Source organism: Nicotiana tabacum, chromosome 10 (assembly GCF_000715075.1).
Source record: "Nicotiana tabacum cultivar K326 chromosome 10, ASM71507v2, whole genome shotgun sequence".
Lineage (NCBI taxonomy): Eukaryota > Viridiplantae > Streptophyta > Magnoliopsida > Solanales > Solanaceae > Nicotiana > Nicotiana tabacum.
This window is the reverse complement of record NC_134089.1, coordinates 114,383,440-114,455,528: the sequence shown is the minus strand read 5'-3', so window position 1 is coordinate 114,455,528 and position 72,089 is coordinate 114,383,440. Positions and strand designations below refer to the sequence as shown.

The 72,089-nt window shown below is 37.8% G+C and overlaps 2 protein-coding genes and 1 long non-coding RNA gene across 4 annotated transcripts; 1 reads left to right on the top strand and 2 right to left on the bottom strand.

Moving 5' to 3' along the window:
• Positions 1-39,650: 39,650 nt before the first annotated feature.
• Positions 39,651-43,346, top strand: LOC107782450 (uncharacterized). Its single transcript, XR_001647237.2, has 2 exons — positions 39,651-40,401; positions 42,294-43,346. It is a non-coding gene; the product is annotated as an uncharacterized LOC107782450 (long non-coding RNA).
• Positions 43,347-43,587: 241 nt separating this feature from the next.
• On the bottom strand, positions 43,588-51,179 carry LOC107782449 (putative beta-1,3-galactosyltransferase 14). The gene is made up of 7 exons (XM_016603334.2): positions 50,501-51,179; positions 49,555-49,707; positions 49,399-49,481; positions 49,183-49,282; positions 45,251-45,364; positions 44,746-44,888; positions 43,588-44,113 (listed from the first exon to the last, which is right to left on the bottom strand). Exons 1-7 carry the CDS (start codon positions 50,848-50,850, stop codon positions 44,022-44,024), a joined length of 1,035 nt encoding a protein of 344 aa, XP_016458820.1. The 5' UTR covers positions 50,851-51,179; the 3' UTR covers positions 43,588-44,021.
• Positions 51,180-51,944: 765 nt separating this feature from the next.
• On the bottom strand, positions 51,945-70,251 carry LOC107782448 (increased DNA methylation 1). Of its 2 annotated transcripts, none has more exons than XM_075223209.1 (9): positions 69,971-70,251; positions 65,973-68,717; positions 62,724-62,847; positions 62,327-62,409; positions 58,135-58,379; positions 57,558-57,644; positions 53,793-53,892; positions 52,646-52,847; positions 51,945-52,531 (listed from the first exon to the last, which is right to left on the bottom strand). In XM_075223209.1, exons 2-9 carry the CDS (start codon positions 68,613-68,615, stop codon positions 52,002-52,004), a joined length of 4,014 nt encoding a protein of 1,337 aa, XP_075079310.1. In that variant the 5' UTR covers positions 68,616-68,717; positions 69,971-70,251; the 3' UTR covers positions 51,945-52,001. The 2 variants fall into 2 exon arrangements, with proteins under 2 accessions (XP_075079310.1, XP_075079309.1); XM_075223208.1 differs by having other exon boundaries at positions 65,973-68,783; positions 69,971-70,247.
• Positions 70,252-72,089: the final 1,838 nt, after the last annotated feature.

Here is a 72,089-nt window from a genome sequence, read left to right as displayed (position 1 = left end):
GAATAGAATCATTTAACGATTTTAACTTCCAGAAATATAAAAACGTAATATGGACAAAAACAAAACTCAAAAACAACTAACCGGAGATGAATCAACGACGAACTCGATTGTAAACAAATCTGTCCGAGCCTCGACCAAAGCTCGAACGAATGACGACGAAGACGAAGGCAAGATGAAGTAGCAGCCACAACGTTAGTGAGGCAGTAGCAACTTCGTCATTTGTTCGATGCGAAGGCAGCCTGGAACGTGAGAAACAATGGTGAGCTCAAGCTGGAATGGAGCAGCAACTGGTCGACGCCGAACAGCAGCAACTCGACGAGGCAGGAGCTGGAGCAGTTGGAACGATGAAGTGAGCAGCATCGCGGCAGCAGTAGCTCGAAGGAAGGAGGAGAAGTAGCTGCGACGAAGCCGACGGGGACGAAGGCAGCTGAAGCAACTGCGTGAGCAGCAGCAACAGTTCGTCGAGCTCCAACTCGAGCAGCCATGGACGTCGAGCTCCACCTCGTCGGACTGGTCTACTTGGACGTGAAGTTGAGGGCAGCTATGGTCGAGCTTTGAGCTCGCCATGGATGACGAAGCTCGATGGAGGAGGGTAGCTATGGAGTTGTTGGTGCGTGTGTGTGTGAGTGTGACGTGAGTGTTTGTTAATGGCGTTTGGATGTGAGGGAGTGGGGTCGAGGGCAGCCATGGTTGTGTGCTTGAGGAAGCTTGAGGAAGAAGAAGAAGATAGGAGGGGGGCGGATGGTTTAGGTCTTTTAGGGTTTTTGGGTTTTGTTTTTGTTTTGTTTTGTGTTGTTTGTAAGATAATAGGGGTGTTGGGTTATGGACTGGGTCGACCCAGTTCGAAATGGACTGGGTCGTTTGGGAAGATTGGGCCATTTTTTGGGCCCGTGGCTTGAAATCGAAGTAGAGGCCCAATTCCGACTTTCTTTATATTTTCGCTCTCTTTTCTTCTTTTATTTTTCTAAAACTAAATTATAAAAATACTTAAACTATTATTAAGAACTAAATTAAGTTATAAAAGCGCAAATTAACTCCCAATAACAATTAACGCATAATTAAGTAATAATTAAGCATAAAATTATATATTTGGACATTAAATGCTAAAAATGCAAAAGATGCCTATTTTTGTAATTTTCATTTTTTTGTAAACAAATTTAATTAGTAACAATTATAGAATTAAATCCTACATGCAAATGCGACATATTTTTGTATTTTTTATTAATTAACAAATAAACATGCACAGACAAATACAAATAATTATTCAAAATATCACAAAATTGCACACCAAGAAAAATTACTTTATTTTTGAATTTTTTGGGAGTAATTCTCATATAGGGCAAAAATCACGTGCTTACAGCTGCCCCTCTTTGCCCGGAGACACGAAGAGTTTTCGTGCAAAGATAAAGCGAGCGATTTTTGCCCATCCGAGTACTCCGTTGAAGCATTTTTTGAAAAAGATTTGACCGAACCTTTGCTTCAAAGGTTTCCTACATATCCTGGGCTAAACAGGAATCAGGTCAATGTAGTTCGGGAAATTTTGGTAGCTGGGACTACCGTTGGACTGCAATGTTACTGTTGTTGCATGTTATTACTACTGCTTACCGATCTCCTTGTTACACCTGCTTAAAAGAAAACAAGAAGCTAGGCTATACTGCAATTTGTTCTTGTTGCCTTGTTTTCTTGTCTGCTTGCATTTCTTCCGGTGCTTTTCTTCCTTTCGACACATGCACTTGAGTTTTTGCTGGGACCTCTTATTGCAACCTTCTGCTTCCCGGTGCCGGGGAATTTTATTGTTTCCTGCTGGGGATTCCTATTGTAACCCTTTGTTTTATTGTCCTTGTCACACCTTTTTTTTCCGCACCCGCGAGGGGGCAAGGGAGTTTTTTCCAATTAAAGGACAATCGAAACGGTATTGGTTCATTTATTTCAGAGTCGCCACTTGGGAGATTTAGGGTATCCCAAGTCACCAATTTTAATCCCGAATCAAGGAAAAGAATGACTCCATATTACAGTCTGCGTACCAGAAATCTGGATAAGGAATTCTGTTAACCCGGGAGAAGGTGTTAGGCATTCCCGAGTTCCGTGGTTCTAGCACGGTCGCTCAACTGTTATATTCGGCTTGATTATCTGATTTTATACAAATATGAACTTATGTGCAAATTTTAAATTTTTACCGCTTTTATCATTTACTGTTATTTTTATCAAGAATTGCAACATCGTGGAAACACATCTCGAACCACATCACATCAATGCACCCGTGGTTGTTGGCGTATTTCAACTCTGTTGAGATTTGGATTTGGGTCACATAAATGTGCACCCAAGTTTAGGAAGATAACATTATTAAATACGCGCCTAAAGCAACTAGCGTAGCATTTACTTTGGGTAGGGCCGTGGAATTTTACTAGACGGTCCATCCCGAAGTCTAAACAATTTTAAAGCAAATATTTACTGAGGGCCCCGCTATTTTGTATTTTATTTGGCGAGGATCATCCCATTCTTATTTTTTGAAAGGAATTTGCAACGTCATGGAAATGCATCTCACACCACGCCACAATCAATGTACCCGTGATTAGAGACACATTTCGATTCCGTTGAGACTTGGATTTGGGTCGCATAAATGTGCACCCGAGTTTAAGGAGATAACATTTTTTAACTAACGCGCCTAAAGCAATTGCGCGTTCACAATCTTGCGAGGGCCATAGAATTTGCTAAATGACATGCCTCGAATTCTAAGGATTAAAATACTAATTAAGTGAGGGCCGTGCATTTTGAGATTTTATTTGGCACGACACACCTCAATTTTATTAAAGGAAAGGCATTCAACTAAGTGAATTACGGATATTCATTTTTAAACCATACTCGTATCATGCGATCGTGTACATAATTACAATAATAGATTGAAAATGCACCTAAGAGCATGCCGGCGATGTGAACTAACCGACTTGATTAAATTACATTGATAAAGACAATAAATTTTATAATATCCGAAAATTAAACATGAGTAAGCTTAATAAATCCTTTATTCAATACATAACTTGACCCAAACCACGATTTCATTTAACTCCTATTCAAAAGATAAATGACGCCCTCATCAATCCAATTAAATGAAACAACCAAAGCTGAGACTTAACACAAATTTCAGGCACTAACATTACTGCACTCAAGAACATCTACTATTACACCATTTTAAGCATATGCATTACTCTGCCAAAAGAGAACAACAGATACCCGATTCATGACGAAATGGAGCTTCAAAATTAACAGCATGAAAAAGAAGAAGGAAAGAACGGTACCTGTTAATGTGTTAAAGCAATAGTACATGGACAGAAATCGAGCAAACACTACAACCCAAGACTCAAAACAACTAACGCTTGAACCAAAGATGCCGGACAGATCTCAAATCGGAAACAAACAGCGACGATCTCAAACGGACCTCACCCTGGACAGAACTTCTGGGCTATTTTTGGACGTTTTTCGGTTAAGCTTCAGCTGGTGCGTATGTGTGTTTTCTGGTCAGTCATGGCAAGGAGGGAGGGTCGTTCATGGCTGGACGTTGCAGGCAGTCGTTTGGACGTGGGGGTGGCGACTGGATGGTCACCTTGGTGTGGTATTACTGGTTCGTCGCTGGGGATGCGAGGGGTCGTTTGGGCAGTGGTCGAGGACTGAGCTGGTAGTGGCAGTGGGTCGACGGGGAAGCAACAGCAATGGTTGTTTTGGTGGAGCTGGAGCTCGCTGGCTGGGGGAATAGGGTGGTTGACGGTGGTCGCGGGACGTGAGGGAGTGGGCTGGTTATGGCGTTTGGACGTGAGGGCGGGGGCTACTGGTTTTTTCCGGCCAGTTATGGGGGTTCGACGGGCAGTGACGGGTGGTGGACGTGAGGCTGGACGATGCAGCTACTGGTTCGTGGGGGACAACGGGTTTGTTGATGGAGGTGGTGTTTGGTGGTGGTGTTTGGGTTGTGGTGTTTGGGTGGTGTTCCGTTAGGGCTTTCCCTTCTTCTTCTTTAGGAAGAAGAAGCACGAACAGTAGTTTTTCTTAGGGTTTTTATTTGCTTTTTTGAGGAAGACTAGTGAACAGTGCCTATCCTCCTCCAAAATTTTTAAGTCTGTCCTTTGCCAAGTCCAAGTCTCGTGCATTTGTAGCTATGGCCAAGACAATGGACCCCACGTGTGTAGGGGTCCAAGATTCATGTCCCCCATGCGCGGTGGGGTTCCCCGTGTACGGTGTTCCGTCCGTGTTCCGCACGCGTATCCCCCACGTGTGGTGGACTCAGATTATTGTGGGCTAGGTCCGAAAATTAGGCCTAAAACCGGGTAGTTTGAACCCGAATATTATTCTTTTGCCCGGATCCGAGAATAAGAACACGACGTTGCTTAACTAATCCTATGTAAGCAAAATAACTACCAAAAATAAGACTAATATTTAAAACGAAACTATATCTTTTTTTTAGTATTTTTCAAGATTAAAATAGCTACAAAATATTAATAAAACTATTTTTTTGTAATTTTCGTTTTTTTAATAAAGATAAAATATAAAGTAATATTTTTGTATTTTTCCAAAATTAAAATGACTACAAAACATTAATAGAATTATATTTTTTGTAATTTTCGAATTTATACAAAGTACCAAAATAAAGTACAATTTTTTGTATTTTTTCAAGTTTATGAGAAATACATAAACTAAAATTTATATATATATTTTTGTAATTTTTCTTTTTGCAACGAAATAAAGTAAAATAGTCAAAATAGCTATATTAGACCTAAATTCACATATTCACTCTAAAAATGTGAAAATTCTCGGGGAGGGTCAAAAATCAGGTGTCTACAGCTGCCCCTCTTTGACTGGAAACACGAAGAGTTTTCCGACAAAGAATGACTAGACATGTTTTTGACCCGACCATTATTTGGAGGGACTACACTAAGGAAAGGAAGGGAATGTGACCGAGCCCTGGTATCTGAGCTGCCTACATATCCTTGGTTATACAAGAATCAGGCCACGTGTAGTTCGGGAATGGGAGAGATGGTAGAGTGTACCGAGGTGGAGAGCCGATCGAGTTGCCGTTTTGTTGAGGTTCCGGTCCGCGGTCCTGTCATTACAACAAAAATGAAAACTGAAAAAGACTAACTAAGCCTATCAGCTACTAGTTACAAAGATTCATATCTTTAAGTCTTCTGAAACTTGATCTTGAGTCTTGAATGGTGCTTCATGCAGACTTTGGATTTGAACCTTGACTTGCTAGTTGTAGGTGCTTGTTCTTGAGCAGACCACATTTGTTCTCCACTTCCGCATTTTTCTCTCTCTTTTTTTCTTTTCTTGTTTTTTTTTGTGTGTCCAGCTTTTGTTGACCATCTCAGAATGTTGACTCGCATTCTTGAGGCGAGCTTCTGCTATTTATAACTTGGATTGATTGCTGGGGATTTTTGTTGTGGCCTACTGCTTCCCGGTGCTGGGGATTTTTATTGTTTCCTGCGGGGGATTCCTGTTGTAACCTTCTACCTTCCGGTGGGGTTACTGATTTCAAAAATCTGCAGTATAAGACTAAAAAGTATTCCTCTTGTTATACAGGTGGGCGCCTGAAACATGAAATGTAAAGACTGAAAAGTATTCCTCTCGTTATACAGGTGGGCGCCTGGTTCAACACTTGTAATGAAAAGACTGAAATGTATGCCTCTCGTTATACAGGTGGGCGCCTGATTTCTTCTTTCCTTTGTCCTTGTTCTCCAGGTAGACGCCTGATTTCTTCTTTTCTTTGTCCTTGTTCTCCAGGTGGACGCCTGATTTCTTCCTTTCTTTGTCCGTGTTCTCCAGGTAGACGCCTGATTTCTTCCTTTCTTTGTCCTTGTTCTCCAGGTGGACGCCTGATTGCTACTTTTCTTTGTCCTTGTTTTCCAGGTGGACGCCTGATTGCTTCTTTTCTTTGTCCTTGTTCTCCAGGTGGACGCCTGATTTCTTCTTTTCTTTGTCCTTGTTTTCCAGGTGGACGCCTGATTTCTTCTTTTCTTTGTCCTTGTTTTCCAGGTGGACGCCTGATTTCTTCCTTTCTTTGTCCTTGTTCTCCAGGTGGACGCCTGATTACTTCCTTTCTTTTTTCCTATAACCTCCGTTCTACAGGCGGGTCCCTGACAACCAAAACAAACAAAACAAAGGAAATTCCCTACCCAGTTTGCACTGGGAAGATTTGTGAGTTGTTAGCAAAATCGTAACCCACTGATATTACTGATGCAATGAAGTGGAAATTTCCTCTAGGAAGTGCGTCTCCTAGGGGTAAAAACTTCGGTGGCTAAAACTAGGAAATGCGTCTCCTATGAATAAAATCTCAAATTAAGAAGTGTGTCTCCTAAAAAAAACTTGAAAGACCTTCATTAGGAAGTGCGTCTTCTACAGGTGAAACTTCAATATGCTAGACTAGGAAGTGTGTCTCCTATGGTCGAACTTAAAATGAATCAAACTAGGAAATGCATCTCCTAAGGGTGAAATCTCAATTCCGGAAGTGCATCTCCTGAAATGAAATAAAATATAATCTGAACGATCTAAACTTAGGAAGTGCGTCTCCTATTGGTAGAACTAAACTTAGGAAGTGCACCTCCTACGGGGTAAAACTAAACTTAGGAGGAAATGCCTCTCCTATGGGTAAAGACGTGGGATGTATTTCCTTGTTATACAGGTGGGCGCCTAAAATATGAAATGCACAGACAAAAAGTATTCCTCTCGTTATTCAAGTGGGCGCCTACTAGTAAAGACATGAAATGTATTCCCTTGTTATACAGGTGGGCGCCTAAAATATGAAATGAACAGACAAGAAGTATTCCTCTCGTTATACAGGTGGGCGCCTGGTATGAAATTTAAAGACTGAAATGTATTCCTCTCGTTATACAGGTGGGCGCCTGGTATGAAATTTAAAGACTGAAATGTATTCCTCTCGTTATACAGGTGGGCGCCTGACATGAAATTTAAAGACTGAAATGTATTCCTCTCGTTATACAGGTGGGCGCCTGGCATGAAATTTAAAGACTGAAATGTATTCCTCTCGTTATACAGGTGGGCGCCTGGCATGAAATTTAAAGACTGAAATATGTATTCCTCTCGTTATACAGGTGGGCGCCTGGCATGAAATTTAAAGACTGAAATGTATTCCTCTCGTTATACAGGTGGGCGCCTGACATGAAATTTAAAGACTGAAAAAGTATTCCTCTCGTTATACAGGTGGGCGCCTGGCAATGAAATTTAAAATCAGAAAATGTATTCCTCTCGTCATACAGGTGGGCGCCTGGTAAGAAATTTAAAGACTGAAACGTATTCCTCTCGTTATACAGGTGGGCGCCTGAAATATGAAATGCACAGACAAAAAGTATTCCTCTCGTTATACAGGTGGGCGCCTGGAATGAAATTTAAAGACTGAAATGTATTCCTCTCGTTATACAGGTGGGCACCTGGCATGAAATTTAAAGACTGAAAAGTATTCCTCTCGTTATACAGGTGGGCGCCTGGTAAGAAATTTAAAGACTGAAATGTATTCCTCTCGTTATACAGGTGGGCGCCTGACATGAAATTTAAAGACTGAAAAAGTATTCCTCTCGTTATACAGGTGGGCGCCTGACATGAAATTTAAAGACTGAAATGTATTCCTCTCATTATACAGGTGGGCGCCTGGCATGAAATTTAAAGACTGAAAAAGTATTCCTCTCGTTATACAGGTGGGCGCCTGGTAAGAAATTTAAAGACTGAAATGTATTCCTCTCGTTATACAGGTGGGCGCCTGACATGAAATTTAAAGACTGAAAAAGTATTCCTCTCGTTATACAGGTGGGCGCCTGGCATGAAATTTAAAGACTGAAATGTATTCCTCTCATTATACAGGTGGGCGCCTGGCATGAAATTTAAAGACTGAAAAAGTATTCCTCTCGTTATACAGGTGGGCGCCTGGTAAGAAATTTAAAGACTGAAATGTATTCCTCTCGTTACACAGGTGGGCGCCTGGCATGAAATTTAAAGACTGAAAAAGTATTCCTCTCGTTATACAGGTGGGCGTCTGGCAAGAAATTTAAAGACTGAAATGTATTCCTCTCGTTATACAGGTGGGCGCCTGACATGAAATTTAAAGACTGAAAAAGTATTCCTCTCGTTATACAGGTGGGCGCCTGACATGAAATTTAAAGACTGAAATGTATTCCTCCCGTTATACAGGTGGGCGTCTGACATGAAATTTAAAGACTGAAATGTATTCCTCTCATTATACAGGTGGGCGCCTGACATGAAATTTAAAGACTGAAAAGTATTCCTCTCGTTATACAGGTGGGCGCCTGGCAAAGACATGAAAAATGATAGGCCCGCATTATATTGGTGGGTGACCTAGGACAGAAATGAAAAGACAGAAATGTATGCCTCTCGTTATTCAGGTGGGCGCCTGCCTTCAACAATAACTTTGAAAATAAGATCCTATTTGAGGGCGGATGATCCCAACATATCCTATTTGAGGGCGGATGAACCCAACATATCCTATTTGAGGGTGGATGAACCCAACATATCCTGTTTGAGGGCGGATGAACCCAACATATCCTATTTGAGGGCGGATGAACCCGACATATCCTGTTTGAGGGCGGATGAACCCGACATATCCTGTTTGAGGGCGGATGAACCCGACATATCCTGTTTGAGGGCGGATGAACCCGACATATCCTGTTTGAGGGCGGATGAACCCGACATATCCTATTCGAGGGCGGATGAACCCGACATATCCTATTCGAGGGCGGATGAACCCGACATATCCTATTCGAGGGCGGATGAACCCGACATATCCTATTCGAGGGCGGATGAACCCGAAATATCCTATTCGAGGGCGGATGAACCCGACATATCCTATTCGAGGGCGGATGAACCCGACATATCCTGTTTGAGGGCGGATGAACCCGACATATCCTATTTGAGGGCGGATGAACCCGACATATTCTGTTCGAGGGCGGATGAACCCGACATATCCTATTCGAGGGCGGATGAACCCGACATATCCTATTCGAGGGCGGATGAACCCGACATATCCTGTTTGAGGGCGGATGAACCCGACATATCCTATTTGAGGGCGGATGAACCCGACATATCCTATTCGAGGGCGGATGAACCCGACATATCCTATTCGAGGGCGGATGAACCCAACATATCCTATTCGAGGGCGGATGAACCCGACATATCCTATTCGAGGGCGGATGAACCCGACATATCCTATTCGAGGGCGGATGAACCCGACATATCCTATTCGAGGGCGGATGAACCCAACATATCCTATTCGAGGGCGGATGAACCCGAAATATCCTATTCGAGGGCGGATGAACCCGAAATATCCTATTCGAGGGCGGATGAACCCAAAATATCCTATTTGAGGGCGGATGAACCCGACATATCCTATTCGAGGGCGGATGAACCCAACATATCCTTAAGACTTGAAAATGTCTTAACGCGAAAACTTGTTGGGGATTATTTTGCTTGGGATGAATTTTCTCTTTCTACCTTCCCCATTATAGGTTGTCCGACCTTCTTGAAATTTGGTCGAAAAATCCATCGAAGATGCTTCTACATCTCGATGATCCGCTGGGGATAACTCTGCTGAAGATAACTCTGCTGAGTAAATATGTTATCTTACTCCTTCCAGAACTACTTCCTTTTGCGTAGGATGTTTCATTCCCCTGCAAACTACTTCCCTTTTATTATTATTATTATTATTTTTTTATTATTATTATTAGCTTCTTCCTTTGAAGACTAACTCCCTTGAGACTCGTTTTGCCTTTCCCCGAAAGGAACTGCTGAGGATACTGATTTTCACCAAACTTGTGTTGGACTCCTCGAAACTGCTAGGGATAACACTGTTGGGATTATTTACTTAACTGTTGGGGGATAAAAATGTTATCAGCCGAGGATAACGCTGTCGAGGATAACACTACCGGGGGATTTTGATTCCTTCAGAACTAGTGCTTCACTCTTTGGAAGGCTGTTGGGAATGATGCTGGCCTCTTGCTTTTCTGAGCTCAAGTTTCATCCCTTTGATGGGGAACAACTTCCTCCATTGAAACTTATTATGTTTGGGGAAACACTGGTTCTAAGACCACTTCCCTTGAGACTGGCGTCATCTTTATTCTTCCCCGAATGGGTACCTGACTTCCAGAAAATTTTCTAAATGGAAAGAAAATTTTCTGCCCCAGTTTGATAATATCCCTTGCGGCATGCATTTCTGGCATCAATGCCATTTCCTTTACCTGTCTCAAATCAAACAAAATTTGTTAGTTTAAGACATGGTGGTTGGTTGTGATACTCCTACTGGGATGGCTTTTCCCTTTCTCCTTCCTTGCTCTGCGTTCCACAACTTGTTGGGGATGATATTATTTGCTGGGGATAATCCCTTTCTGCTTGGGATATCCCTCTTCTTTTGTGGCATAGCTCGGAAACTGGCATTTTTTCGACTTTTTAGTCTCGCATGAATTTCCCCAAATCATGCTCACTGCTTTCCTTGCGTTGTTCATGGGCCTTGGCCTTGAGGTTTATAACCTTGGTTTTGGCAAGGATATCCCTCTTGACACTCGTCAATCCTTTTGTCAATTCCCTTTTGCTGGGGATATCTTTCTTGACACTGGCCTCACGCTTGTTCCTTGCTGACTATACCATTTGGATGTACTAGTCAGATCTTATTTTGTATAATTGGAAAGCTGATGGCATATTTTGAAGTCAATTCACACTTGTTCTGACCAGACAGACTCTATTGGGGAATTTTTCTATGAAAGGAGAAAGATAAAAGAAACAAAATAAAAGACAAAGGAAACGATGACTCTTTTACAAAAGAAACTATAAATAAAAATCTATCAAACGCAGATACCGACTCTAATGGCCATGACATGCGTATGTGGCCTATCCTCTACCGTCAATCATCTTTCAAGATCTTCAATTGGCGATTACCCATCTGATTCTCAATCTTATTCGACTTGTAGTGCCCGAAGGGTTTTCACTATCAAGTCTCTCTCATTTTGGTTCTTTTCTCAGCTTTCATCGCCTTATGGTGCCTGTGAAGGTTTTCACCAATAAGACTCTCTCGTTTTATATCTCTCTCCAGCTGGGGGATTTGGAGTGTTGCCGGTATGACTCTTTCTGTTGGAGATTAGAGTCCTTTCTGCTGTGGAACAGAATGTTATGTTCGCCGGTAAGACTCTTCATTTGTCTGACTTGGCATCTTTTGAAGACTGATCAGAAGGTCTTTCTTTGGACCGTAATGTGGGTTTTGGATAGGCTAGAAAGAAATGGTATAAAAGGCTCAAAAATACATTAATTTTGGGTTATTAGTTACACCCTTCGGAATTAGATTTATTTACAACAAACGCAACTTTTGCCCCAGTTTCTTGCTTGGGGATATTTTAATTGATTTTTTTTCATTTTTCTAAACTATGACCGAGCCGTGAAGCGCCTACGTATACTCTTTGAGGAATCAGGTCAAATGTAGTTCCCAATTCCTCAGTTTTCATTTGACTTTCCTTTTTTCTTTTCTTTTTTTTTCTTTTTTTTTATGCTATCATTTTTCTTTTCCTTTCTTTTCTTTTTTTTTTCTTTTTCGTTTTTCGTTTTGTGGTTTTCTTTCTTTATCTTTTTCTCTTTGTTGCTACTGACTCCGAACGAGGGGTATGAAAGAAAATAAATAAGGCTCAAAAGTGGTAACGAAGGATAAAGTGTTTAGGTAGCAGAACAAAATGTCTTCGTCATTCCAGTCTTCAAAACATGCCAAGTGCAAACAACACAATTTAAATTTGTAGTCTCTTCTGATGGTGCTGGACTTGACAATTATGTTAAACATTTTATCTTTCCTTTGTCATTTCTAAAACACCGTTGGGCGACACTCTCATCATCATGACCGACCCTCATGCCAATTTTGCGAATCTTGCTTTTAACTGTTTTCTTTGTGTTTAACTTGCCCCAGTTCGACATGACTCGAGCTCTGAATAATCTCAAACCGTCCTTATTTTCTTTAAATGGTCTGATCGCCATTCCAGGGTTTTATGATTAACTTTTAAAGACGAGGCCCAAACTGTGTGCGCATGTCATGTCACTAGAATCAGCACTGAACAAAATGACAAAAGGACTAAACCAAAAGATGACTGGAAATAACAAAAGACCGGATTTTGCGTTAGACCGGTGAAATGGTTTGAATAACAAAACAAACCAGAACAAAATCCTGAAACAAACTGGACAAAATTTAAACAACCGCTATGACAAAATGGAGAGATAAGAAAGTTTGACACAGAACAAAATCCGAATTACAATCCTAATAATCCGAACAAAAGAAATGACAACAAAATAAACCACCAAATGCTTCTTTCTTGTTAACCAAGGAACGGAGCGTCCTCCCACTTTAGCGAAACTGGCATCTTAGCCACTGAGCTTTGCATCAATACTGCCAAGACCATTACCAGCTTCAATATCATCAACCTCCGTCAACAAGTTCCCACTAGGATTCAAGTGCTTCTGTTATCAGGCCTGATCCCCGCAGAGTGTGCATCATGAGGTGCAAGTAAAGGATTCTAGGTGTCACTGTCCGGCTTACCACAAACCAACCACCTTAACTTTCTTTGCAAAAACCAACAGGTTAGAATGGACTCAGTCGGTCCTCATTATTAACAATATCTTTTTTTTTCTTTTCTTTTTTTTTCGATTTTTTCATTTTTTCCTTTTTTCATTTTCTTTTTTTTTTCTTTTCCATTCTTTTTTTTCATTCTCTTTTTTTCATTTCTTTTTTTTTTTTGCTTTTCTTTTTGTTGTGGTCGAATCTTATGGAGATTGCCTACGTATCATGACCCCGCATGAATCAGACCTTGCGTAGTTCGGAACAATAAAGATAAACAATACTCAACATTTTTTTCATATTAAAACAAACTGGGTTTCAAAGGTTTAAAAATGACCTACAAACTTGAAAATCAAACAACCCACATATTCTAATCAAAAGATTTACAAACTCAATGGCAAACGGCCAGCTTCCTTTCCCCGTTTGTCAAATGCAACCAAACGGCTATTTTTGCAAATGTGGCCCCTTCCAAATCTCAAATGAATTTTGAGGCCGGGGAGGATTATTTTATGACACTTTACCAACTTGTCCATTATTTTACGAAAATAACCTTTCGACAACTGAAAGATGCTCTAAGGCTATTTCGGCAAGAACGGTTTAAGACGCGGCCGAAGCTGGCTCGGCTTATTATGACAAAATTCAAACGGTATTCACCTGACCGCCGACTCTTTGTTTTTTTTTCTTTTCAAATTACAATAAAAACCTGGTGTTGCAAACACGGCCCTTCAGCGCCTCGGGGACGAAGATTTTTAAGGCTGTGTGGGTCAACTGGACCAAAATCCTTAACATGACCCAAAATGTGGCTGTTTATGCAAAGTCAGCCTTCCGGCGTCCCTTTCGGGAACATTCGGCTATTTTTGACAAAACAGCATCACCCGACTTATTCATGATTCTTTTTATCGTTTTTCAAATTAGCAAACTCAATATTGCAAACACAGCCTTTCAACGTCTCGGGGACGAAGATTTTTAAGGCTGTGTGGGTCAACTGGACCAAATCTTAAATATGACCCAAAAGTGCCTGTTTATGCAAAGTCAGCCTTCCGGCGTCCCTTTCGGGAACATTCGGCTATGTCTTGATTAAACAGCGTCACCCGACTTCTTAGAAATTTGACATATATATTTTTGCTATTTTTTGTAAAAAGGGAAGCTGGTCATCACCCGACTTATTTATGATAAAATTAAAAATCTTGACATTATTTTTTTATTTGTTTTTGGTTTTTTAGCAAAAGGTGGGGTTGGACCCGATGAGGATTGCCTACGTATCTCACCTCCGGTGAGAATCAAACCCGCGTAGTTCGGGCAAATAAACTATTTTTGAGAAGACCCTTTTCCATTTTCTATATTTTTTATTATTATTTTTATTACAACAAATAAACTAACTATTATTCATAACAAACAAACAGACGTAAAACATAAAACATTCCTTCTTTTTCTTTTTTTCAAAATTTCGGTAGAGTTTCGACACTACTTGGACATTGGGTTTTTTTTTTAAATAAGTAGTTATATCTCTACACTGTTATTTTTTCCTCTTTTTCACGATTTTCTAATTTGTGGAAAATGATGACAACATACAAAATCTTTTTGAATTTTCCAATGCTCTTTTTATTTATTATTATTTTGTTATTATTTTCAAAAATGTGGCATGGGGGACATAGGGAATTCCAAGACTTCTTGGATTCCACAAATGTTTCCCATGTGCTTTTTCCCAGAATGAAGCGTGGGCGACATGTGGAATTCCAAGACTTCTTGGATTCCACAAATGTTCCCCATGTGCTTTTTCCCAAAAATGAAGCGTGGGGGACATGTGGAATTCCAAGACTTCTTGGATTCCATAAATGGTCCCCATGTGCTTTTCCCAAAAAATGAAGCGTGGGGGACATGTGGGATACCAAGGCTTCTTGAATTCCACAATATTCCCCATGTGCTTAATTAACATAATAGCATGCTTATCTAAAAAATCGTGCAACTTTCTTATTTAACGTGATCAGCATGATAAGGAGTGCCATTTGTCCTCAACTATCATTGGTCCGCCAAATGACCCATTCACCCTTGAATAAACACAACATGTAGCACATAGGATGCCAAAAGATGGTCCTTTCATATCAGGTTGCTAGTCCTAGACGGACCCAACCCCTGTGTTGAGTCCCCTAAGTCAAATGCAACGTGATGCAAATAAGCGTTCCTACTAGGGATCCGGCATGAAGTCACGTTATTCTATGTTCAAAAACCTGGGTCAGTGTTCTAGACAGTGTACCCGAGCGGACAACTCGAGTCGAGGAGGGGGCAACTTACCGGGAACCAAAAGGGGTCGTCCGGCTTTGTAACTTGTCCGGCCTCTTTCTTATTTCAGGTATTGACACTAACAGAATAGGGAGTCTCGACCAGCGAGCTTCTCCCCGGAGGTAAGAAGAGAAGGGTTTCGGCACAGTTTATATGTACAGTTCAAATAATATCAAAGCGGTAAAAGCAGCATTTAGCACATTAGGCTCAAACATGTAAAAATCAGATAAAACCAAATATAACAATTTATCTAAGCTCGAATTTCTAACCCTGAACCAGTGGTTCTGGGCCAATTCCCCAGCAGAGTCGTCAGAGCTGTCACACCTCCTTTTTCCGCACCCGCGAGGGGGCAAGGGAGTTTTTTCCAATTAAAGGACAATCGAAACGGGATTGGTTCATTTATTTCAGAGTCGCCACTTGGGAGATTTAGGGTGTCCCAAGTCACCAATTTTAATCCCGAATCAAGGAAAAGAATGACTCCATATTACAGTCTGCGTACCAGAAATCTGGATAAGGAATTCTGTTAACCCGGGAGAAGGTGTTAGGCATTCTCGAGTTCCGTGGTTCTAGCACGGTCGCTCAACTGTTATATTCGGCTTGATTATCTGATTTTATACAAATATGAACTTATGTGCAAATTTTAACTTTTTACCGCTTTTATCATTTACTGTTATTTTTATCAAGAATTGCAACATCGTGGAAACACATCTCGAACCACGTCACATCAATGCACCCGTGGTTGTTGGCGTATTTCAACTCTGTTGAGATTTGGATTTGGGTCACATAAATGTGCATCCAAGTTTAGGAAGATAACATTATTAAATACGCGCCTAAAGCAACTAGCGTAGCATTTACTTTGGGTAGGGCCGTGGAATTTTACTAGACGGTCCATCCCGAAGTCTAAATAATTTTAAAGCAAATATTTACTGAGGGCCCCGCTATTTTGTATTTTATTTGGCGAGGCTCATCCCATTCTTATTTTTTGAAAGGAATTTGCAATGTCATGGAAATGCATCTCACACCACGCCACAATCAATGTACCCGTGATTAGAGACACATTTCGATTCCGTTGAGACTTGGATTTGGGTCGCATAAATGTGCACCCGAGTTTAAGGAGATAACATTTTTTAACTAACGCGCCTAAAGCAATTGCGCGTTCACAATCTTGCGAGGGCCATAGAATTTGCTAAATGACATGCCTCGAATTCTAAGGATTAAAATACTAATTAAGTGAGGGCCGTGCATTTTGAGATTTTATTTGGCACGACACACCTCAATTTTATTAAAGGAAGGCATTCAACTAAGTGAATTACGGATATTCATTTTTAAACCATACTCGTATCATGCGATCGTGTACACAATTACAATAATAGATTGAAAATGCACCTAAGAGCATGTCGGCGATGTGAACTAACCGACTTGATTAAATTATATTGATAAAGACAATAAATTTTATAATATCCGAAAATTAAACATGAGTAAGCTTAATAAATCCTTTATTCAATACATAACTTGACCCAAACCACGATTTCATTTAACTCCTATTCAAAAGATAAATGACGCCCTCATCAATCCAATTAAATGAAACAACCAAAGCTGAGACTTAACACAAATTTCAGGCACTAACATTACTGCACTCAAGAACATCTACTATTACACCATTTTAAGCATATGCATTACTCTGCCAAAAGAGAACAACAGATACCCGATTCATGACGAAATGGAGCTTCAAAATTAACAGCATGAAAAAGAAGAAGGAAAGAACGGTACCTGTTAATGTGTTAAAGCAATAGTACATGGACAGAAATCGAGCAAACACTACAACCCAAGACTCAAAACAACTAACGCTTGAACCAAAGATGCCGGACAGATCTCAAATCGGAAACAAACAACGACGATCTCAAACGGACCTCACCCTGGACAGAACTTCTGGGCTATTTTTGGACGTTTTTCGGTTAAGCTTCAGCTGGTGCGTATGTGTGTTTTCTGGTCAGTCATGGCAAGGAGGGAGGGTCGTTCATGGCTGGACGTTGCAGGCAGTCGTTTGGACGTGGGGGTGGCGACTGGATGGTCACCTTGGTGTGGTATTACTGGTTCGTCGCTGGGGATGCGAGGGGTCGTTTGGGCAGTGGTCGAGGACTGAGCTGGTAGTGGCAGTGGGTCGACGGGGAAGCAACAGCAATGGTTGTTTTGGTGGAGCTGGAGCTCGCTGGCTGGGGGAATAGGGTGGTTGACGGTGGTCGTGGGACGTGAGGGAGTGGGCTGGTTATGGCGTTTGGACGTGAGGGCGGGGGTACTGGTTTTTTCCGGCCAGTTATAGGGGTTCGACGGGCAGTGACGGGTGGTGGACGTGAGGCTGGACGATGCAGCTACTGGTTCATGGGGGACGATGGGTTTGTTGATGGAGGTGGTGTTTGGTGGTGGTGTTTGGGTAATGTTCCGTTAGGGTTTTCCCTTCTTCTTCTTTAGGAAGAAGAAGCACGAACAGTAGTTTTTCTTAGGGTTTTTGTTTGCTTTTTTGAGGAAGACCAGTGAACAGTGCCTATCCTCCTCCAAAATTTTTAAGTCTGTCCTTTGCCAAGTCCAAGTCTCGTGCATTTGTAGCTTTGGCCAAGACAATGGACCCCACGTGTGTAGGGGTCCAAGATTCATGTCCCCCATGCGCGGTGGGGTTCCCCGTGTACGGTGTTCCGTCCGTGTTCCCCACGCGTGTCCCCCACGTGTGGTGGACTCGGATTATTGTGGGCTAGGTCCGAAAATTAGGCCTAAAACCGGGTAGTTTGAACCCGAATATTATTCTTTTGCCCGGATCCGAGAATAAGAACACGACGTTGCTTAACTAATCCTATGTAAGCAAAATAACTACCAAAAATAAGACTAATATTTAAAACGAAACTATATCTTTTTTTTATATTTTTTCAAGATTAAAATAGCTACAAAATATTAATAAAACTATTTTTTTGTAATTTTCGTTTTTTTAATAAAGATAAAATATAAAGTAATATTTTTTGTATTTTTCCAAAATTAAAATGACTACAAAACATTAATAGAATTATATTTTTTGTAATTTTAGAATTTATATAAAGTACCAAAATAAAGTACAACATTTTGTATTTTTTCAAGTTTATGAGAAATACATAAACTAAAATTTATATATATATTTTTGTAATTTTTCTTTTTGCAACGAAATAAAGTAAATAGTCAAAATAGCTATATTAGACCTAAATTCACATATTCACGCTAAAAATGTGAAAATTCTCGGGGAGGGTCAAAAATCAGGTGTCTACAGTCCTCTGACTCGATCTTGAAATGTATGCCTCTGTTCTATGGGCGGGCTCCCAACTTCAATGCTTGAAATGTAAAGACTGAAATGTATGTCTCTGTTATCTGGGCGGGCTCCCAACTTCGACGCTTGAAATATGAAGACTGAAATGTATGCCTCTGTTATCTGGGCGGGCTCCCAACTTCGACGCTTGAAATATAAAGACTGAAATGTATGCATTCCCTTTCATTGTGTCCCGTATTTTCTTTCTTTGTTTGGGACTCTTGTTGTTTCCTGCTGGGGACTTTGTTGGACTCCTCTGCTTTATTGTCCTCTGACTTGGTCTTGAAATGTATGCCTCTGTTGTATGGGCGGGCTCCCAACTTCAATACTTGAAAATTAAAGACTGAAATGTATGCCTCTGTTATCTGGGCGGGCTCCCAACTTCAAATAAACAACTTTTGAAATAAACGCCATTCCTCTCTTCAGGCGGGCTCCTGACTTCAACAACAACTTCTAAAATAAAATGTCTTTCCTCTCTTCAGGCGGGCTCCTGATTTCAACAATAACTTTGAAAATAATCGCCATTACTCTTTTCAGGCGGGCTCCTAACTTCAACAACTATAAAATAAAATCCTATTCTTCAGGGGGGCTCCTGACTTCAACCAATAAATCGCCATTCTATTCTTCAGGGGGGATCCTGACTTCAACAACCTCTCTTTTTTTTCAAATTCAAACTTTTTTTTTTCAAATTATCCTAGGAGAAAATTTATCAGACTAGATTTTGATCCTAGGAGAAGATTCATCCGACTAAGATTTTATTAGTATTATCTTGGGAGAAAAATTTCATCAGACCAAGATTTTGACTCTAGGAGATAAATCGTCAGACTAGGTCCATTTTGTTGTGATCTTAGGAGAAAGATTCATCGGACTAAGATTTGATATCTTAGGAGAAAATTTCATCGGACTAAGATTTCTGTCTTAGGAGAAAGATTCATCGGACTAAGATTTTGGTATCTTAGGAGAAATTTCATCGGACTAAGATTTGATATCTTATCTTGGGAGAAAAATTTCATCGGACCAAGATTGTGACTCTAGGAGATAAATCGTCAAACTAGGTCCATTTTGTTATGATCTTAGGAGAAAGATTCATCGGACTAAGATTTGTTATCTTAGGAGAAAATTTCATCGGACTAAGATTTCTATCTTAGGAGAAAGATTCATCGGACTAAGATTTGATATCTTAGGAGAAAAATTCATCAGACTAAGATTTAATTTCTTATCTTGGGAGGAAAAATTCCATCAGACCAAGATTGTGACTCTAGGAGATAAATCATCAAACTAGGCCCATTTTGTTGTGATCTTAGGATAAAGATTCATCGGACTAAGATTTGATATCTTAGGAAAAAAAATTCATCAGACTAAGATCTCTATCTTAGGATAAAGATTCATCGGACTAAGATTTGATATCTTAGGAGAAAAATTTATCAGACTAAGATTTAATTTCTTATCTTGGGAGGAAAAATTCCATCGGACCAAGATTGTATCGGGAAAGAAATTCATCAGATTAGGACTTTTATCCCAGGAGGAAAATATAAAGATCAATGATTTGAGAAACTTACCTTCGTAATTTCTTCTTTTCTTTTCTCCTTCCTTCGCACTGCTTTGTTCTTGCTTGATGGGGATAATACCACTGTGGGAGTCTCCTTTCTTCCCCTCCTTCAAATTAAAAAAAAATTGGTTTTTTTTTTGTTTTTTTTTTTATTATTTATTTTCTCTCAACACTGCTGGGGATAAAAGTGTTATCTTCTTGGGATAACGTTGTTGAGGATAACGCTGCTGGGGAACTTTATCCCTTCCAATCGATGCTTCATTCTTCTGGAAGCTGCTAGGGATGATAATGGATTTTTCTTTTCTGAGCACAAGTGTCATCCCTTTGTTCTGTCTGCTGGGGAATAACTTCCTCCATTGAAACTTATTATATTGGGGCTACACTGGTTCAAAGACCACTTCCCTTGAGACTGGTGTTATCCTTATTCTTCCTCGAATAGGTACCTGATTTCCAGAATATTTTCCAAATGAAAGGAAAATTTTCTGCCCCAGTTTGACAATCTTTCTTGTGGCATGCATTGCCGTTATAAATGCCATTTCTCTTACCTGTTTCAAATCAAACAAAATTTGTTAGTTTGAAATGCGGTGGTTGGTTGTGATACGCCTACTGGGATGGCTTTTCCCTTTCTCCTTCCCTGCTCAGCGTTCCAAAACTTGTTGGGGATGATTTTATTTGTTGGGGATAATCCCTTTCTGCTGGGGATATCCCTCCTCTTTTGTGGCATAGCTCGGAAACTGGCATTTCCCCGACCCTTTAGTCTTGCATGAGTTTTCCAAATCATGCTCATTGCTCTCCTTGTTTGTCCACGGGCCTTGGCCTTGAGGTTTTAATAACCTTTGATTTTGGCAAGGATATCCCTCTTGACACTCGTTGATCTTTTTGTCAATTCCCTTTTGTTGGGGATATCTTTTTTGACACTGGCCTCGCGCTTGTTCCTTGCTGACTATACCGCTTGGATGTACTAGTCAGATCTTATCTTGGAAAGCTGATAGCCTATTTTGAAGTCATTTCCCACTGGTTCTGACCAAACAGACTCTACTGGGGAAATTTCTATGAAAGGAAAAGATAAAAGGGAATAGAATAACAAACAAAAGGAAAAAGATGACTCTTTAACAAAAGAAACTATAAATAAAAACCTATCAAACGCAGACACCGACTCTAATGGTCATGACATGCATATGTGGCCTATCCCCCATCTGATTCCCAATCTTATTCGACTTGTAGTGCCCGAAGGGTTTTCACTATCAAGCCTCTCTCATTTTGGGTTTTTCTCTCAGCTTTCATCGCCTTATGGTGTCCGTGAAGATTTTCACCGATAAGACTCTCTCATTTATATCACTTTCCAGCTGGGGATTTGGAGTGTTGTCGGTATGACTCTCTCTGCTGGAGATTAGAGTCCTTTCTGCTGTTAAACATAATGTTCTGTTCGCCGGTAAGACTCACATTTGTCTGACTTGGCATCTTTTGCAGACTGGTCAGAAGGTCTTACTTTGGACCGTAATGTGGGTTTTTTGGATAGGTTTAAAAAGAAAGGGTATTAAAGGCTCAAAAAACAAAATAAATTTGGGGTTTTAAAATTACAACCTTCGGAACCAATTTTGCTTAACACGAGCGCAACCCTTGCCCCAGTTTCTTGCTTGGGGATTATTTATTATTATATATATTTTTTAAAATTTTTGTTACACTATGCACACCATGCACACTATGCACACTATGCACCCTATGACCGAGCCGTGAGGCGCCTACGTATCCTCTTTGAGGAATCAGGTCAAACGTAGTTCCCAATTCCTCTTTTTTCATTTGACTTTTTTTTTGTTATCATTTTTCTCTTCTTTTTCTTTTTTTTTCTTGATTTTTTTCTTTACCTTCCAGGCTCGTATTTCCTAATCGTTGCTATTGATTCCGAACGAGGGGTATGAAAGAAAATAAATAAGGCTCAAAAGGGGTAACGAAGGATAAAGTGTTTAGGTAGCAGAACAAAATGCCTTCGTCATTCCAGTCTTCAAAACATGCCAAGTGCAAACAACACAATTGATCATAGATTTATAGTCTCTTCCGATGGTGTTGGACTTGACAATTATGTTAAACACTTGCTTTTTCAATTGTCATTTCTAAAGCACTGCTGGGCGACACTCTCATTCTCATGAACGACCCTCATGCCAATTTGGCGAATCTTGCATTTAACGGTTTTCTTTATGTTTTACTTGCCCCAGTTCCACATGACTCGGGCTTCAAGTAATCTCAAACCGTTCTTATTTCCTTTAAATGCTTTGATTACCTTCCGAGGGTTTTATGATTAACTTTTAAGATTAGGCCCAAACTGGGTGTGCATGTCGTGTCCCTAGAATCGGCATTGAACAAAAGCAAAACAAAAGGGTAAAGAAAACTAAACAAAGAAGAAGAAAAAGACCGGAATTTGCTTTTAGACAAAAGGTAGAACCGTTTAAACGACAAAATAAACAGTTACAACCCTAAAACTAAACCAGATAACACCACATTAGGTACTAGACAAATAAAAGGATAAGGGGGTTTGACCACAAGAAAATATCCGGATTACAACCCTGAAATAATCCGGATGAATGAAATGACAACAAAATAAACCAACAAAACTCCTCTCTGGCTGACCAGGAGATGGAGCGCCTTTCCAATTGCCCAACACGGTGTCTTAGCCATTAAGTTCTGCATCATCATTGCCAAAACCATTACCAACTTCAATATCATTATCATCAGTTAGCGGCTTCCCGGGATGACTCTAAAATCCCATGTCACCAGGCATCCTCCCCATAAAGTGTGCATCATGATGTGCAGGTAAAGGATTCTGCGCGATATTCTGGGTGTCATTACCTTGGATCACAATCAGATTTTCCTGGATCATCCTTTCTATTTCTCTTTTCAAATCCCGACAACTTTCAACATTGTGCCCCTGGGCATTGGAATGGTATTCACACCTTTTAGAAGGGTCAAAGCTTCTTGCACGTGGGTCTACATGATTTGGAGGAATAGATGCAATCATGTCGTTATGCTTTAACCTCTCAAATAAGCTTTCATAGGACTCTCCTATTGGTGTAAAATTATCTTTCAACCTTCGTTCCCCTTTATAATTCTGGCTTGGATGTGGGTTATAGGGAACCTGAAAGTTACGTGGAGGCTTCTGGAGATTTTGTGACGCTCGTGCTCGCCTTCTGGGGTGTTTTGGTGGCCGGGCAACATACTGAGGTGGAACAATAGAATGTTGTGGGTTCTGAGGGGGATAATATTGCTTAGGGGATTCATAGAAAACTTGAGGAGACTGCTCATACCTTCGAGGTGTTCTCATAGGACCTCTTCTTGACCCTGATGTCATCATGATTTCTTCAATCTTCTCATTTGTGTTGCAAAAATTATCAGACTCAACCCGGACAGCGTGAGTTACAGCTTTAAAAACTGCTTGACTTATAATTTTTCCTGTCTTAGGACCATTCTCTATTATTTCTCCCATTTTGATTGCTTCCGAGAAGGATTTGCCAACTGCGGACATCATGTTCTGAAAGTAATCTGGCTCTTGCGCTTGAAGGAAGACAGTTATTAGCTCGTGGTCATCCATGGGTGGCTTAACTCGAGCTGCTTGTTCTCTCCATTTAATGGCATATTCCCTGAAACTTTCACTTGGTTTCTTTTTCAGGTTTGAAAGGGAAATGCGGTCTGGGGAAATGTCGATGCTGTATTGGAACTGTTTGACAAATGTTTGTGCCATGTCGTCCCAGACATACCAGCGAGACGTGTCTTGATCCATAAACCATTCGGAAGCTACTCCCGTAAGGCTTTCCACAAAATAAGCCATCAACAATTCTTCATTTCTTCCCGCACCTCTCAGTTGATTGCAATACCTTTTCAGGTGGGCAATGGGATCTCCATGTCCATCGTACTTGTCAAATTTGGGAGTCTTGAAACCAGGCGGCAAGTGGACATCGGGGAACATACATAGATCTTTGAAGGCAACACTCTTTTGACCAGACAACCCTTGCCTGTTTTTCAACCATTGTTCTAAGTTTTTCACTCTTTGGGTCATTTCTTCTTGTACCATCTTTCGGGCAGGCTCTTCAATCTTTGCAGGAAGATCAAACGAGTACGGGTGGTACTTAGGAGAGTGGTACTGCTCTTGTTGTGTCGCAAATTGTGACTCATGACAAGGCTGTCCTTGCCCACTAGCCCATGCTTGACACACTCCGGTCATTTGCTATTGTAGTATTCTATTTTTTCCCGGCACAGTAGACTCTTGTTGAACCCTCTGAACAAACCGACCAACTCAACTTTCTTCACAATTCAAAACAAAACATGTTAGAATGGACTCAGTCGGTTCTTATTACTAGCAACATCTTTTTCCTTTTTTTCGATTTTTTTTTCAAATTTTTTTTTTCTCATTTTTGTTGTGGTCGAATCTTATGGAGATTGCCTACATATCATGACCCCGCATGAATCAGACCTTGCGTAGTTCGGACCAATAAAAGATAAACAATACTAATCATTTTTTCGATTTTCATATTAAAATAAACTGGGTTTCAAAGGTTTGAAGATGACCTACAAACTCGAAAATCAAACAACCCACATATTCTAATTAAAGATTTATAACCCCGAAACAAAAAGGCCAGCTTCCTTTCCCCGTTTTGACAAATGCAACCAAACGGCTATTTTTGCAAATGTGGCCCCTTCCAAATCTCACATGAATTTTGAGGCCGGGGAGGATTATTTTGACACTTTACAAACTTGTCCGTTCTTTTACGAAAATAGCCTTTCGACAACTGAAAGATACTCCAAGGCTATTTCGGTAAGAACGGTTTAAGACGCGGCCGAAGCTGGCTCGGCTTATTTTTGACTAAAACGGTATTCACCTGACCGTTGACTCTTTGTTTTTTTTTTCAAATTACAATAAAAACCGGGTGTTGCAAACACGGCCCTTCAGCGCCTCGGGGACGAAGATTTTTACGGCTGTGTGAGTCAACTGGACCAAAATCCTAAACATGACCCAAAAGGTGGCTGTTTATGCAAAGTCAGCCTTCTGGCGTCCCATTCGGGAACATTCGGCTATTTTTGACAAAACAGCATCACCCGACTTATTTATGACTCTTTTTTATCGTTTTTTTTTTCAAAATAGAAAACTCAATATTGCAAACACGGCCTTTCAACGTCTCGGGGAAGAAGATTTTTAAGGCTGTGTGGGTCAACTGGACCAAATCTTAAAAAATGACCCAAAGGTGGCTGTTTATGCAAAGTCAGCCTTCCGGCGTCCCTTTCGGGAACATTCGGCTATGTCTTGATACAAAAGCGTCACCCGACTTCTTTTTGACTAAATTAAAATTTGACATATTTTTTTCGGCTATTTTTAGCAAAAGGGGAGGTTAGACATCACCCGACTTATTTATGACAAAATTAAAATTTTAACACGTTTTTATTTATTTATTGGTTTTTGGCTATTTTAGCAAAAAGTGGGGTTGGACCCGATGAGGGTTGCCTACGTATCTCATATCCGGTGAGAATCAAACCCGCGTAGTTCGGGCAGATCAAGAATAAGTTAATGAACTAACTTTTTTTTTTTTTTTGAATTTGTGAAAGAACTACTTTAAAAGAAGAAAGGAAGTTTTTTTTTTTTTGATTTTCTTTTTAAAAGAAAGACTTCTAAGATATTTTTTCTGAATTTTCATTTGTTTTTTTTCTTATTCTAAAGAAAAAAGAAAATATTTTTCGGAATTTTACCTTTAATCAAAGAAATGCTACTAAAATTATTTTATTTTTTTTTTTGAATTTTCTTTTCAATTTTGAAAGAAGAATCAAAATATTTTCGGATTTTTTATTTTATTATTTTTTTTAAATAATTAAAAAAAACTTTCTAAAGAAGTCAATAATGGAAAATATTTTTGGATTTTTTGTTTTGAAAATTGGGGGTCTAAAAAAAACTTTTCTAGACTTTTGGCAAGACAAATATTTTTTGCAACTAATAAAGATATACATATATATTTTGGAAATAAAGAAAAACTTTTTGGACTTATATATATATATATATATATATATATATATATATATATATATATATATATATATATATATATATATATTTGTGACAAATAATGAAAGACTCTTTTTATTTTTTTAATTTTTTTTTTGCATTTTCATAAACAAATAAATAACAAAAAAAAACATTTTTAAAAAATAAGACTCTTTTTTATTTTCATTTTCATGGCAAGACAAACTATATATTTTTTCTATTTTTTTTTTTGAAAAAAAACAAGACAGAACAACGACTTTTTTATTTTCCTTCTATTTTTCCTTTGCTTTTTAGTAAAACAAACTAATAAAACATTTTTTTTTCATTTTTTCGAAATTTCGGCAGAGTTTTGACAGTATTTAGGCATTGGTTTTTTTTTTCAAAAATAAACAATCAATTCCCTAACCGCTATTTCTTTTTCTTTTTTTTTCAATTTCAAAATATTATTCCTGATATTCAAAAGTCAGTCAACACACAAGTCCGAATCAAATAAATGCGCAAATAGTAGCAAGTAAGATGCATCAGGATGGTCATTTTCATTTTTGGTACACCTGTCCTAGACAGACCCAACCCCTGTGTTGAGCCTCCAAAGTCAAATGCACGTGATGCAAACAAACGTTCCTACTAGGGATCCGGCATGTAGCTGAGTTATTCTAAGTGAAAAACCTGAGGCATATTGTTCTAGCCCTGGCTTACCCAAGTAAACAGCTTGAGCCGAAATGGGGGCAACGTACCGGGAGCACGAAAGTCTGCCCGGCCTAGTTACTTTTCCCAACTTCGTCTTATTTGGTATGACTTCTAACAGAAAGGTGGGCCACGCGCACGTGTACACCACAAATTCAGAAGACTCAGAAAGAAGAAGGGTTTCATAGCAGTTTTATATACACAATTCAGATAATATTAAAGCGGTAAAAGCATCATTTAGCACATTAGGCATATATCATGTAAAAATCTGATAATAAATAAAGTCAACTATAACAATTATTTTAAGCTCGAATTCTTGAACCCTGAACCAGTGATTCTGGGTAAAATCCCCAGCAGAGTCGCCAGAGCTGTCGCACCTCCTTTTTCCGCCCCCGCGGGGGCGTAGGGAGTTTTTCCAATTAAAGGACAGTCGAAACGGGATTTATTTATTTATTTCAGAGTCGCCACTTGGGAGGTTTAGGGTGTCCCAAGTCACCAATTTTAATCCCGAATCGAGGAAAAGAATGACTCTGTATTACAGTCCGCGAACCAGAAATCCGGATAAGGAATTCTGTTAACCCGGGAGAAGGTGTTAGGCATTCCCGAGTTCCGTGGTTCTAGCACGGTCGCTCAGCTGTTATATTCGGCTTGATTATCTGATATAATACGTATTTCAAATCACGTCGCAATCAATGCACCCGTGGTTATCGACACATTTCGACTCCGTTGAGATTTAGATTTGGGTTACATAAATGCACACCCGTATTTAAGAAAATAACAATATTAAATACATGCCTAGAGCGACTAGCGTATCATTATTTTGGGTAGGGCCTTGAAATTTGCTAAAACGGCTCCTCCCTAATTCTAAGCAATTAAATGTACATTTATTGAGGGCCCCGCAATCTATACATTTTATTAAGCGGGGCTCATCTCATTTATTTTAAATGGACAAATCTTAGACTACATTTTGCTATTTAAAATTAGTCTCTAAAATGAATAAAGAAAATCCTAATTAATTACGTTTTTTTTATTTATTATTATTAAGAAAACATGACATGCTAATTGCTTGATTAATACAAATATTGATGAAAAAGGAATTTTATTCTTAATTTCGAAATTATAAATAAAATAAAAGTTCAACAACTAATATCCAAAAGAATCAAATACAACTCAACATTGTTATATAAAAAAAACTATTGATATTAATTATTCACAACCATTTGACACTAGATTTAGCTATAATTACTAAAGCTTATTAGAAAGTTTATTAGACTTAAACGTTCTTCTAATCTTGCTTGAACTCAAATCATGTCTTAATACCTAATTTACGAAATTTAATTTAAATTCATGCCTTAGCTAAATTTAGCTACTTATTCATGATTAACCTACTGTTGATAATCTTGAAACCTTCCTAACTAGTGAGTTAACCTGTTTTGCCAAACTGATTCATTAAAGACTAACTTATGTTATTATTATTATTTTTTTCTTATTCCAATTATTATTTAGTAATACATGAAATAGCTTAAATACAATCAACAAAAGGAACAAAGAAAAACGAAATTAAAACTTCAAATTTTTATTCTTCATATGTATTCATGCTTCATATTTCGGATTACAATAACCAGCGTGTCAGTTGTGTACCTGATATTGGAAGCAAAAAAATGAAGATGAGAATCAGCAGCAGTAATAACAGTATAGCACAGCAGCAACAACCCAGCAACAATAACAACCCAGGAAAAAAGTTTGCAAACCAATAGAGCAGTAATCCCAAAAACAAAAGCTTCAAGCTTTGATAAAACAACAATTAATTCTGATTTCAAACAATGAAAGAAAGCAGAATATTTTTTTTTAGTTTTTTTTTTATTTGAAAGTTTAAATATTTTTCGGAATTTTCTCTCTCATAAATGTTCAGCCCTTTTCTCTCTCTTGTTTTTCAGATTCGTTTTCTCTCTCTCGTTCTTATTCTTTCTGTCTATCTTGTTTCAAGACTTCCTATATATAGCCCATCCCATAAATCTTTCAATCAATTAAAATCAATACTTTTTCTCTACCAAACCCATTATCTTCCCACTTATCCCCATTACATTAAATAAATATATCACATCACCCCATTATATTTTGTCCCTCATGCCTAACATAAATAAATACAAGATTCCCTCCACTAAATTTTGTTTTGTCCCCCCTTTATATTAAACAATTATATCACAACCCACCCCATTTCATTTTTTCCCCCATGCTTTACATAAAAAATTACAAAATGTACAATTCCTAAACTACCCCTCCGACCTTACTGAAATTACCAAACTACCCCTGAACGTACTGCAAATTACCAAACTACCCCATCAGCTATAACACATCAAATAATCACACTCAACCAAAATATAGCCAATATGACCAATTTTTACCTAAATTCAAACAACAATATGAACACGGATGAACATCATAACAACAATATCACATGAACACAAATTGAACAACAAAGAACAACTAAAATTTGTTTGAACAATATTTTTAGCAACAACAAACCTATTTTCGGATTCAACAACAACAAACAAGTATATTTAGATTTCTAAATTCAATAATATTGAACTTAAAATCAACTCTAACAACATTACAACAAACAATTCCTATATAAAACTTTAAACAAGATTACAAGACAAATTCAAGAAATAATCATAAATGATAAACAAGAAATCAAACTATACAAATTTCGGATTCAAGAACAATCAAACAAAGTATGAACATGAATTAAATCTATTTTAAACAACAAACTTGACGGATTAAATGACTCAAACAACATTAATAATTTCTGGAAAATACATAACAACATGAAACAAATTGAAGAAATAATCAATTAAATTTCAATTTGAATCTAACAAACATTAAACTAACAAATTTTTACCTAAACAATAAAACAAACATGAAATAAACATGAAAAACAAATTAATCAATTTACCATTTGAAATCTGAAAATTAATTCAACAAAACATATGAACAAACTAAAAAATTATTTCATCGACGAACAAACAAAACAAGAATAGAATCATTTAACGATTTTAACTTCCAGAAATATAAAAACGTAATATGGACAAAAACAAAACTCAAAAACAACTAACCGGAGATGAATCAACGACGAACTCGATTGTAAACAAATCTGTCCGAGCCTCGACCAAAGCTCGAACGAATGACGACGAAGACGAAGGCAAGATGAAGTAGCAGCCACAACGTTAGTGAGGCAGTAGCAACTTCGTCATTTGTTCGACGCGAAGGCAACCTGGAACGTGAGCAACAATGGTGAGCTCAAGCTAGAATGGAGCAGCAACTGGTCGACGCCGAACAGCAGCAACTCAACGAGGCAGGAGCTAGAGCAGTTGGAACGATGAAGTGAGCAGCATCGCGACAGCAGTAGCTCGAAGGAAGGAGGAGAAGTAGCTGCGACGAAGCCGACGGGGACGAAGGCAGCTGAAGCAGCTGCGTGAGCAGCAGCAGCAGTTCGTCGAGCTCCAACTCGAGCAGCCATGGACGTCGAGCTCCACCTCGTCGGACTGGTCTACTTGGACGTGAAGTTGAGGGCAGCTATGGTCGAGCTTTGAGCTCGCCATGGATGACGAAGCTCGATGGAGGAGGGTAGCTATGGAGTTGTTGGTGCGTGTGTGTGTGAGTGTGACGTGAGTGTTTGTTAATGGCGTTTGGATGTGAGGGAGTGGGGTCGAGGGCAGCCATGGTTGTGTGCTTGAGGAAGCTTGAGGAAGAAGAAGAAGATAGGAGGGGGGCGGATGGTTTAGGTCTTTTAGGGTTTTTGGGTTTTGTTTTTGTTTTGTTTTGTGTTGTTTGTAAGATAATAGGGGTGTTGGGTTATGGACTGGGTCGACCCAGTTCGAAATGGACTGGGTCGTTTGGGAAGATTGGGCCATTTTTTGGGCCCGTGGCTTGAAATCGAAGAAGAGGCCCAATTCCGACTTTCTTTATATTTTCGCTCTCTTTTCTTCTTTTATTTTTCTAAAACTAAATTATAAAAATACTTAAACTATTATTAAGAACTAAATTAAGTTATAAAAGCGCAAATTAACTCCCAATAACAATTAACGCATAATTAAGTAATAATTAAGCATAAAATTGTATATTTGGACATTAAATGCTAAAAATGCAAAAGATGCCTATTTTTGTAATTTTTATTTTTTTGTAAACAAATTTAATTAGTAACAATTATAGAATTAAATCCTACATGAAAATGCGACATATTTTTGTATTTTTTATTAATTTAACAAATAAACATGCACAGACAAATACAAATAATTATTCAAAATATCACAAAATTGCCCACCAAGAAAAATTACTTTATTTTTGAATTTTTTGGGAGTAATTCTCATATAGGGCAAAAATCACGTGCTTACAAGCATATGGGATTATTGCTATTGAGTGGTTAACTTAGCTTTGTTTCCTCCCATTCTTGGGCAATTTGGGTGTTGGATTTGGGAAAGATTTGAGAATGTCGTTAAGAGTTGGAATACATGTCTGTTTGTTTGTTCCCTGTTATTTGAGTTTAATCACTCATGTTTGTTGCGTTTCCATAGTTCGATATCTGCTAAATTGTTCGTTCCTTACATTATTGGATTGAACATGTAGTTGCTGGGGTTTGAAAGTTTGAAAAGAGAAGAACGAAGTGCTTGACATAAGTCATGGGGTGATGGATACTAAATGAAAGTAAAATTGGGTTTAAAATGTTTTGTTGCGTTACTTTAAGCACGTAATTGAATCATCGCAACTACGGGTACGGTTCCCGTGACGTAGTTGTGATACATCCTTCCTAAATTCGGGTGTGCATTTATATGACCCAAATCCAAATCTCAACAACGTTAGTTAAAATGTGACATGGACCGCGGGTGCATTTATGTGACGTGGTCCATGACGTGTTTTAAATAGCGTTGAATCTTCTTAAAAATGATTAAAAGCGGTTAATAAATTAAAATCTACCATAGGCTAAAACATGTGTTAAAATCAGATAATAAGCCAATAATAACAGTTGAGCGACCGTGCTGAAACCATGGAACTCGGGAATGCCTAACACCTTCTCCCGGGTTAACAAAATTCCTTACCCGGATTTCTGTGTTCGCGGACTATAAAACAGAGTCAATCTTTCCTCGATTCGGGATTTGAACCGGTGACTTGGGACACCATAATTATCCCAAGTGGCAACTTTGAATTTAATAAATAAATAATCTCATTTCGATTGTCACTTTAAGTTGGAAAAAACTCCCTTACGTACTCCCTTACGGGGGTGTAGGTAAAAAAGGAGGTGTGACAGCTCTGGCGACTCTGCTGGGGAAAAGAACCCAGAACTTCTGGTTTAGGGTTCAGAATTCGAGCTTGGAATAATTATTATAGTTGGCTTTGTTTATTATCTGATTTTTACGTATTTGGGCCTAATGTGCTAAGTGTTGCTTTTTACCGCTTTGATATTGTCTGAACTGTATATAAACTGCTACGAAACCCTTCTCTTCGCAACTTCGGGGATGTGCACGCTGGCGTGACTCCCTATTCTGTTAGTGTCATACCTTGAAATAAGAAAGAGGATCGGACAAGTTACTAAGCCGGATGGTCTTTTGGTTCCCGGTACGTAGCCCCCTCCTCGGCTCGAGTTGTCCGCTCGGGTACACAGTCTAGAACATATACCCAGGATTTGAACCTAGAATAACTCAACCTCATGCCGGATCCCTAGTAAGAATGTTTGTTTGCATCATGTGCATTTGACTTTAGAGACTCAACAGAGGGGTTGGGTCTGTCTAGGACAGGTGTACCCGAAATGAAAAGACCATCCTGATACATCTTACGTGTTACTTGTGTATCTGTCTATTTCGGCTTGCATGCTGACTGGCTTCTAGAATAAGGAAAGAAAATGAAAAAAAAATGAAAATCAAGAAGAAAAAAAAAGGAGAAAGAAGAAAAGAAAAGAGAGTGAGAGGTAGGTATTTGAAATATCCTAAAACTCTGCCGAAATTTTGAAGAAAAAAAAAAAGAAAAGTCATTTTAAAATCAGTTATATTTTTCTGTTCCGCCAAAAATGGGCGAACTACGCGAGTCTGATTCTCACCGGATGTGAGATACGTAGGCAAACCTCATCGGTTCCGGCCCATAATTTTTTAAAAAAATCCAAAAATATTTTCTTTTACTTCCTCTCTAGAAAAGTCTTTTTTTTGAGACCCCAATTTTCAAAAATCCAAAAACAAAAATCTTTAGTTCCTTCTTTAGAAGTCTTTCTTTAGAAAATCCCGAATAAAAATTTTTAAAATCAAAAATATTTTCTACCTTAGTTTTAGAAGTCTTTTTCCCAAAGATTCAAAAAAAAATCAAAAATCCAAAAAAATACTTTTCTTTCTTCTTTAGAAGTTTTTCTTTCAAAACATTTCAAAAACAAAAATCAAAAAATCAAAAAATATTTTCATTCTCCTTTCGAAAATTGAAAAGAAAATTCGAAATTCAAAAATATTTTCTTTTTTCTTTAGAAGTATTTCTTTCATAAATTCAAAATAAAATTCCAAAAATTCAAAAATATTTTCTTTCTTCTTTAGAAGTTTTTCTTTCGAAATTCGGAAAAAAAAAATAACAAAACAAAAACAAAAAATCGAAATCCAAAAAATATTTTCTTTTTTCTTTATAAGTCTTTCTCTGGAAATAAAAAAAAGAGTTAGTTTATTTACTTTATTCTTAATCTTCCCGAACTACGCAAGATCTAATTCATGTTCCCACATGATACGTAGGCAACCCACATCAGGTTCGATCAACCATTGAAAAGAAAAATGAGAAAAAAAATGAAAAGAAAAAATTGAAAAAAGAAATGAAAAACTATTGATAATAATAAGGACCGACTGAGTCCATTCTAACATGTTTTGTTTTGAATTGTGAAGAAAGTTGAGGTGGTCGGTTTGTGGTAAGCTGGAAACACAATATCCAAGAAAAAATGATAACTGACATCGAAGCCGCTACAAGTGCTCAAGAGACTCAGGGTCAGAGGGTTCAACAAGAGTATACTGTGTTTGAGAAAAATAGAATGTTGAAACAGCAAATGACCGAAATGTGTCAAGCATGGGCCAGTGGTCAAGGATAGCCTCATCATGAGTCACAATTTGCTACACAACAAGAGCAGTACCACTCTCCTGAGTACCACTCGTACTCGTTTGATCTTCCTGCAAACATTGAGAAGCCTGCCCGAAAGATGGTACAGGAAGAAATGACCTAAAGAGTGAAAAGCTTAGAACAACGGTTGAAAAACATGCAAGGGTTGGCAGGTCAAAAGAGTGTTGCCTTCAAAGATCTATGTATGTTCCCTGATGTCCACTTGCCGCCTGGTTTCAAGACTCCCAAATTTGAAAAGTACGATGGACATGGAGACCCCATAGCCCACCTGAAAAGGTATTGCAATCAACTGAGAGGTGCGGGAAGAAACGAAGAATTGCTGATGGCTTATTTTGGGGAAAGCCTTACAAGAGTAGCATCCGAATGGTTTTTGGATCAAGACACATCTCGCTGGTACGTCTGGAATGACATGGCACATGCCTTTGTCAATCAGTTCCAATACAACATCGACATTGCCCCAGACCGCATTTCCCTTTCAAACCTGAAGAAGAAACCAAGTGAAAGTTTCAGGGAATTTGCCATTAAATGGAGAGAGCAAGCAGCCAGAGTTAATCCACTCATGGACGACCACGAGCTAATCATTGTCTTTCTTCAAGCTCAAGAGCCAGATTATTTTCAAAATATGATGTCCGCAGTGGATAAATCCTTCTCGGAAGCAATCAAAATGGGGGAAATGGTTGAGAATGGTTTTAAGAGAGGCAAAATTATAAGTCAAGTAGTTCTCAAAGCCGCAACTCAGGCTGTCCAGATTAAATCTGATAATTTTAGTGACACGAATGAGAAGGTTGAAGAAATCATGATGACATCAAGGTCGAGACGAGGTCCTAGGAGAGCGTCTCCAAGGTATGACCAACCTCGTCTGTATTCTGATAACTCCCCTGAGCATTATTATCCCCCTCAGAACCCACAATACTCTGTTGTTCCAGCTCAATATGTTGCCCAGCCACCAAAACACCCCAGAAGGCGAGCACGAGCATCACAAAATCTCTACCAGCCTCCACAAAATTTTCAAGTGCCCTATAACCCACATCCCTGCCAGGGGTATAGAAGGGGACAAACATTGAAAGATAATTTTACACCAATTGGAGAGTCCTATGCAAGCTTATTTGAGAAGTTAAAGAATCATGACATGATTGCACCCATTCCTCCAAATCGTGTGGACCCACGTGCAAAGAGCTTTGACCCATCTAAAAGGTGTGAATACCATTCCAATGCCCAGGGGCACAATGTTGAAAGTTGTCGGGATTTGAAAAGAGAAATAGAAAGGATGATCCAGGAAAATCTGATTATGATCCAAGGCAGTGACACCCAGAATATCGCGCAGAATCCTTTACCTGCACATCATGATGCACACTTTGTGGGGATGATGCCTGGTGACATGGAGTATGAGAATCCTCTCGGGAACTTGCTAACTGAAGTTAATGATGTTGAAATTGGAGAAGGCTCTGCTGATTCTGATGAGCAAATTTGTGGCTAAATGCCAAGCCTAGCAATTGAAAAGTCATTCCCTCCTCACTAGGAAGGAATCTTGGTAGCTTGTTTTGATGTTTTTTCTATTATCTGGGTTATTTCAGGGTTGTGATCCAGATTTTATTTGTTTTATTGAGTCAAACCCTTCTATCCCTCCATTCTGTTTGTGTGAGTCTTGTCTGTCTGTTCTGTTGCTATTTTCATTATTTGGGTTATTTTAGGGTTGTAACTCGTATTTTAGGTTGCTTGTTTATTTGTAAAACTTTTTCATCCTTTACTCAATAAAATACAGTTTGTCCTTTCGTGTCATTCTGTTCCTAGTTCTTTTCTCGCTAGTTCTAGTGACATGACATGCATGCGGAAATTTTGGCCAGATCTTAGGAACTGATTTAATCTGGAATTCGATAACTAAAAAAATATTTTTGAGGATGAATAAAGAGTTGAGATACTTTGGAACTAAGGTCGAGTAAAATTCACTTTCAAATCATTATGAAGATCGGGCTTGAGGATGTTTAATCAATTAAAGTCTATTGGAAAGTTTGTCACTAAGTGATGAAAAATTGTCTTGTGACCACGGCACACCAAGAAGACAGACATGTTAGTCAATGCTGTGATCGCGAAAAGATACCATGTTTGACATTTTTGAGGTTGGGAGGCCCTCTTTATGCTATCCAAACACTTTATATCCTTCGCTACTCCTTTTGATATTGTGTTATTTTCTTTGACTACCCTCTTTTTGAATCAAGTTTAGAGTCAAAAGTCAAAAAAAATGGAAAAAAAAAGGTCCATGTCCCAAGAGTACAAACTGGGGCACTAATCAAGTGAAAAAATGAAGAAGAAAAGAACCGGCAAAGATCCATGCCCCTATAAAATAGAAGCTAGGGCAACCTATTTTGAAAACAAAAAAAAAAGACAAGGAAAAAAAAAGACAAAGAAAAAAAAACGAAAGATGAAAAATAGTTAGGTCAGATTTTGAACTACGTTCGACCTGATTCCTTAAAAAAGGATACGTAGGCAGTCTCACGGTTCGGTCCAACCAAATAAGAATTTAGAAGAAAAAGAAAAAAAATAGAAAAAAAGAAAAATCCAAAATCCCCAGTATCTGAAACTGGGGCAGAGATTTTATTTCATTTTTTGAAAGAGTCGATTCTAAGAGTTGTAAGTCTACAACCCCTCATTTTGAGTTCATTTTGAGCCTTCATGCCGACCTTTGTTTCCAACCCTATCCAAAAATCTTCCAAATAAAGACCTCTCGATGCGCCTTCAAGAATGCCAAGAGAAGCATGCACTGAGCAACGATTGTCACGCGACATAGAACACTGTCAAGTTGCCCACACAAGAAAGCAAAAGAAAAGGAAAAAGGAAAAAAATGAGAGAGTCTTACTAGTGAAAACCTTCACGGGCACTGTAAGGCGACGGTAAGCAGAGATGAATAAATGAGAGAGACTTGTTGGTGAAAACCCCTCGGGGCACCACTAGTCGAAAGTGAGTCATGAAGCTAATGCAAAGAATTGGCACGAACAAGCCCGGCTTCAAAGGTCATAAGAATAGTAAAAGGGAAGAGTGAATTTGTTTGATAGATCGGCCACTAAGTCCAAAATGCATGTCATGACCATTAGGGCTAGATATTGAAAAAAAAAAAGCAAAAACTCTTCCTTCTGTCCTTCCGACAGGGGCATTTCTTGTTAATACTTGTTTCTTTGCATCATTGTGTCCTTCACTCTGAGTCAGTCCTTGTCAAAACAAGCAAGAAAAGATTTCAAAATATGCTACTAGCTTTTCAATTGCACAAAGTAAATTTGGCCAGCACAGTCGTTTGTTACTGTTAACATACCTTGAGGATTCATGCAAAGGCTCCCCCAAAAGACTCTCGTCAGCCTACTTGGCACAAGCAAAGACACCTTGTGATTCTCTCTGACAAACAAATTGCTCAAAAGCAGGAAGTCATTCAAGATATCAGAAAAGGTCGTCTAAGAAAGGATCTCCAGTTGGGATAATGTTGTTTGAGCCAGAAATACAATGGTACTGGGTGTGAAACAATTAGGGTTGATGCAGAGCAAAAGACTCTTGAAGCCGACTCAAGCTGTGAGCAGAAGCCAAGCTGCCCAAGACTCAAGGCCACAAACCGACCACCATTTTTAAAACTGATAAATTTTTCTTTGTATGAAACAGGAACAAAGCGGTGCAAGAAAAGTGATTCAAAAAGAGAAAAAAAATGAAAAGGAGAAAAAAACAAAAAAAGAGAAGAAAAAAGAAAGACGAGAGGAGCCGACAAAGGGAAGTTTCTCAAATCTTTGCCTTTATTTGTCTTGCTATTGTGCATTAAATCTTGCCATTTATCTTCACATTTTTCCTCCTAGGATAAAAAGTCCTAGTCTAATGGATTTTTCTCCCAATATAAATCTTAGTCTGATGAATTTTTCTCGTAAGATAAAGGACCTAGTTTGATGAATTTTCTCCTAGGATCAAAATATTAGTCGAATGAATCTTTCTCCTAAGATAATAAATTAGAAGACCTAGTCTGATGACTTTTCTCCTAGGATCAAAATCTTAATCTGATGAATTTTTCTCCTAAGATAGAAAACCTAGTCTGATGAATTTTCTCCTAGGGTAAACGTCTTAGTCTGATGAATCTTTCTCCTAAGATACCGAAAAAAGAAACCTAGTCTGATGAATTTTCTCCTAGGATCAAGATCTTAGTCTGATGAATTTTTCTCCTAAGATACAAAACCTAGTCTGATGAATTTTCTCCTAGGATCAAGATCTTAGTCTGATGAATTTTTCTCCTAAGATACAAAACCTAGTCTGATGAATTTTCTCCTAGGATAAACGTCTTAGTCTGATGAATTTTTCTCCTAAGATAGAAAACCTAGTCTGATGAATCTTCTCCTAGGATAAACGTCTTAGTCGGATGAATCTTTCTCCTAAGATACCAAAAAAAAGACGACTTTCTCCTAAGATACCAAAACAAACGAAAAAAAGAGAAAAATGACCTAGTTTGATGAATTTTCTCCTAGGATTAACGTCTTAGTCTGATGAATCTTTCTCCTAAGATAGAAAACCTAGTTTGACGAATTTTCTCCTAGGATATTGTGGAAAAAAAAAAGAAGAGGAAGTTTGGATTTGAAAAAAATGGGTCAATTTTTAGTTTTCTTAATATTATCAATGTTTAGTTTTCCTGAAATCAGGGGGCCCGCCTGGAGAATATGGTGAGTTTTTACTTTAGTCAAGCTTAGTTTATAGTTTTCCTAGTCTATTCTTTAGTTTACTCTTATCATTGCATCAATAGTACAAGTGGTTTACAATTTTGCTAACAACTCACAAATTTCCTAGTGCAAACTGGGGCAGAAAAAAATTCTTTTGTTTTGTCTGTTTTGTTGTAATCAGTCGTCACCTGGAGAACAAGGGCAGACAATTCAAGTTTCAAGGGAAAGCAGTTTCGAAGGAAGACAACTCAAGTTTCTAGGGCAAGCAGTTTCGAAGGAAGACAGTTCAAGTTTAGAGGGAAAATGGTTCAAGGCGCAAAGGAAAACAGTGTCAAGTAACAAGAGAAGACGGTTCAAGTTCATCAATCAGGTACCTACCTGGAAAAAAAAAAGGGAATTCAGTTCAGAATGCAATTCAGGTCAGCAACAAAAGAAGCTCGCGTCAAGAATGCGAGTCAGCAGTCCAAGATGATCAACAGAAGCTAGTCACAATCCAGAAAAAAATAAAATAAAATAAAATAGAAAGACAAGAAGTGAATCCAAATGCAAAAGTTAATGAAAGATGTGAGCTGCTCAAGACAGGGCTGAGGTCACAAGCTCTGCATGTCCCGTCTAGGTTTGAAAAGCTGAAGAAGATTGAACCAACACCTGCGGCTAACAAGCATCAAGATTCAGATCAGGGTCTGCATGAAGAACCAACTAAGACTCAAGATCAAGCTTCAGAAGTCTCATAGATAGGAATATTGTAACTCATAGCTGATAGGCTTAGTTAGTCTTTCTTATTTTTGATTTTGATGTAATAACGGGACCGCGGACCAAAACCTCGGTGGAACGGCACCTTGACTGGCTCTCCACCTCGGTACTCCATCACCTCATGCACCTCTAAACTACACGTGGCCTGATTCCTTTATAGCCAAGGATATGTAGGCAGCTCAGATACCAGGACTCTGTCACATTCTCTTTCCTCTTAGTTTAGTCTCTCCAAATAAGGGTCGGGTAAAAAAACCCGTCTAGTCGTTCTTTGTCTGAAAATGCTTCGTATTTCCAGTCAAAGATGGGCAGTTGTAGACATGTGATTTTTGACCCTCCCCAAGATTTTTTATATTTTAGCATGTAAATATTTAATTTAGGCCTAATATAGCTATTTCAACTATTTTTGACTCCTTTACTTTATTTCCGTCATAAAAATTGGAAATTACAAAAAAAAATTACGTATCTTTCATAATTTTAAATAAAAAAAATATACAAAAATAGTACCTTATTTTTATCTTTATATAATTTCGAAAATACAAAATAGTTTCGTGTTTAGTTTAATTAATTAGGATTAGCTTTGACATTGTGTAGTATTTCTATCTTATTTTAAAAGGCAGTGTCTACTATAGGGACCCTTCTAGACTCTTCATTGGGACAAAAAATAAATAAAAAGACCCTAAGGACTTAACACAAAAGGACCTAGGGACTAATTGGCAAATACACAAAAAAAATACACCTAGGGACCTAAATTAGACCTAGACCCTAGGATATAGAGATGGGCCGCAGAGAACAAAAAGGAGAACCCTCCCCGGTCTGATCTTCTTCTAAAAAGAAAAGGAGCCATTTTCCATGGCTTTTGGTTGAAGAAGAATGAACAGCAACCTTTCCTCTCTCTGCATTTCCCAAACTGCGACAGCTGCCGGAAACAACCAGTCCCCACTAGCTTCATCTTCTTCACGGCTTGGACACAAGGAAACCCTAGAAACTCAACGAATGAACCATTGCTGAAGTCAAACTCCTTCTTCGCTCGTTGGATCTGGTCGTCGAAGTTGTCTTGGTGACGACGATCTCCGAGGAGCCATGAAAACCGGTCAGAAGCTCCGGTAAGAGATCAAAAATCCAGCTCTTTTGCCAAACTCCTCACCTCCAAAACAGTCTCTGAAAATAGATAAAGCGTCTTAATCAAGTCGAGTTTCTCGTTGGTTCAAAGTCGAGTTGAGTCTGTTTAGCGCTGGTTGGAGTACGGGTCCGACGAGATCGTCCGTTCATTAGTTCCGCTCGCGGTTCGAAGGTTTGTTTGCTGGTCTTTGGTCGTTTTCCAGACGAGGATACACGTTGTTCAGTTTCTTTTGGGTAATAATTTTAAAGGCAACTATTCATTCATTTGAGGTCCAACTCTTCCCCTCTTATTTTCATCTAATAGTCTTGATCTTTATATGATTATAGACATGTTTTAATGTTTGTTTTGGACTGTTTGATTCTCTATTTGTTTGAGAATATTGTTTCTGAGATTGGCAAAGGGAGCGTGATTTGGTGTTGCAATGGTTGTTTGCAATTTTTATGAATATGCCCGTTTGTTCTAAATTTGGTTATTATTTCTTCACAAACTTTACTACCAAGATGTCGAATATCTATTATCTATTCTGATATATCAAACACTAGATAGAGAACATTGAGAGTTGGTAAAGTTATGGTGGGCTATTCAAAAGATCGAAGAATTAAAAGTCAAATACTTATTAGCTTGTCAACATTAAAAAGAAAAATGTGACCACAATGACACATCATGCAATTAATTGGTGCACATTTGATATCGACGTGAATGGTTTCATTTTCAAGAGGGTTTTAGGTTTTTTTTCACTTGCTTTAGCATTTGAAGTTTGCAGCTTTGTTTTTGTTAAAAACTCATTCTTTCTGTCCATTTTGGGTAAAGCATATGGGATTATTGCTATTGAGTGGTTAACTTAGCTTTGTTTCCTCCCATTCTTGGGCAATTTGGGTGTTGGATTTGGGAAAGATTTGAGTATGTCGTTAAGAGTTGGAATACATGCCTGTTTGTTTGTTCCCTATTATTTGAGTTTAATCACTCATGTTTGTTGTGTTTCCATAGTTCGATATCTGCTAAATTGTTCGTTCCTTACATTATTGGATTGAACATGTAGTTGCTGGGGTTTGAAAGTTTCAAAAGAGAAGAACGAAGTGCTTGACATAAGTCATGGGGTGCTGGATACTAAATGAAAGTAAAATTGGGTTTAACATGTTTTGTTGTGTTACCTTAAGCACGTAATTGAATCATCGCAACTATGGGTACGGTTCCCGTGACTTAGTTGTGATACATCCTTCCTAAATTCGGGTGTGCATTTATGTGACCCAAATCCAAATCTCAACAACGTTAGTTAAAATGTGTCGTGGACTGTGGGTGCATTTATGTGACGTGGTCCATGACGTGTTTTAAATAGCGTTGAATCTTCTTAAAAATGATTAAAAGCGGTTAATAAATTAAAATCTACCATAGGCTAAAACATGTGTTAAAATCAGATAATAAGCCAATAATAACAGTTAAGCGACCGTGCTGAAACCACGGAACTCGGGAATGCCTAACACCTTCTTCCGTGTTAACAGAATTCCTTACCCGGATTTCTGTGTTCGCGGACTATAAAACAGAGTCAATCTTTCCTCGATTCGGGATTTGAACCGGTGACTTGGGACACCATAATTATCTCAAGTGGCGACTCTGAATTTAATAAATAAATAATCCCGTTTCGATTGTCACTTTAAGTTGGAAAAAACTCCCTTACGGGGGTGTAGGTAAAAAAGGAGGTGTGACAATCTCATAGAAAAGCTAACCTCCATCGGTGATAAATTGATTGTCATCAAGGATTTACCGGTCTCCACACAAACCACAATTGAAGACATCCATGGTATGTCAAAGGAGACATGCTTTGATGTATCCAAGATAAGAGATCAGATCCTCAGGACAACAAAGAATGTAGTGAATGCCTTCAAGGAGGTACATGACAGGCTCGATAGGATATCAGTCACAGTTAATGCTAGCTTTGATCGCCTCAAGGAGGCTATTTGCAACACCCTAACGTATTTTTTGCGTCGTTGATGCATGGTTGTTTAAGACAATTTCTTTTGGTTTTGTTTATGTTTGGACTGATTGTTCAGTCGTGGGGTTGTACTGTTAAGACAATTACTTGCTTTTGCATGCTTAACTAGCTAGTTATATCTTGCTTAGTCCTATTATTTGCCTATAAAATGCCTTTTTGTTGATACCAAAGGGGGAGAAAGATTAGGTAAGAAGCCTGCAGGTAACTTTCAGGAGCAATCTTTTTGGCTGCACAATTGAGGGGGGTCGACTACAATAAACTAAGAGTCGACTAATATACAAGGAAGAACACTGATGCTTAATTGAGGGGGAGTCAACTACAACTGACGAAGACATACAGGGAAGTAAACTGATTTTATTATGTTATTTTGTCATCATCAAAAAGAGGAAGATTATTAGATTCATGTTTTAATGATGAAAATAACATATCTCTGTTTGCAGGAACACTCCGAGGCAAAGGAAAGGAAGGGAGCGAAAGGAAAAGAAGATAGTCAAATATTAGCAATAGAAGACAAGAAAGGAAGAAGTAACGAAGAATTAAAGAAAAAATCTTCTCAAGATATGACAGGCGATCGAAGGAAGTTATTAAAGGAAGGAACAAAGTCAAAGAAAGACAAGACTGCTCGAAATTCATTGTGTTTGTCTATCAATGCACCGGAGATTCTCCTATCAAAGGAAAGCAATTAACTTCAAAAATTAAGGGATTTACCTTAGGATGTTCGAATAATAGGAGGATTTGCTCAAAGAAGGAAAGCTCTATCAGAGACCACAAGTCAAGGCAAATTAATAGAAGCTTTACATTTATTCTTAAAAAGAATCAATCTGCGATTCCTTCCAAGGATCAATTCCCTTGGGTCCACAATCTCTCAAGATTTCCATCATCAAAAATCAAGGCAGAATCCTTGAAGTATGTATATCCAGAGACGACCAAGACAAGAGACATACTTTGATCGAACCAACTTTGTGCTCTTTGTTCTACTTTAAACAAGCATTGTAATCTAAGTGTAGTTTACCGTGTAACTAGTAGAGAGAAGAAAGAGAGAGAAATATTGGTGAGGCTTTGTATCAAAGTTACAACGAGTGTACTTAGAACCAAAAGGCAGTTGGTGTTCGCTGAAACATCAACATACTGTACGACGTATTTCAAGGAGCTTTGAAGAGAGAACATCCTTGCAACCCAAGGGCACTGAAATCAAATTCATATTGAATCCAAACCAGTATAAAATTCTTGGTGTCATTTCATTTCAGCACTTTACCTTTTGTCTTTAACTTTTACCGCAATTCTATCCTCAGCCGACTAATTGTCAAACTAGTCAACTACTTAACTATAAAAAGAAAAATCGACAATCCCCCCCCCCCCCCCCCCGCACTTTCACCAACAACTTAGATAATAACTACTTGCAATGTACATTTCTTTCCATGAGTTGTTTTACTTAAGAATCATCATACCATAATGTACTTGTGAATTCTAAAAAATCTTGAATTGTTCATAGATTGTTATGACCATCTTTTCCTCCACAGTGTATCGAACTGTTCTAGGACCTCAAAATAACAACTGTGTAATGTAAACAACAGAGTACACTATTTGCACAGAATGTCAAGTAACTAACTCCGTGTTTAAATTCCAAGCGGTAACCTTACACTTACAGCACTCTATTAACAGGAGGACTAAGGTAATCTCTTGCCCCTAATCTCCTATTGCTACAAAAATCTGATCTCTAAACGGGACAACTGGAAAAAATATTTTCCTCAACTACTGTTGCACAGGTAACTTACAAATTGGCCGCGACATTTAGTGGAGACAACTTCCAGAAGCAACATTGACTGAGCCCATTAACCAAAAGGAATGAATCAATCTGTAAACAATCTGCCAGCCTACTGTGTTTGACGGCAATGAGCTCTAATCATCCTCATCTGATGGCAGAGTGGGACTCTTTGAGCACATGTCTTTTGCATGAAGTTCCAACATTTTCTTCTCAGGATTACATAGACCTAGAGGATAAAGTTAATATAAGAATGGCATCAGGTAGTCGGCAAGAATAAGTAGTGTGATGAAACATATTTTAAAGACATCTAAAGCTGTAGCAGTGGTGATTTAATTGCCAGATAAAAGGGCAAGTATCTCTTATAGAAGATGTAAAAGGTAATATGCAAAAAGAAGATTTGGGGCTCTAATTAATATCATCTAGTGCAGCTGTTTCAGACAACTGAGATTCACATTTACACAAGGAGATCAAGAAATCAAGTGTTAAGCTGCAACAAGAAACAGATAACCAACAGATTCCATAGTCTTGGAAGAAAATCATACAATGAACTGCGACTAAAATTATCAATTAGTATATAACTCAACACATAGTAGTATGTACCAGATATTCTTTTAGTAAAATATGTATCATGTGAAGGAAACAGCAAAATTTCCCATTGACAGTGCAGCACAATTCAGATTCATGATCCAACAACATGCATCAAGACAAAAGGTTTATTTGCCATTTGTCTCTATGCTTCATGTTCAAATTCAAGATCCAAAATGCATCTCAGCAAAAAGCTCATTTGCTATTTGTCCTTACAAAAATTCAACAGGGTAACATCTGTGAAGCACTGATTTTCGAAAGAATAGGACAGACCTGAACACTTGGGAATATCCCACACAGCAATGGATGAAGGGGTACACTCTGGTTCACATAGTTGCCGATTATCCTCATGATTGACATTCATCGCAAGCATCCAGGAACCAATAGTAACATCCTCATTGCTAAACATTCGGAAACTGAAAAATTTACAGCAAGAGGAGATAAGTAAGGAGCTATTACGCTTTGACTAGAATAAGTGGAGACAAAAAGGTTGAATAAAAATAACGAAGCAGGTCTAAAAGCAATGTGATGTGTAATATGTATCCAGCTTTTATGATAAAGATCTTATGCTATCTTATAAATGAAGTTGGGATCTTATTTGATGAGAAAAAAGGGGTCCTCCTGGGTCAATCTGGCAGGCCAATAAGAGCATATTCCTGATGGAATATATCCAACAGCTGTAAATAGGACCTATTACTAGCTTTTTTAAAATAAAAAGGGTGTAGTGTACCCTTCTGAACAGATCAGTTACAGAAAATTTCGTACAAAGCCAACTTACCTGTTATTCCTGAGAGCAACCAAACTCATAACAACATCAGCAGAAAGAGCATAAATAGGACCATAGGCATGGAGAAAATACTCCTTTCCAAGCATATATCCAAGTGGTTCATACCTGCATCGGTTTCACAAAGACAACAATGATGATAACAACAACCATATTACATAGACAACATAAATTCTTTACTAGTCTGCAGTCATTATAAAAGTACATCTATGTTCTTTATTTTCTTTTCAATAAGTGAGAAAAAAAAAATTTATAATATACAGAAGTTATATCTTTCCTAAGAAGATCGGTGAGAGTTTATTGTAAAAAAATATAAGGGTCTTCACATGATATTTATTTATCTATAGAAAGAATATGATAGAGAGCGACCAAATAGTTAGCGGTGTTACGATTCATATCAAACCATAAATGCCACAAAGGGTATGTATGATGAAATTGTCACAGGAAAAAAAAAAACATTCGAGAAGATACAGAGGAGTTTCACATAACGTAGGTTTACACCAGGGATCTTCCTTGAGCCGTTACTTGTTTACACTGGTTGTTATTGAGCAAACTAATAGTATGTACGATGAGATTCACTGTTGTATGTTTTCTTTCTCTTTTTTTTTTTTGGATTGGTAGATTCAGTGTTGTATGTTATTAGCAGATGAGATCCTAATAAAATTAAAATAGGATGGCTGAAATAGAGGAGTGCTACAGAAGTAGGAAGACACCTATCAAAGTTAAACCGCAAACGTAAGTACGATTTTGAAACCAGAAATATTTATACTTGAGCAAATGTTGAGGCTCTAAGAGCTAACATATTCACAAGATAATATTGTTGAAATATTGATGTCAGAGATGGACATGAGGTCATATGAAATTAGGCAATATAAAATATCATCACATCCAACATGTGCAAAGTAGCACATATAGAGAATAAAACAAGAGAATATCCTTAGATATGGTTTAATCATGTCCTACATTGACATTTAAATGCTTCGCTATATAGGTGCAATACTATGATGATTGAATGTATTAAAAAAGATAAGGTGTAAATATATATATATATTTGGGTTATTCCACATCGGTGGGATTTGAGGTTCTTGGTCTCCTTATATGGACTTGGGCAATCATCACCTCTTGAGCTAGCTTTTTTGATTGAGTTAGGCTCAAGGTCCATTTATTATCTTGAGCTAACATATTCACAAGATAATATTGTTGAAATATTGATGTCAGAGATGGACATGAGGTCATATGAAATTAAGCAATATAAAATATCATCACATCCAACATGTGCAAAGTAGCACATATAGAGAATAAAACAAGAGAATGTCCTTAGATATTGTTTAATCATATCCTACATTGACATTTAAATGCTTCGCTATATAGGTGCAATACTATGATGATTGAATGTATTAAAAAAGATAAGGTGTAAATATATATATATAGTTGGGTTATTCCACATCGGTGGGATTTGAGGTTCTTGGTCTCCTTATATGGACTTGGGCAATCATCACCTCTTGAGCTAGCTTTTTGATTGAGTTAGGCTCAAGGTCCATTTATTATGGTATCAGAGCAGTAGGACACATCCCGATTTTTCGATGTTGGGCTCCCATAATTGTCCACGCTCCATATGTCCAATCCTGGGCATGAGAGGGGATGTTGAGCCCGACATCGACAATGAAGGGGATAGGTTGTCTCCTTATATGGACTTGAGCAATCCTCGCCTCATAAGTTAGCTTTTGGAGTTGAGTTAGGCTCAAGATCCATTTATCATGGTACCAGAGCAGGACTCACGTCGACAATGAAGGGGATGGGTAGTCTCCTTCTATGGACATGAGCAGCCCTCGCCTCTTAGGCTAAATTTTTGGGTTGAGTTAGGCCGAAGGTCCATTTATCATGGTATCAGATTCAGGCCCATCTCATTTATTGTTATGTTGAGCCCCCATTTATGTTGTCCACGCTCCAGTTTGCAGTCCTGGGCATAAGGGGGTGTTGAGTTGTCCCACATCGGTGGGATTTGAGGTCTTTGGTCTTCTTATATGGTTTTGGACAATCCTCACCTCATAAGCTAGCTTTTAGGCCCAAGTTCCATTTATCATATATATATATATATATATTATTGTATATAATAATTTACAATATCTCAAGATCCACCCAATGTAGTCTAAAATAGACACTACAGAAACAAATGATCCTTATACAGGTAACAGTTGTAGTTGTTTGCAGATTCAGACTTTTCAAATTATACCCATTGGCAATTAAGTACAAATTTTCCGTTTCAGGTTAAGTATTGAACTCAATTTTCCCTTAAAAGCTACTCTGATTTCTCTCTCCACCGAACCAAACAAACTTTTATGTTCTCTGTCTACCATCAGCACAGGCTTCACAGCATGTATGGCAAGACATATTCTGCTGATGATCAATTGTAAGTAATCCAGTAAATAACGGGTCTTTACCCACTTTTCCTCAATGAAAGTCATTTACTTGAAGAAAATAGAGGAGAGAATTCCTGCTAGTATAATGGGAACTGAAGTCACAAGGGCAGTTCGGCATTTGTTATTTGTCAAATACAACTTACAACAACAACAACAACGACCCAGTATAATCCCACAAGTGGGGTCTGGGGAGGGTAGTGTGTACGCAGACTTTACCTCTACCCCGATGGGATAGAGAGATTATTCCCGATAGACCCTCGGCTCAAGAAGACGATTGTCAGATACAAGTTGAAAAACTTAAATTTAAATAGTCTTGATCCCTCTTATAAAATGAGTATCTGCGGGGAGATTTGGGAAGGTTTTTTTCTACGGGTAAGGTATGCGTACACGCTACCCTCTCCAGACTCTACTAGTGGGAAATATATTGGGTTTATTATTATTGTTGTTGCTGTAAAAAATAAGTACAAATTCAACAATATTATTAGAGAATTAGAAGAACAACAGTTAAGTGAAATATATGAAATAAACATCATAATAATCAAGTTAAAAATACCATGTCAAATTTCTAAATCAAACAGCAAAGACAACTGTAAATTTCTAATTCTGATTTAGTAATTGATTTTGTTTTTTTTGAACAGGAAAAAAAGAAGCTGCTAAGTCAATAGAAAACTAGTTGATTTTTGATATTCAGGTCAGCTTGCGTGTACTTCGACTAACTCCACGGATTACCTACTACCTCCTACCAGCACAAGTGTCGGGTAACTACGTCCATCAATGCTTGGATAGATGGGAAGAAATCACGTAATTATTTTGCCTTTGCGGGGGTTGGAATTTGAGACCTCAGGGTTTTCAACCCACTTTATTAACAACAAGGTCACACCCTTGGGTGCAAAATACCAGTTGATTTAGCAACTAATTTCTTGTATTAAATTTCTAATTTCCTATTTTTAGTAAGTACCAAATTCATTTACAATGGCTTCTTAACGATTAATATGACACTTTACCGGCTAAACTTGTTGTTTAGCGTCCTTTTCAAGATAGAGCCCCTGGGTGATGAGGTGCTCGCCTTAGCTCTTGTGTGTCTACACTTAATCACAGCCTAATCCAGGTGCGGTTTCCATCCTATGTGTCCTGAGCTTAAACAAGACTGATATTAGTGTGCTTAGTTCATCTTCATCTCCTTAACCATTTATATAGTTCTCTGTTTTTAGGCAAGTGTTTATTTCAATATTTCAGATCCGCCACCATGCCCTATTTAAGAGTCAAGTTGTAACCCTAAGAAAAGTGAGTTTGTGTGGTAGCTTGGTCGGCCACTTAAACTGTATTGTAACTAATTACTTGTATCAACCAAAATATATCCAAAATCTGATCTTATTGGTCCTCGAAAATAATACAAAGCAATTCAAGATGGAATGGAGAGACTAAGTTTCCACATGTATAGAGCAAATGATCTAGATAGCGTCATACTGGGAATATATCAGCATCCAGGCAACTTATTAGACTCACCATTTGAGCTTGGGGTCAGTGAAAACTGGACCCTTTTTCATGCATCCAAGGTATGTTTGTGAGTGAGACCGCTCTTTGACCAAGAGCAGTGAAAGGCGATCTGTAATGGAAAATTAAAGCAACTCAAGCACATCAAAATTATAGAATATGGTAAATGCATAATATGAACTTCAAGTAAAGAACAGTAATAATAGAAGGTTTCAAAGTTCTAGTCACCTGGCCGCAAATATATGTCGTCATCAGCTTTAACATAAAACTCAGAATCATAAAGCACATAGGCAGCTTTGAAAAAAGCTATGCTGTAAGAACAACTTGGGTAAGTATAGGTGACAAAAAAGAGGGTATGAATTATACAAGAGAGCGAGAACTAACGTTTTGTATGGGAGCTTACTGTACTCCTCTTCAATGTCTAATAGTAAAAAATCATCATATTCCGCTATCTCTTTCTTAAGCTCTGCCATTTTGGATTTATCACTTGTTCTACCAATTATAAATCTAAAAGCCAAGCCCGTGGCTTCTTCTAACCTGCAATTCCGTTTCAGTAGGTTTAGCAAATAATAGTTTCATAAATGCATAGAGACCAGGCAATACAACTGCATATACACATAACAAATAAGGGAATTGCATAGAGTTCATTAGTGAAACATCTCGCTCTGAGTGCTTAGTAAACAGCTTTTTGCAAAAGGAACATAAAACGTCTCACCTTTTGGATTAAGATGGCCAGAAATTTCCAATTCAATTCAACAATACCAAGATAATGTTGCTCTATGAATCGCTCAATTTGAACATGCTAAATTAAGATAATTTATGTAACTGCATGTTATACACATCGCTTTGTTCCCCATGAGTTCTTGCTAGTCAAATTTCATGACACAAGCAAATAATATCACAGCGCTTACAATAGTGCTATCCAGAAAGTAAAAAGAGAGAGAGTGTTCATTAAGTTATTTTTTATAAACAAATACTCCTAACATGCCATTTTGATTATTAAGGTCATTTAAACAAGATTTTCATCTTGATGATTAAACGAACAACTTACATTGTAAATTCATTCTGCTCTAGTTTTGTCAATTTCATTTGAGTACTAAACACTCTGTATTTTAAAGTAAAACTAAAGGTTCTCTAAATCACACACGTATCCTTACAAACATACCTAGTTTAATCCCAGCTATATTTACAAGTGTTTCCATTCTGTCATTTTCTTAGCTAAGTCTGTAAGGTTTTACGAAAAATTAACAGCAGATCAATAAACTAAAAAAAAATACTAATGTAATTACATTCATTACAATTTACAACAAAAAAAAAAAGAAGGTAATACCTTTGAAGGCCTTGATGATCAGAGGGAAACCAAGTCTGCCGCAAAGACCGGCGACGGCCAGTGGATCCGAACCCGGTTTGGATCCCAACAAAGCCCATAACTTTATGCCTCTTTTGCCCTTCATCTAAAAGGCCCGTAGCTTTACTGGAACTTTTATCCCACACAACAGAAACAGATCGAGGTTCAGCATATTTACATTTGTGCCCCAAACCTTGCCTCGAAATTGCAATGAAACCGAATACAAACCCAGCTAGACCGATAAGAGAACAAAGAATCAGAACCGTCGATCTACGGGAGTTAAGGGGAGAGGAAGATGGCCAAGCATTGAATGATTTAGGAGATGAAGGCATTGAAAGAAAAAACAGAACTTGCCTTTTTTGGGAATGGAAAGTTGAAAAAAATGGTGATTTGTGAGTTTATGAGTTTTTCATAAGTGTTGGGTATTGATGTGTGAATTACTAAGAAGTTTAATGGCACAAAGGAGGTACAATTTACAGAAATTGAAAGTTCAAGATTCAGTGGGTGAGGGGTTTAAGGGGGGAGAAGAGGGAAGAAGAGCAAACTTTACGTTTCAAAATTGGTGTTGGGAGTTGAGGTAAGCTCTCATTTTGGAAGTTATATTAAAATTTAAAACCTCTGCTCTGTTTGTTGTGCTGCCTATGTTGGGTCGTCTTTCTCTTTCTTCCTTTTTTTTCCTTCTTGGAATTGATATATATTTATTTTTAGTTTCCTCATCACTTTTACATCATTTTGAGACAAAAAATTTATGTTAACATTATTCATTTGTTTGTTTGTTTTGGTTTCACCTTTTGTAATGAATGAGAGTAGGCTAGAGAAAAGTTAGAAAAAAGGGAGAGGAGAAATATTTGGTGAGATGAGAACAAACCATTCTAGTAATAGTGAAGTCGTAAACTTGATAGGCTCGCTCACAAAATAATAGCTAAAATATATATATTTTTTTGTATATATATATATATTTATATGTTATGTACAAAAATTATACTAAATTTATATATTTTTTCGGCTACCAAAGTAAATAAGTGATATTTACCAAAAAAATACTACAACTAACAGAGAGGTGGTGGAGGGGAAACCGTACACTTGGTGATGCCGGGTAAAATTCTATACGCAATGCTTATTAGTGAGCGAGGTTAACCTTTTCATAGAGCTTATTAGTCAACCTTCTCATATTAGACGAAGATAATTATTATGTTTTGTTAAAATTGATAATTAGAGAAGGACAAAATAATATTATCATAAGAAGTAGATCACTAGGAATAGCGTGATGGAGTATTCTACAAGTTAAACTAGTCTCCAATGCGTCTAGGGGTTGCTAGCTGATTCTTTTTGGGGGCTATTTCTGCTTTTTCTCTTCAAGTTTTGTTCATCGGTCTTGAAATTATTCTTTAATCTCGTAGTAATTCTTTCATTTTCCTCATTTTCATTTTCCCTTTGACAAAGTCCACTAGCATTATGCACAAAAACTAAAAAATAATCAATGTCATTTCCCGTTCCCTTGGAATACATTAATTCTCTGTGACACTTCATCTAAACAAAATTGTCTTTCCTCATGTATCTGCAAAGTATCTACTCTACAACCTACTTCCCGGTGGCTGCTAAACGTCACGGCCGATAATTCCTGAGAGAGTTTTGAGCACTCACCACGCAGAGCATGAACATCTGGGACCTCCTCTAGTTGCAATTTATTAGAGTCCGACTTCCTGATTTCAGTTTCAGGCTCTAAATATTTATTAGAGATATTTCCTTCACAACCTTGCCCAGGCTCATGAGTTTCTATATCGAAAATCTTGTTTTCCATAAACCATACAGCTGATTCCTCATGGGAGGTCCTGGAAAATTGACCATCAAGATTATTACCACCTTGATCTTCATTGAATTGCAAACTCTCAGACTGAGGTAGGTGTCTGACATCAGCTCCTGCATTGGCATCTTGAGATGGCAAATGATGTTGAATCGGCTCAATAATGGCGACGCCATTTTCGTGGCAGGATGCTGCTTCTCCCGGATGAACTGTTTTCAGGTATGTACATATTAGTTCCAGTTTTTAGCATCTCACCAGATTGTTGTGTTTAAAAATGAGAAGATTTCTGTGAAATTGAAGAACAATAAACACTAAGCACTCACCACTCAGTTGATCTGCCTCAGCAGCTTGAAACAAGGACTTCTTCAACCATACAGTTCCCGGGAACACCATGAGGTTGATATGACTTAGATTTTGTTTCTCGCTATCTTCCAAGAGTTCAAAGCCAAAGCCAGCTGTCCATGTTTCCACTAAACTTGGAATAGCTGATATTACAAGTTTCTCAACCTTGAAACAATTTAGCATCTAGAAGCCATGATCAAGGGAAACTGATAAGCATACATTGGATAAAAGATGATATGCATTGAAAGCCAGAGAGTCGAGGAAAAGGTAGTGTATGTAACAAGCAAGGGATGATAAACTAGACTCAGTTCATAACCACAGAAAGTAGGCAACTTCCATCTCTCTCTCTGCATTTTAAGAAAAAAGGAGATTTGCCATGTCAAGATAGATGATCTTTTACGGACCAGATTTAGCAACTTAATGAGACTCAAGATTACCTACATCTATCAGATCCAGCTATACCAGGAACTACTTGAGATCAGAAGAAACTTTCATCACTAAAGGAAAAATCAGTCAGAATTCTGGCACAACTCTTAACTTAGAACAATGCTAGAGTCATATTAAGTACTGTAAATTATTCCTATTAGACAAAATGTCCCCGCTAGTGGGATTATACCGGGTTGTTGTTGTTGTTGTAGACAAAATGTCATTTTTCTGATTTATTCGGAACTTGGTTGCGTCTCAAATCAGAAAGTTAATATTGATAAGAGTAGCCTTTGAAGAGAAACATATAATAAAATGCTTTTAGATTTATTCACTCGGAAGGATGGTACAAATCTCATATTCTATATAAATTATGATATTTTTTTTCTTCTGATATTTGGGTTGCTAAGATGTTCTAGCTGACTCGTATCTCATGATATCTTATACACTTCACTACTATCATATGTTTATTAGCATGTTAAGCATTTATGTTAAATCATTCAACGGTTTGTTTAATCTTTAAAATCATACATAATTTTAATGCAATTTTTGTTATTTTTTATTTTCATACTACTAATAATTAGTATTATTAAAAAAATCATGGGATTTACGCCCATTTCCCAAGGGCTTATATGCCGCCTGGCAATAAGTAAAAAACTGTGCGGGACCCCCAGAGTTCAAAACACTGTTTCCTGGTCAAATTACCTCCTGTATAGAATTCAGTAGGCGCCTGCACATTCCCTGGCGACGGTATTTACTGCATGTTGCAATAAGGGGCATCTCAGCAACTGTTACTCCATGGATCCTGCATAAGAACCAAAATTCTGATTCAGAGAAAGATTTGTCCTGATGGGAAAAAAAATAAGAAAGATTTGTCCTGATTTTAGTGACAGTTTCTTCAAACAGCCAGCAGGGTAGCCACGGACAGTGGCAGATCCAGAATTTATAAATTGTGGGAACTTCACTGATATTAGTGTAAATTCACAGTGGCACAAAAACTAAACATGGGTATTCATTTGGGTCAGATCGATCAGTTTTTGAGTTAAATCAGATTGATTTACTAGGATTTTATGTTATAACTAGACAAACGATCACAAAACTAAATAAGTTCTGTTTGCTTTAGCTTTTTTCACTTTATTCATTCAAATTATATTTGCATAAATTTAGAAGAAAATATGAAAGACATTGAAACAAGTATGGCCTGTCAAATAGATAATTTGGTGAAGAGAATATCTCATTTTAAAAATATTCTTTGTTTAATTCAATTATTCACCTTTAAACTTCTTGGGATTTTTTTCTATCTCAATCTTAATAATTACAACTTCAACAAATTAATGGTTTAGACATACAAAGTAAATACGGAATAGTCAAATTTATGAAGTTTTTACGTCAGATAAAAGTATTCCAAATACAATAATTTGATTTCACGCAACTATTTACAATAAGATGAGACTAAGTTTATATTGCTCTATTTAAAATAGTTTACTTAACATTTAATAACTAAACAACAGTACAAAGTTACAAAAAGATATTCAATAAAAGTATAAAACATAAAGTTTCACTCTTAAACATTTAATATTACACATTATGTGTTTCACTCCTAACTATGGACAATAAATTTGATTAAGGAATTTGCTCGTAAAGTGAAACAGAAAAGAAAGGATCTTACTTCTTGAAAATTTTGAATAGAGCATGAGAAAAATAGAGGGAACAACTTGAACCAAGCATAGGTGATAATAAGGAAAGGAATTCCCCTCCAGAGGGATTTGAACCAAGAACTTTGTAGAAGAGAGCTCTACAAAAGCTTTCCGCACTATGGGCACCCACTGGGACCTCATCATAGTGGGTGCTATTGGTCACTTTATAGACTTTTTAAAATACTAGTCTTAGGGTACGCGCTTTGCGCGTGAATTCATATCAACAAATAAATTATTTTAAATAATAGTATAAATATTATTAAGTAATGAGTACGAGTTATAAAATAAAATTTATTAGAAAAGTATAAGTTATAAGAACTTATTGCAAGAATATCGTACAAAAGATTATAACCTAATACTGAAGACAAACGAATAACACAAAAATACTTTTATCATGATTTTTTAAAGATTTGTCAAATTAAATAAATTATTTTGTTTGGTCTTTTAGAGATTTTTTTTGTTGATAAAAGTCTTTTAGAGATTTGAAAATGAAGAGGTTGATCCTCATAGAAAAAAATTTATTAGTATGACATAAATTCGAAAAATGACTAATGTTGAGTGAATATTTTAAGTAACTTAACATATTAAAAAAAATATAGGAAGATGTAATTTGTTGAGGGGAAAGTTTAATTAATGACAATTCATTTAATTTAGAATATGTTTTATTGTTTGCTATTTCATCCTTATTGCTTCAAGTTTTATTTTTGGTAATTTCACTCTTAATACTATACTATAGTCAATAACTTTCACTGCTAGTGATCTTCTTATTAAAAAAATTAAATAATTAATTTTCAACTTGAAAAATAAATTTACTTGTATGATGAATTTTATAAATAAATTTTTTACTAATTAGTTAATTCAAAGAGTTATATTTTCCCTCAATTTTCATGAAAACAGCTAATAATTTTCTTATGCAATTTTTTAATATTATCTCATTCTTAGTTTTACATATTTAACAACTATTATAATTTTATCAAATAAGAACTCTACTTTCAAAAGGTAAAAAAAGTTAGTCATACATTTCATTTTTGAATTTTTGTAATTTTTGGATTTATAGAATGATTAGTGATGTTGACTCTTGCCAACCACCTTTCTCTCTATCTCTTTTCTTATATTTTTAAATACTTTTTTAGTTATTTATTTTAATTATTGACTGTAGTTTTCAGTATTATGCAAAAAAAAAATTATATTTAATAGTAGTACTTATTATAATGTAAAATTATTTTTTAATACAAAAATATTTTAGGAATAATGTTTGATTGAAGAATAAAATGATCGTTCAAATTTTCGTGGACGTTTGGATCTATCAACTGATTATTTTTAGTTCTCTCACTTTTATAATAGTAATAATAATAAATAATGGATAAATTCCTTATTTTATCTCTTTAATTAGTTTTTTTCACCATATTCTCGAAATAGATTGATTAGAATTCCTCTCATAATTTTGTCCTATATGACAATGCCTCCAATTATTTATGTTGATGAGTTAGTGCTTTTTCTGTATGAGAAGATAGAGTTCGTGTTGATGCCTAGATTCAATTGGTCAAATGAAAATTGTTTGTAAAATGATTGTTAACAAATTTATCTACTATAAAATTATTATTTAATGGATTATTTTAGTTATTAATGATAGAAAAAGCAAAAGCAAAAAAGGAGACCATGTTTAGGACAACTAAAATATTATCGAACATGTTAAGGAGAACATATGTTGGGAAAGTTCAGTTAAATTTAATGTTAAAATTTTCTACACAGTTCAAATAAGGAAAGATTTAATAATTAAAAGTTTAGCTAATTTCAAACTCCTAAATATTAGGAAAATAATTTAAATGACAATTTTGTCTAGTGTAAAATCTATTTTTAAGGGATAAAAAAGGCGAACGACATTTCACAAAGAGCCTTCGTGCTTTTAATATAGTATAGATAGATAGATTATTTATGCATACATAAGACAATTTGGCCAAAGTCAATGGGTGCTGAAGCACCCATACCTCCAAAACATAGATCCACCATTGCCCACGGGTTGTCATAATCAATGATCGAGGATCTGGGAACAAAGTCGTAACTATAACTCCTTGTGACATCCCCATATAGTAAATGTAGGAATTGGATAGTGATAGTTTAGGAATTCAGTCAACAACTATTAATATCTCTCTTCAAAGCACCTTTCCTAATAGACATGAATGCACCAGTTATAAAGAAACCTCCAGATGAAAAAAGTTGAACATTTTTTCTAAGAAATTCCAAAAAGAATTAATTTTCTAACAAGCAACAACCAAAAGAAACAACCTAAAATGTGTGGGCAATATGTGTATAGGCATCTGATACTAAACCACTGTCTAATCTCTCAATTTAAGCAGCCGATAGGAGAAAACACTTTTAATACTCACAAGACAAGGCAATACTTAATACATTTTGAATTGAAAGGTTTACTTACAGTAAGAAACACTAACATATTTTGAATTGAAAGGTTTACAGTAAGAAACACTAACATAGCATACAAACCGAAAGATCAGATCAAGATGGAACACTGAAAATGAAATGTGACTTTTTTCCTTCTAAAGTTTCAATTCCAATAATGTCTTATTTTCTTCGTTTTGTCACTTTTTTTAAATAATGAACAAAGGAAACATGCTGCAATCAAAAGGTAAAAGAACACAAAGGAAAACGAAAAAAGATGCATATGCACCGAGAATATCTACATTGCCTTAGAGGTACGGAGTTCATAGAATAAGCAAGATAAAGGGCAATTTCTTTCAAGATGGTAAAGAGTTACCTTATTGATGCTACCGCTACTGATATGTCATCTTTCTCCAGGATCACTGTGTAGAATCCATGATAATTTAATCGTGCAAGTTGTGATCTGTAAAGATTTTAAGGATCAGTCTGACAGCACCACTTAAGTATCATTGTATTGTGTAACATTGATATGAACTAGTCAAATGACACCATGGATACAGGAAAAAAGTTTCCATCTGTTTTGGCTCATTGAATCGATGAAACTCCATCCATTTGTTTGCGTATTGCCATACTCCTTAGAACACAATGCTTCAGATAAAAAAATTCTTATAAAGTTGTTCTCTATCATTTCAATATAAAATATACCTATTATTCATAAATTTATTGTTAAACCTGCCATTTAACCCTTCCATTCAATTATTTTGAATGAGAACTAAATGAACAAGAAACGTTAGGCACAATGCCTCAGCTATCAAGTGCAGGGAGTTCAGCAAAAACCAGTTATAGCTAATTCCACAAACTGCTATAAAAGAAAGTGGAGAAATAAGTGATACACCACACAGGAAAGCACAGCAGCACGCAATAAAAGCTGATGTCAAACGGAAATTACTCACCCCCAGCTGTATATTACATGGGGTATCATATCTATGCCTGTTCTCGGATCCACCATGGGAAGAAAGCACTCCTCCATAATCGTAAGGGCAACTGCTAACTTTGAGTTGCATTCTGCCTTCAAAGCAATAAACCGCTGAGCAGAATGAACTATGTGGTCACCATGAATGCACCTCAAAAGAGTCCATGACAAGCCATCAGTCAGAAGATTAATGAGCCCAATTCGAGAGCGAAGACCTTCATATACCTGCAAAAACCCTAAGTTTTCAAAAGACAACCAAAATAATTCATTATCAAGCTTGCAATGAAGTTAGTATTTATTTCAGCAATACTCGGCATTCCTAGATTTTGTGTTCTCATCAAACACAGCACCGCCTAGAGAACTGATTACTTAAACGAACTATAGATTAACCATGTTACAGTTTCGTAATGTTCCTTTTCTAAAGAAGTTCACATAAGGTTTGTCATATTTTCTGGTTAATCAAAATCTTCGGTCAACGGATTGAATAATATTATTCCATCATGATGCCATTCCTAATGACTCTAATTATGTAACGACCCGACCGGTTGTTTTGAGCAAGTGCACTTCGCTCGATAGTTTACGGGCATAAGTAGCTCCGTATGATGTATTATGACTTATGTGAATCGCCGATTTTGGTTATCAGGTTATTCGGAATTGATTTGGAAGAATGAATTTCATGGTTTAAGTTTTAAGTTGTAAGAGTTGACCAAGTTTGACTTTTTGATATTTGACCTCGGATTGGAGTTTTGATGGTTCTGTTAGCTCCGTTGGGTGATTTTGGACTTAGGAGCGTGTCCGGATTTTGATTTGGAGGTCCGTAGTTGAATTTGGCTTGAAATAGCGAAAGTTGAATTTTTGAAAAGTTTGACCGGGAGTGGACATTTTGATATCGGATTCAGATTGTGGTTCCGGGAATTGGAATAGCTTCGTTATGTCATTCGGGAATTCCGGGTTGGTTTGCTATGTTTCGGCACGAGTTATGAAAGTTGAAAAGTTCAAAGTTCATCAAGTTTGAATTGAGGTGCGATTCGTCGTTTCGATGTTATTATATGTGTTTTGAGGCCTCGAGTGGGTCCGTGTTATGTTATGGGACTTGTTGGTATATTGGACGGGGTCCCGAGGGACTCGGGCGTATTTCGGATTGATTTCGGATCATTTTTCCTTCATGTTTGATTGCTGGTTTTTGCTGTCATCAGATGCCCCTAGTGTTCTTCGCGATCGCGAAGAGTTATTTGGTCTACGGGTGGATTTGTTAACCGCGGACGCGGCAGGTGGTATGCGATCGCAGAAGGTTGGATCAATTGCTTTTCGCGTTCGTGCATGGGGTATCGTGGACGCGTAGGGTTGAGCAGGAACTGGGTGGCTGGAGAATTCTTCATCGCGTTCGCGGAGCCTTAGTACCAGTAGCTATCACGTTCACGTGGCAACGCGTAGTGTATTTTGTTGGCAGTGGCATTTGTTCTTCGCGATGGCAAAGTATGTCCCGCGATCGCGTAGGGTATTTCCGTCCAGTGATTATAAAGTCTATTTCGGAGGTTTAGCCATTTTTACATTTTTGGAGTTATGGAGCTCGGATTGAGGCGATTCTTGAAACAATTTTCACCATATGAACTGGGATAAGTGCTCTACTCATTTTTGATTTTATATCATGAATCTATCTTCGTTTTCGGCATCTGATTGAGGGTTCCAAAAGAGAAAAATTGGGGGTTTTAGCCTAAAGTTTCATAATGTGAATTTTTGAGTTTTGAACATCGATTCGGGGTCGGATTTGAGTGAAACTAGTACGGTTGGACTCGTAATTGAATGGGTTGTCGGATTTTGTGAGTTATGTCAAGTTCCAAGGTACGGGCCCGGGTTGGACTTTTTGGATATTTTGGGCTTTTGATTAAAGATTCAACATTTATCGATGGGTTTGTTTCCTTTGACATTATTTGATGTATCTGAGTTGCTTTTGGCTAGTTTTGAGTCGTTCGGAGGTTGGTATGCACGAGATGGCATTTTTGGAGCATCGCTTGGCTTGCTCGGTATTGGAATTGGCTTGTTCGAGATAAGTAACACTTCTAAACTTAGTGTTGAGGGTATGAAACCCCGAATTACGTGTTATGTGATTGGTATTGAGGTGACGCACATGCTAGGTGACGGACGTGCACCATGTGAATTGTGACTCCGTTATTACTGTGGTACTATGTAGTTACATGATCTTACTTGTAACCATGAAATTTCTACGTACTTGAGCTATTGAGCTGTGATCCATGCTAGAATCCATGACTAGGCTACACGCTTATCCAACACTGTTGAGCTATCTGCTTTCATTGCATTACATACTCAGTCATACGCATTCACATGCATATCATATCTCAGCCTCTGTTATTATTTATTGATACATCACATCATTATTTTTGGACTGATATTTCATGACATTAAGAGTCCGAGAGACTGGAGAGATTGATGACTGAGTGAGGCCGAGGGCCTGATTGTGAGGATATTGACACTATACCACGTGAGTTGTCCGTGCGTATTTGGATAATGATATTATAGCACGTGAGTTGTCCGTACAGCACATGAGTTGTCCGTGCAGATTATAGCGTTTGGGCTAAAGGAGCCCCTCCGGAGTCTGTACACACGCCTAGTGAGCGCATGTACCTAGTGAGTGCGAGTGCCGAGTGATTGGGAGGAATGGCTCTGAGGACTGAGAGGACTGAGTGAATTGATACTCTATGAGTATGCATATGGTTTTATCGCTGAGTCGCATCGCATTTGGCATGCACAGATGACATACAGGCATAGAGACGCATTTTACTCATGCTGTACGGTATCACGTCATTCATGACTTCTCACACATTGATATATGGGCATAGAGAGGTATTTCACACTTGCTACCTGGAAAGAAAATGAAACATCTTATTTATTGTGGAAAGGATTTTTGGAAAAAATGTATAGTTTTGTAACTTATTCATATTTTCGACGATTTCGGTAAAGGATTTGGGTTTTCACTGATATACTTGAAAAGCGAAACTATTTTTCAGGAAATTATGAAAAAGCGGAGCATTTTATCTCCGAGTTACTTCTTTTATTACTTGCTCTACATTCCTATGAATTGTTGTTGGCTATTGGATGTTGGACCCGACCTTTATTCCAGCTCGTCACTACTTTCAACATAAGGTTAGGTTTGTTACTTTTGAGTAGATGGGGTCAATTGTACTCATACTACACTTCTGCACCTTGCGTGCAGATGTTGGCTGTTGATGTTGCTGTGTTCGACCGGAGCCGGATTTGAAGACGTACCTGCGTTCCGGTTGTAGCTGCCTCTTGTTCATGGTAGCCTTAGATTCATAAAACTCTATTTATGTACTTTTCGAACATATGATGTATTTATTTCATACCCGCTTTGTTAATTTTATTCTTAGAAGCTCATGATTTGTACTACCGGTCCTTGGGAAATGTATAAGATTCAGTTAACTTCTCTATTTAATTGTTTTATTGATTTCATTGGAATTGGATAGTTGTCAGTTGGCTTACCTAGCGGGTTTGGGTTAGGTGCCATTACGACTAGTTGGATTTTGGGTCGCGACAGAATACAGAATAACAGTGGGGCCACATTCAAAGCATTTTGCTAATGCATACTGAAAAACTTTCGGACACTAGGAGAACTGCAAAAACATGAATATGATACAAGTATTTCAGAACCTCAGGGAAACCATCAAAGAAGAGAAGACTTAACTGGGTGAAGTTCTTTCATGATAAAATTAAATTCACTTATCAAAGAAAAGATCTAGCAGGTGAACTTAATCCAAGGCTAGACTTGTAACTGATGTTTCAAAGCCACAGAATAGTACTCTGGCAGTAAACAAACACAGGTTTTCTAATATTACTGTACATGGTGCAAGAATTCCTGTTCTTAGTTTAGCTGTTACTTCTGTGTAGAGTATAGACTGACTTAGATGATACATTAACAAAATAACAGTAATATCACATTCTCCGCCAAGTCATATCGCATGCAAAAGGAACTAATAACCATCAGATAGCATTTCAAAACTCCACATTAAAACCTTCAAAGAGACAAAAACATGAAAAGTTGATTCATTTGATGTACGCTAATTGCATTCAGGACCTATATCACTGAGCAAGCTTGTTTTATAATAGCAGATGTAAAGCTGAGGTGTCGAGCTAACCTCCTGACAGCTTTCACTGCAGAACCAAGTATCAGAGGCCTCTCCACCTTTTGTAACCCTTAGCATACTGCATGCTTCATGATCTGTTCACAAATCATCAAGGCATTTAGTGACAGAAAAAAACAAGGAATAGGAAGGAAGACATACCCACCCACCCACCCACCCCAAAAAAAACCAAAACCCAAAATGACACAACTAAATATGTGAAAGAAAACAACTCTCTGATTGAGACTTGTGAAGTATGCCAAACTCAAAAACTTAATATTATTTGGGACCGTGCATTATGGTAAGAAGTGAACACAGCTCCAATAGCAATATTCGGACATTTGAAGGCCTACAACGGGAAAAGAACAGAAACCAAAAAGACCAATCAAGTCAAGTTCATGGGAGTACGCACATTTATGCTCACACTGTGAACATTTTAATGCACTGGAGGATCTCAATGCTTCACTATATTTAACCACGTCCCCACATTTCCGGCAAGTGCACTGTGGACAGTACCAACTCCCTTCAGGAAGTTCCTGAAACAAGAAATGATAAAGTTAAATCAATTAGAATCTATATCTCTTGTCCAGTATCTTCAAACAAAATGAAGTACTCAATGTATGATACGTAACAAAATCAAAGGAAAACCAGGCCATATGAATGGATATGATATTTTAGAAGGAATATAGTAAATGCATGCCTTGTGCAAATACAGAAACCACAACAACATCGGTAATTGAATATAGCACCCAAAGGTGTGACCTAGTGGTCAATGAAGTGGGTTGAAAATCATGAAGTCTCAAGTTCAAAACTCAACTGAGACAAAAAACACTAGGTTGATTCTTCTCATTTATTCAAGCCTTGGTGGACAGAGTTACCTGGTACCTGTTACTGGTGGAGATAGCAGGTATCTCGTAGAATTAGTCAAGGTACGCGCAAGCTGGCCCGGACACCACCGTCATGAAAAAAATGAATATAACATAGGCTTGTAGAGAAGAACATGGTACGATTTACGAGAATTGAAAAAAAAAAAAGCAAGAAGAACAATGTAAAACAAATAATCAAGCAGAAAAGTCAAAACAAGTTTAGTAAAACAAACAATCAAGCAGAAAAGACAATACAAATTATCTGAATCAGAACATCAAATCACTACCATCGATTTCACCAAAACCAGTTCAAAAGCAATCGAGCATTACGGGCATAAAAAAGTACCGCAGCAACGTGAATAATACACTAATCATCTTAGATACTAGCCAGTAAGAAAAAAGAGGGTTAACTGATTTCACAGAAACGATCATATACTGGGACCTGGAAGACATGGTGATATAGGTCCATTATTTTTTGTTTGATTCAATTTATAACAGAGATTTCTTTTCTTTTCCTTTTTTTTTTTTTTTGACAAGGAATGGAGATGGTCTTCTATATGATAAAGTATAAGATAAGCAAAATCATACTAGCCAAAGTATCTTTTACCTATAGCAACAAACAAGTTAAGCCGTCTTCCTTGAAGTTTAAGGCCTATATATAGGCCAAGAGTGGATCCACACATTATGCCAGCTAACTTTTTATGCTCGCTCTACGAGACTGATTTTGATTTTAACTAATTCATAATTACCACCATTATGACAGAATATGTGATTGTTAGTTTTAACAAAATGACTTGATTTTTCTTGATCATTAAGATAGTGACTTTTGCTAAAGATCAACAAAGTGATTTACATCACAACCAAAAGTTAAACACCGTCATAATTAGGAATTAAGAGACGTACCAAAAAGCTGGACAAAGATAATTCAGTTGGACTTCAAACATGGTAATATGTCAACCAACTGAGAAGTCAATAAATTAAGCATAAGTAAAGACTCATGCAAAAAAGGGCTTCCACCCTCTTTAGTTCTCCATTTGAAACAGGCAAACAGCATCAAAACTTCTTGAAATCCAAAAAATCAAAAGAAACTCTTAAATAAACTGAATTTGCATCAATATGCCCAAACTAACAAGTGCAGCAGTTCATATGGTGGAAAAAAAACTAATCCCCAAATGACTAGGTAAAGTACCAATAGAATAGGAAAACATGTGAAATAAGATATTTGGCCCAAAAGTGGCTGAAACAACAGAATATGGGTCAGAAAACAACCTCAATCAGGAAAACCTAGATTATTACTATATAGGGCTTGAAGACACAATTTTGGAAAATCTTAAAAGACCGAATGTTGAGGATGAAAGTAGCTGAAATGAGGATATTGAGGTGGATGTGCGGGGACACCAAGATGGATAAGATTAGGAATGAAGTTATTCGGGAGAAGGTGGGTGTCGCCCCCATGGATGACAAGTTGCGGGAAGCAAGGCTCAGATGGTTCGGGCACGTCTAGAGGAGAAGCCCAGATGCGCCAGTGAGGAGGTGTGAGCGGCTGGCTTTGGTGGGCATGAGGAGAGGTAGAGTGCGGCCTAAGAAGTATTGGAGAGAGGTGATCAGACATGACATGGTGAGGCTTCAGATTACCGAGGACATGGCCCTAGACAGGAAGTTGTGGAGATCGAGCATTAAGGTTGTAGGTTAGGAGGTAGTTGAGAATATCTCTATGGCGCCGCAGAGTGAGGCTAGTCTGTTAGGACTTGATCTTTGACCGTTAGTATTTATGTTGATTTCACACTACTTTTTCGTTCCTCTTTGATGTGCTTTATCTACTAGTTATTGTTTTGCTTTTCATTTATTTTCTGGTTCTGGTGATGTTGTTCTTTATTCTATGGTTTCTATTGAAGGTACTGATAGATTGCCTCTTTTCGTCTTCTTTTTGTCTTCTTGAGCTGAGGGTCTTTCGGAAACAGCCTCTCTACCCCTCGGGGTAGGGGGGTAAGGTATGCGTACACACTACGCTCCCCAGACCCCACTAGTGGGATTTCACTAGGTCGTTGTTGTTGTTGTTGTCTTAAAAGACCGAAATGTAGAACACAAGCTTTGGCATTTGAAAACTTGTCAGATTCTTAAAAAGAGGCCAACATAAGTCTTGAAGTCCCAATTGACACCGAACATGTTAAACTTCATTGATTGCCAAAGAACGGCAGATCAATAATCCATCAGATCACGGCTACCAGGACCACTTTCAACAGTTTTTTAAAAAGCTAGCAAAAAAAAAACATGGAGAAGAATTTTGTTAAAGATTTAGTAGTTCTAGTTTTGGGCTTCCGCACTCTTCTGAAATGCATATCATACTGCTTCACCTTCAACAGATAAATGGCAACTTTGAGAGGTCAATTACTGTCTTCTTCAAAATAAACTTAACCACCACTCTACGTTGGTCACTGAGGGTGTCTAAGGAACCTGTTGCTACATATGGGATAGCCTATTTAGAAAGTTGATGCTGGTTGTTCACCAGCACTCTGATGATAAAACACAACCGAATTTTTCAAGAATAAGACAGATCGAAAACTGTTTCAGGCAAGTATAGTTTCTTCCTAGGGAAAAATACTTTCATAATATAATGTCAGCTAAACCATATATGAAACGCATGCATAAAGCATAAGGACGGGTCTTTGACATTTTACAATTTACAAACGGGTTAAACATAAATGTTGATCAAGAAAAGAATGCACTCAAGGCAAGATAAAAATACCAAACTGGCTAGAGATAGTAAACCAAGTGAAAAGGGTCAAAAGACAAACCGGTGTGAACAAACAAGCTAGATGAAAGGTAGCTGGACAATTATCACAACATATCAACTCGCCACCATCACCACATCGCCCGCAACTGTCATCATTTTGGTCCCTTTCCTCAGCTTGGCCAGTTTGAGGAAGAGCTCTCCGTGCCTTGTATTCATCTGACCAAGCCTCCAGCTGACATAAGGTAAATGGCTTACCAGACTCCATGAAAAGATTCAAACAGGGACGATTGAGCTTAAAACCAGCATGACTTTTGAACTGAGAGATGGATAGCACCTTGTCACAGCAATTGCAGAATATTCCATCCCTAGTTATTATGCCGGTTTTTACCACAGAATCGTCCTTCAAGTTCCGGTACTGGATCACTTCGTTTGGGGAAACAACCCCAGAATGAATTAACCAGGATAACACTGTTCTTGAGGCAAAGGTAGGCCATTTTGCTTCGATGAAGTGCTTTCCACCCTTGTTGAGGCTACGTAATAGCAACTTGCAACCGCTTTTCTGGCTCTTTCTTTTCCTCAGCGGTTTAGTTTTACCCCTTTTGTTGCCAGATCTGCATGTCTTGTTTCTAATTACAGCTGAGATTAAGAGATCGTCATCACTAAGACGACATGTCTTAAGTTTCTTTGACCCAATTTTGCGCTTACTTGTAATTGCTTTAAATTCAATATTTCCTCGCAGAGAGTTATCATTGTCAATATTCCCAGAGTTGAACTTCATGTGCACATTAAACTGACTCAATTGCTTAGAACTAGCCAATGTCTGCCTAAACTTCTTAAAATTGCTCTGTTCAGTATTGTCCTGAGACTCTGAACTACGGAAGGACTGCCCTTGATGACCTCTAGCTCTCCCCAGGTAGTCTACTAAATATCCCTTAGGCCTTGAATGTATTTGTAAATCAGATCCACTGACTTCATGCAATCCACTCTTATTATAAGATGTACCAAACTTCTCATCTTGGCAGCCGTTAGTAAATTCCATTTCTGATAACTTTTTTGATTTCTTTGAGGCCTTCCTTTTCAAGACTGAACTTGCTGCAAGAGGTATACTGTTGCTATCTTGCTGAGTAAGAACAGTATTAGCTCCCCTCAGCGAGCTTAGTGCATTTCCTGAACTAATAGGAACCTCAAACAAACAAGATCCAGCATGCTCACTGGTGCTTTCAGACCCACAAACTGGTAAAGGAGCTAAATCCAGGACATCTTTACCATTTCCCAAGAGCTTCCTGTATTTATTAGAATCGCCACTGACAGTATCACTCAAGCACATAGATCTTTCATTAGGATAATAATAATATACGCCATTCAGATATTTGCCTTCTCCCATCTGTGAGTCTGTTAAGTTGAGGGAACTTTCATCACCATACTCCTTGTGGATCCATTTATCTCCCTCAAGACTTGTCAATGCACTATCTGAGACTAAAGAAGAGCTGCAAGGCTGGTTCTGCAACAACCTCTCAGCAAACAGGTTTCCTGCAGCGCCCACAGTCTTTAACGTGTCATTTTTAATAGGAGTGGTGACCAAAGTCATTTTGGCTTTAACTGTTTTTCCTTCTTTGAGAAAGCGTAATGTTTTGTCAATGAACACCACAATTGCAAAGGGATCAAGGAGACACCAAAGCCGAGCCAATGCAGAAGCTGTTTCCAAGGTATCCAGTTTTTCTTCAATCTCCATCACTGTACCAGAGAGGTCACTCAAAAATTGATGCACATCAGACCACAACCTACAATCCATTTCTGGCAAAATACAATCTGCATAAGTAAACACACTCTGCCCACACAAGGTCCAGGCCCTCCAGAATTCACGGATTGGTCTTCCTTCAGGTGACTTGTAAACATACTCCCCAATTCCATGAAATTTATTATTTCTTTTACGCCTTCCAACTACCCATCCTGCTGCTCTGAGCAAACGATGGATGTGGTACCGGAGAAGAGGGCGAGGGTCATTTGGAGAACCCTTAATCGTTGACAATTCAGCTTCATCCAGTTCTACAAAGCAATGGTCCCTCCACTTTGGCTTGGGTGGTCGACGAATCCCTGACGGCTTTGCGGCACTGCCAACCAACAACTTAGTTGCATAGCTCTCCTGAGAAGCAGGTGATGCAATTGCTTTACCAGCTGCATCCTTCCATCCATTTCCTTCTATTTTAGACGATCTTAATTTTGATGAATCCACTTCACCAAGCATGTGACTTTGGTCCAGCACAGCGTGACACTTCTGCAAATACGAACTTGATTTAACACCTTGGTTCGAAGATTCAACTATATGACATATCACACTCTGAGAAGGGCAGAAAGAAGGTTGCTGTAATATATCTGCAGGTACTCTATCCAAAGAAGTTAATGGGTCAGATTCCTTTTCCACATGAATATTGGTTAGCTCTTTTTCACATGGGTCTTCTCTAGAATCTTCCTTTACGTCACGAGAATCATGAAGTAGTGTCAATGCGGAATTCTCAACACACAAATGTCCAGGTTCATCTGTCTGGCTAGTAATGTCGCCCTCAAAATTGATAACTCCGGCCACAGGACACCTATTGGTACTGCTCTCATTTCCGAAGAACACGTCTGCAAATATCTGAGTCTCATTAACTGACCCATCAAATCCATCATCATGCAGACCTTCAATGTCTTTGTTGAACAGCATCTTTGCTGAGTTATAACTCTTCACAATCCTAAAGTTCTTTGGCCTATCCTTCGTCAAATGCTAACCATCAAAAAAGGAATGAAAGACCAGCACCAAGCCTCGCTACAAAATAAATATCATTGTCAGAATGATCTCTAGTCTGGACGTACAATATCCACTTGTATGCTTCTGCAGAGAAACAGAAACACAAAATTCTCAGAAAGTCGTAGGAATGCAAGAACTCATATCCATGACAAATGAGGCAATAAGCAGTTCTATTCCCACACTACAATAATGTACTTCTGAAAAATCAAATTCCAATAGCTTTTTCACACGGAAGTATAGAAACTTATTGGCCACAATGACTAGTGCCTGTTGCCCGCAATATCAAAGATAAAATCATCATTTCTATCCCCAAGTCCAAAGACACGATACAAAAGATACTTTTTTTTTTTTTTTGGGGGGGGGGGGGGGGGGGGTAATTAGTATGTAGCAAAGTTACAGGGACCAAGGGATACGGTGTTGCTATCTGATTCTTCAGAATTATTATAGACCACAGTGGACGTACAAGCCTCACCTGTTACGGAAACAAGGCTTGATCATTATCAAGTAAAGGATGTCATCTAAGATGTGTTCCACTTCTTGAAAAACTAGATAGTGCAACAAGCTTAATCCTGTGAGAGGGGGCCAGCTGTGGTAATAATTAAACATTGGAGGAGCAGCATGCATTTGAAGCCAAATGAAGCAACATTAAAGGTTTAACAAACATTCGGGTTAAGGAAAACTTATTATCTCCTAATAATAGATCTAGCATCAACTCATGGCATGGAATCAGTGCATCAAAATCAAAGCTTTCTCTGTTTGAGCAGTGGCTTCGAAATCAAAAGTAGACCTTTTTTTCTGTTTTTTTAGTGAAGCGTTAGGACTTTAGAGAATTTGATAATCAGGAAGTTTAGATACTTAGATACTAGTACTACATTTCCTAATTTGATGCATTTTCATCATAAGTGTGCACAGCTGTCCAGAATTGGAACCTCGCCTTTATATACATCCGCAGAAACAGAAAAACACGTGGAACTATAACTCAAATCTAACAAAATGCGCATTGACAGTAAAAAATCTAACAACAAAGAGAGGCGGCTTGAGCAAACCGTTCAGAGTAAGCTAACAGAGACGAAAACGAACGAAAAGGAAACAAACAAGTAACAATTTCAACTGTAATTCAGCCAATTGTATGTAAAAAGGCACAAAATTCAGAAAGTTTCCGGATCCAAAAAGGCGCATCTATATAGATATCAAGTGCTCGATACGCAAAAACAACAAATCCGCCATCGCGTCACATGCAGAAGAAAAAGGGAAAAAAAGGTGAAAATGACCTTGTAACAGCATTTCGGCGAAGCATATTAGGGTTTTTGGACGGTCCGTTGCGGTTAAGGACGAAGAGGATCTGAAGATAAGGTCGTTAAAGGTAACAGAAGAACGCCGTTTAGCTTCATATTGTCATACAAGTCACGAGTAGGGGAGCGAAGGTGTGAAAGGATTTGGCTTTTGCTTCGGGAAGACCGAATCGCGCTCCAAAGTACAAAAGATAGACACCATTAACAGCTGCATCCACTTTCTTCTCTCTTTCTCTCTCTACTCCTTCCGCCATGTGCGTGAGTGACATTATATACTGTTTACCCACTTAGCATTTGTTTGTCTGTTTCTTCAATTTTACACTGCCCAATTATTTTTAAAAAAAATATTTACCGCTTGCTTCCATTTTTTCTTCCGTTTGAGTTTTGTGTTTTTACGAATATCGAATTCTTTTAACTGCGCATTTGCATGGGCAATCTTTCTTCTTCTTGAATGGATAAAAGTTAGGCAGATAGATTGACATTGTGCACTCTGTCTTCTATTTTTATACTTGCATGAAGAACGGATATTATTTTCTTTAAATCCAGCTTGAGCTTTGAATTTAAATGTAATTGTCAATATATAGATTTTCTAAGGCTTTTATTTTATATTAATATGTCACTAATTATAAGATATCCTAGATTTACGCATAAAATAATACATAATGGAAACAAGTAATTGTTTGACCAAAAATTATAGCTCTTGTTCAAATAATAAAATTTATATAAATGAGGGCTAATCTTAGCTAACAATAATACCTCTAAGCAATAACGTAGCATTCAATATTAATGTATAACAATAGATGGCATTTAAGTAAATAGAATAAATGAGTCACCCAAGAAAGGATGGAATCAATGAATGTTGTTCCTTCCGACAATGATGAGTGATGAACAATCCTTTAAATATTTGAGTTATTCTCAGATCTAGTGGAAAAGTGTAGACAAGAATTTTAGAAAAAGGTGATGTTTGTATATTTGTAAAGAGATCTGATTCTCTTTCTCAAGTCAAATTGTATTTTTATAAATAAATATCACATGTCCCGGATCATTGTGTCTCTTTCTATTTATAAGGAACATGTTTCAAAAATCCTATAGTACAAGTGCAGAGAATATTCACTAGAATATTCACTAGAATATTCTCTTATGTATCATATCTTGAAACTAGCCATTACAGCTCTGTTAAGGATGCTAGACCTCAGCCTCGATGATAAGTCCTCGACTTCAGACTTGCGAACTCTTTGACCACAGCCCTTGCTAATAATTAGATTACTTCGACGTGTGGCATCCCAGGAATGTTTTACTAATACCTTTTTGACTAAAGATGGATTTTGACCCATACAGTTTCCATCCGTTTATCGAGGTCGTTCCCCTGGACGAGGTCGATGAGCGGACAACGTCGTTCATAATTTAATTTTATAGGGTTGGTTGAGGTCGTGGTTGTGGAGATAGGTCTGTGTGGCCTTCTAAGGTCCGCATATGTTGAATTTTTTGAATTACCTAGGAAGTCTGTGGAGCCATCTGGTCCAAAAGAAGAAGTGACATCATGAATCATAATGACGTTGTTTCCCGTCGTATTGCATCGATTTAGGTGTGACTCTCAATTTGCTTTGTCGTTTTGATCTATGTGCTAATCATGACCCGTCGTTTCGATTCTGGTGCCTTTGAAACCTTATAAATAGGGGAAGGTTTGTTGGTTTTCAAACTTTTCCAAACCTTTCCTTTTCTTTAAGCAATAGCTTCTCATTCATCTTCTTTGCAAAACTTTTTTACTCCTTGTTTCAGCGACTTGCATCGTTCCTCATTCCCTTTTGCTTGTTATCCTTTTTCTTTACATTGAATCATGTCTAACATACCTTTTGAAGCCGGCGAGGGGAGTCGTATTGCTCCCTTGGTAGTGGTGTTTCCCTCTCATGGGGAGAGTGTTCCTGCCATCGTTGAGGATGGAACCTTCCTGTTTGTGGAGGAGATAATACCACGTAACCCTGACTCCATATCCGATTTCACCAAATCACCAGATTTCGAACTTGGAGCCTTACGGTCAGTGATGACGGTGAAGGAATTGGCGGAGCTTAGGGCTAAATTCGGCATTTCCAATCACATC

Excerpts from the sequence above, each read along its gene's own strand:
- LOC107782448 (XM_075223209.1), bottom strand. The coding sequence starts at position 68,615 with ATGCTGTTCAACAAAGACATTGAAGGTCTGCATGATGATGGATTTGAT. Across the intron at positions 62,848-65,972 it reads TAGCTTGTTTGTTCACACCG|GAACTTCCTGAAGGGAGTTG; the intron begins GTTTGTCTTTTG and ends TTCTTGTTTCAG. Across the intron at positions 58,380-62,326 it reads GCAGTGAAAGCTGTCAGGAG|GTATATGAAGGTCTTCGCTC; the intron begins GTTAGCTCGACA and ends GGGTTTTTGCAG.
- LOC107782449 (XM_016603334.2), bottom strand. The coding sequence starts at position 50,850 with ATGCCTTCATCTCCTAAATCATTCAATGCTTGGCCATCTTCCTCTCCC. Across the intron at positions 44,889-45,250 it reads GTTGCTCTCAGGAATAACAG|TTTCCGAATGTTTAGCAATG; the intron begins GTAAGTTGGCTT and ends TAAATTTTTCAG. Across the intron at positions 44,114-44,745 it reads GGATATTCCCAAGTGTTCAG|GTCTATGTAATCCTGAGAAG; the intron begins GTCTGTCCTATT and ends TTTATCCTCTAG.